This window comes from Glycine max, chromosome 18 (assembly GCF_000004515.6).
Source record: "Glycine max cultivar Williams 82 chromosome 18, Glycine_max_v4.0, whole genome shotgun sequence".
In the NCBI taxonomy this organism is placed as follows: Eukaryota; Viridiplantae; Streptophyta; class Magnoliopsida; order Fabales; family Fabaceae; genus Glycine; species Glycine max.
The window spans coordinates 22,808,415-22,880,503 of NC_038254.2; the positions used below are offsets into that span (position 1 = coordinate 22,808,415).

The 72,089-nt window shown below is 34.9% G+C and overlaps 1 protein-coding gene and 1 pseudogene across 3 annotated transcripts; both read right to left on the reverse strand.

Annotated features, from left to right (window-relative positions):
• Positions 1-10,188: 10,188 nt before the first annotated feature.
• Positions 10,189-34,151, reverse strand: LOC106796942 (lysM domain receptor-like kinase 3; annotated as a pseudogene).
• Positions 34,152-42,334: 8,183 nt separating this feature from the next.
• LOC102665869 (protein POOR HOMOLOGOUS SYNAPSIS 1) lies at positions 42,335-47,321 on the reverse strand. Of its 3 annotated transcripts, XR_001386011.3 has the most exons (9): positions 46,730-47,321; positions 46,495-46,611; positions 45,721-45,786; positions 45,492-45,598; positions 45,077-45,276; positions 44,899-44,993; positions 44,702-44,729; positions 44,237-44,397; positions 42,335-42,694 (listed from the first exon to the last, which is right to left on the reverse strand). XR_001386011.3 is itself a non-coding variant. In XM_006602336.4 (8 exons), exons 1-8 carry the CDS (start codon positions 46,979-46,981, stop codon positions 44,339-44,341), a joined length of 924 nt encoding a protein of 307 aa, XP_006602399.1. In that variant the 5' UTR covers positions 46,982-47,321; the 3' UTR covers positions 44,149-44,338. The 3 variants fall into 3 exon arrangements, 2 of the variants coding, with proteins under 2 accessions (XP_006602399.1, XP_006602400.1); XM_006602336.4 differs by lacking the exon at positions 42,335-42,694 and having other exon boundaries at positions 44,149-44,397; XM_006602337.4 differs by lacking the exon at positions 42,335-42,694 and having other exon boundaries at positions 44,149-44,397; positions 44,899-44,945; positions 46,730-47,318.
• Positions 47,322-72,089: the final 24,768 nt, after the last annotated feature.

Genomic DNA, 72,089 nt, shown 5'->3' on the forward strand with positions numbered 1-72,089 from the left:
TGCAAGTTCTGTTTTCCATTGCCTTTTCTTGCTGCTTGTAGTACCACTGTCACATTTGGTGCTTTCATTCTTCGAACATGGCAGATAATACACGTCTTAAGGAGCTTTCTGTGAACATGTCCAAGATGCTCGAGATGTTAGAAGCCGATAGGCAAGAGAACAAAGCACGATTCGAAACTCTAGAGACTGCGATGGACACATTGCTGAAATCGAACAACGTTGGTGTGAATCTGCACATGAACGTAGCGGGAAACAACTCCATTGGAGGTTCGTCGTCTCCTCCACCGTTTCAGGTACGCAATGTGAAACTTGACTTCCCTCGTTTCGACGGATCTGAAGTTGTTCAGTGGATTTTCAAGGCTGAGCAATTTTTTGACTACTACAACACTCCGGATACTCAACGTCTTACCATTGCTGCAATTCACATGGAAAAAGAGGTAGTTCCCTGGTTTCAAATGACTAATCAATCTACTCCATTTCAGTCATGGATTGATTTTACTCGTGCTTTAGAACTGGAATTTGGTCCATCTCCATATGAATGTACTAGATCTCAGTTATTCAAATTGTCACAAATAGGATCTGTTCATGATTATTACACTCAGTTCACTGCTCTTGCAAACCGCGTACAAGGTGTTACTAGTGAAGCTTTGATTGATTGCTTTGTGGGAGGACTTAAACCTAATATTCAACGTGATGTAATAGCCCAATCACCAACTACACTACTACGTTGTGTATCTCTGGCCAAGCTATTTGAGGAGAAATACTTACCCAAGCACAAGCCATTTCAAAGTCCCTACCAAAACCGTAACCAAAACACAAACATAAATACAAGCCTACCTTTTTCTCAGTCAATCAAATCCACAAGCCTACCACCCTTACTTCCAAGCCCCAAAATGAATTACAACTCCAATTTTCCAAAACCAGGAAATGTTAGAAGAATGTCACAAGCTGAAATGCAGATTCGAAGGGAGAAAGGGCTATGTTATACATGTGATGAGAAGTTCACTTCTTCTCATAGGTGTCCTAATCGATAATACCTACTATTGCAAATGGATGAGGATGAAAATGTTGAAGTGCAACCAGAACCACCTCCTAGAATTGAGGAAGCCATGGGAAATTTGAATTTAGACCATCATCTATCTTATAATGCCCTAAAGGTTCCTCTGGCCTAGGAACTATGAAGTTTAGTGGTACAATTAATGGCATGGTGGTTCAAATATTACTTGATAGTGGTAGTTCAGATAATTTTTTGCAACCAAGGATTGCTAATTGTCTGAAGCTTCCAATTGAACCTGCTTCCAATTTCCAAGTCCTTGTGGGAAATGGAAACTCATTAGTTGTTGAAGGTTTGGTGAAGCAACTAGAAGTCATGGTTCAAGGTCATTCTCTCAAATTACCTGTGTACCTCCTACCAATTGCTCGTGTTGATTTGGTACTTGGAGCCACTTGGCTTGCTACATTGGGTCCTCATGTTTTTTATTATAGCCAGCTTACCTTGAAGTTCTACAAGGACAATCAGTTTGTCACATTGCGTGGTGACCAACCTAAATTACCGGCCCTTCTGAATTTAACCAACTGAGGAGAATGAATCATACACATGCTATAGCTGAAGTTTTTACTTTGTAGTATAAGCACCAGGATGTGCCTGAGGATAAATGGCTTGAATTACCTAAAGATATGGAACCAGATTTGGTGATGTTGTTGCATAATTATAGAAGTATCTTTGTTGTGCCTGATGAACTACCTCCTTCAAGAACTCAGAACCATACCATTCCATTGGTAAAGGATGCCAAACCAGTGAAGGTGAGACCTTATAGATATCCCCATAGTCAAAAACAACAGATTGAAACTATGGTACAAGAAATGCTTGTTGCAGGCACCATCACACCCAACACTAGTCCATTTTCTTCACCCATCATTTTGGTAAAGAAAAAGGATGGAACGTGGTGGTTTTGTACCGATTATAGAGCGTTGAATGCAATAACAATTAAGGATAGCTTCCCAATCCCAACTGTTGATGAACTCATTAATGAGTTATATGGCTGTAATTATTTTTCCAAGCTTGACCTGAGATCAGGTTATCACCAAATTCTTCTGGCTGCTGAAGATAGACACAAAACTGCTTTTAGAACTCATCAAGGGCACTATGAATGGTTAGTCATGCCATTTGGACTTACCAACGCCCCTGCTACCTTCCAAAGCCTCATGAATGATGTTTTCAAAGACTTACTTAGAAAATTTGTCCTGGTTTTCTTTGATGATATATTAGTATACAGTTCTACTTGGAAAGAGCATCTTTTACATTTGGAACTGGTCCTTCAATTGTTGCAAAGCACCAGTTATATGCCAAACTATCCAAATGTTCATTTGGGTTGCCAAAAGTGGATTACCTTGGACATATTGTTTCAGGCCAAGGTGTGTCAATGGATAAAGACAAAGTACAGGCAGTTTTGGATTGGCCAGCACCTGTTAACATTAAACAATTAAGAGGCTTTCTCGGGCTCACTAGATATTACAGAAAATTTATCAAATCTTATGTAGTAATTTCAGCACCTTTGACTGATTTGCTTAAGAAAGATAAATTCATGTGGGGAGTAGATGCAGATGAAGCTTTCAACAAGCTCAAAAATGTTATTACACAAGCTCCAGTTTTAGCCCTACCAGACTTTTCGAAGCCTTTTACCTTGGAAACAAATGCATCGAGAATAGGTGTAGGTGTTGTACTGAGTCAAATGCAGCACCCCATTGCTTACTTTTCAAAAAAGTTGAATGTTAGAATGCAAAAACAATCATCTTATGCAAGGGAGTTCTTTGCTATTACTGAAGCAATAGCAAAATTCAGGCATTATCTTCTAGGTCACAAATTTGTCATTAAGACGGATCAGAAGAGCCTTAAGTCACTCACTGATCAAGTTGCTCACACACCAGAGCAGCAAAATTGGTTGTATAAGTTGATTGGTTATGATTTCACCATTGAGTATAAGTCAAGAAAAGAGAATGTAGCTGCTGATTCTCTTTCTAGAGCTTTTATGATGGCTATATCTCAACCTAAGTTACAGTTGATTCTAGAATTGAGGGAAGCCCTTGCACAGGACAAACAATTGAGTCTAATTATGCAGCTTTGTTTATAGAACAAGCCTCCAAATCCGAGTTATTTAGTTTCTGATAAGTTCCTGTATTGGAAAGGCCGTCTAGTGTTACCACGAGGCCATGAAGTGGTAAAGAAAATTTTGTATGAGTTTCGCAATACATTGTTGGGAGGGCACTCTGGATTTACCAGAACATTACAGAGAATTGCTTCTCAATTTTATTGGCATGGTATGCAGCAAGACATCAAGGAGTTTGTTCAGAGTTGTCTCATTTGTCAACAGGCAAAACATGATACAGCATTACCATCAGGCTTGCTTGAACCACTACTAATTCCAGAGCAAATTTGGGAAGATGTAGCTATGGATTTCATCACTGGCCTTCCTTCTTCTAATGGACATATAGTCATTATGGTAGTCATTGATAGACTTTCCAAGTATGCTCATTTGGCTAGTTTGAAGTCTGACTTTAATAGCAAACAATTTGTTGAGTTGTTCATGAAAACTATAGTAAAACTTCATGGATTTCCAAGGACAATTGTCTCCGATCGAGATAAACTGTTTACTAGTCATTTTTGGCAACACTTGTTTAAGTTGAGTGGAACTACTTTGAAATTAAGCACCGCATACCATCCACAAACAGATGGACAGTCTGAGGCTTTGAACAAATGCATTGAGATGTATTTAAGGTGCTTTACCTTTGAGAATCCTAAGGAGTGGTATAAATTGTTGTCGTGGGCAAAATTTTGGTACAATTCTTCCTTTCATCACAGCACTGGCATAACTCCTTTCAAAGCATTTTATGGTCGCGAGCCACCTCCTTTAATCAAGTACACATTCAACATTCAAGACCCTCCTAGTGTTTAAGAACAGCCGATGCAAAGAGATGCTGTAATCAGTAGATTGAAGGTGAATTTACAAAAAGCACAGCAACACATGAAGAATTATGCTGATGCAAGAAGTAAGCCCTTTCAATTGGCAATTGGTGACATGGTATTGGTGAAACTTCAACCCTATAGGCAGCATTCAGTGTCCTTGAGAAAAAATCAGAAACTCACATTGAGGTACTTTGGACCATTTCCTGTGATTGAGAAAATTGGTAGAGTATCCTACAAACTTCTCTTACTTCTATCTACTAGAATCCATCCGATTTTTCATTGCTCTCAGTTGAAATTATGTAAAGGAGATCATGCTCAAGCTTATGTGCCATTACCTATCACAAACTCCGAAATGCAACCTGTTTTGCAACCAGAGATGGTCTTACAATCAAGGGTTATCCTTAGGAACCACCAACAAGTGCAACAACAACTAATTAAGTGGGAAGGTTTGGAAGATGATGAAGCTACATGGGAAGATACTTCAGCAATTAAAATTGCTTTTCCTAACTTCAACCTTGAGGACAAGGTTTCTTTTAAAGGGGAAGGTAATGTAACAAGTGCAGCAGTAGTGGAAAATGAAGAAGGAAAAGGTGGGACCAAAGCAAGAAGACATATGGCAAATGAGGAAGGGAGAAAGACGAAGCATGAGGGCCAGAATAACTAACTCCAGGCTGACTGATTTTGTGTGGTCCCAAAAGTAGTTTAAGAAGTAAAACGTGAGAGAGAGGGGGCAGTTATGAAGTGATATCATTTCCTCCTTCCTTGTCAGTTATCTTTCTCTCTGTTCTTCCTTTCTAAAATTTTTGTAATTGTACTGCTGAAAGGGGATTTTAATCAATGCAAGTTCTGTTTTCCATTGCCTTTTCTTGCTGCCTGTAGTACCACTGTTACAGCTTCCCACTCTGTCGAGAAGATCATGATCTATGACAATGCGCCAATGATATCCCTCATTTTAGGCCTTTCCATTGGATCTTCTTGCAAGCACCACTCAACTATTTCTGCCATCTGCAAGATTGATATGAGAGCCAAGTATATACATTAGTACTATACATTATAATTATAATTATAATAATGACAAAAGAAAGGCCTCGTATTAAATTAATGCACAAGTTTTCATTGTTTTCCCATGTTTTGTCCTCCCTCGTGGTCTTCCCAATTACTATATACCAATTATTTCAATTTCTATATTAATCTTTCCCAATTACTTTGATGTATTGTTGTGCTTTGTTTTGTTATGTTCAGAGATTTACTCTATTGTGTTGATACATTTCTCAAAGTTATTGCTTCTTGCCTGACACAGGAAGTAATGACTATGAAAAATGAGCAGGAGCGACTTCTGATCGAGGCCCTAAACAACTTGGCACAAGTTATGGCCAATTAGGGAGGCAGTGGAAGAGCAGTTGCTTACCAGGGTTTGGACCGCTTTCAGAGGAATGATCCACCTACCTTTGAGGGGGGTTTATGATCCTGAGGGTGCTAAGGCTTGGCTAAGGGAGATTGAGAAGATCTTCCGGGTGACAGAGTGTCAGGACCAACAAAAGGTGTTGTTTGTTACTCACATGCTGGCAGATGAGGCGGAGTACTGGTGGGAGAATACTCGTCCACATTTGGAGGGAGTAGGTGGTGTTGTTATCCGATGGGGGACTTTCAGATAGACTTTGCTGGAGAAGTATTTTCCAGAAGATGTGAAGAACAAAAAGGAGATGGAGTTCCTCTAGCTGAAATAGGGGAGCATAATGGTGGCAGAGTATGCAACTAGGTTTGAGAACCTAATCAAGTATTTCCCTCATTATCAAGGAGAAGCTTGGAAAAGGTCCAAATGTGTGAAGTTTATCAATGCCCTCCGACCAGAAGTGAAGATGATGGTGAACTGCCACGACATCCACAACTTTGCACAGCTGACCAACATGTGTAGGGTCTTTGATGAGGATTAGCGAGAGAATACCATATTCTATGGGAATGCCAATGTCAATCATGGGAAAGAGAAGAAACTTGAGACTCACAACCATGATAAGCCATATTATGCCCCTCCTGGGCAATACGACAACCATTTTGGGAGACAGAGGATCGGTGAATTCCAGCCCACCAATAGAGGATTTTTGTAACAGCCCATTTTTCGTAAAATAAATTAAAAAGGATTTTTATTTAAAAACAAATAGAATTTTAGAAAAATTATGAGGTTTTTATAATTAAATAAATAAGGAGAAATAACTTTATTAATTAAAATAATGGTTTGAAGGAAAATAAAAATGATATTTTATTTATTCATTTGATAGAAAATAAAATAGAGTTCTTTTTTATAAAATAAATAAATAAATAAAATAGAGTAAATAAAAGGCCCATAGTACCCTAGCCATAAATAGAGACGTAATAAGTCACTCATTACATGTACGACATGTCTGTACCCTCTATTTTCTTCTCAAATTTGTTTTCCCTTCTTCCTTTCCCAAAACCCTATCTTTTTCCCGCATACACTCAAATCTGTCTCAGTAAAATGATGATTCTGGACTCGTTAACCGTTGGATTGTCATGAAATTTGAACTTGTATTTTGGAAATTAATTTCACACACACCCACCATTGGGATTCTTGAGATATATCTGTGGCGTAAGAAATCTTCCTCTCACTGAGCTTTCTCTTTTCCCGGAGATACCCAAAACCTGTTCCAGTAAAACTATGATCGCAGGTTGGTCCACCGTTGGATCATCGTGAACTTTGGACACTACGTTATGAACCCATTCTTTCACACTTTCACTGTTGGGATTTCTACAATAATATTTTTTCAGAGAGAAATTAGTCTCTCACCTTGACAGTAAAATGGAGGCTACAATCTCTTCTCCTTGTCTCTAACGCTTGGAAATCCTAACAGAGCAAACTGGGGAAAAGCTTGAAGAATCTTAGGGAACTACTAGAGCCATTACCACTGTTGGACTACACACGTAAGGCCGCTTAAAGGTAAGGGATGAGTTTATCGCAATTGGGGTTAGAATGAACATGTGTAGGGATCCTTAGAAGATTAAATCTGAATTTATTTTGTGATGTTTATTAAATTATAATTTTTCCTTTACAATTATAAATATGATATTGTTGTGTTTGACAGACCAATTGATGTCTTGATGCAAATTGGTTGATAAAATTGAATGCTCTTGGTGTTTTCGTGTTTTTGACCTATGATTTTGATTCATTGATTTTGATATAATTGTGTGAAATTGTTTGAGGGGTTTTAGTCCCCATGTTGTGCGAAACATTTTTGTATAATTTGTTTGTATTTTGGACAAGATTTTACTGGATTAGCATGATAAATTATTATATTGGGATCATGAAATTGTGATTGAAAATGTGAGTAAGTGATAAATTGTGAGATACCTGTGTATTGAGATATTGTATGTATTGAGTTGTGAACCATGAACTGTGCAACACACAATTGTAAGACCCTTTAAGGGTGACGAGTTTTTGCGCGACGAGTATTATGATGGGATCCACTGTGGGAACCCGACGAGTTGAATCACTTTGAGGCACGATGAGTTAAAATGATTTTTAAAACAATTGAGTAGTTATGTGTATTGCATAGTTCATAGGTAAAGTCTATGTGTGTGTCATGTATATATTAATATTGTGTGATGCATATATGATTCATGACATGTGATAACATGTTTCTTTGGAATTATACTATTGTGATTGAGATTGAGTGTATGTGATAAATTGAGTATGTGTTGAATTGTAATATACATGTGTATTGAGATGTTGTGTGCATTGAGTTATTAGCTATGAACTATATAATCACACGATTGTAAGACCCTTTAAGAGCGACGAGTTAATGCGACGAGTATTATGATGGGAACCAATGTGGCGACCCGACAAGTTTAATCACAAGCGCGACGAGATAAAATTATTTTGAGAACAATTGAGGAGTCGTATGTTTTGTGCAGTTTATAGATAGAGTCTGCGTACTAAAATGTTTTTTGGGTTGGACCTGAATCAAGAAGGAGAAGCCCTGACGTACTCTTCGGAGTGTAGGCCTTGGGAGTAAATACACTCGGTTTAAATGTTCCTTGAAGCCTATGTTGATCCCATATGATTGGAGCATTCTCGCAAAACAGAATGATCCTGACTGGTCTCCTTATGATTTTACCTAGTGAGAGTAACCTAACTTACAAGTGTGTGGTCTGTCTTATCATATACTCCTAGGCACCCGATAAGGTTTTTCACTAACATGGTACCACATTGCATATAGGATTGAGTCTTAGTATATTTGTTGCATAATGATTGTCTATTGATTGGTTGAGTGATATTGTGTTTCATCTTTGAGTACGTGAATGATGTGAAAATGAATGAGACGTGTTGTGTCGAGATGTGATGTTACGCGACAAATGGTGGAATGACATGAGTTGTGTTTAAGTAAGTTGTATTTCATTTATATGATATGTATATCTATGTGTCTGGTTTCTCTCTATTAGTTAGGAATGTGATAACTCACTCTTCGTGTGCTATTTGTGTTTGGATCCTGTGATGATCTCGAACCTTGTGTTCATGGGAGTAGATGGTTAGGTGGATGTCTATGGAGATCCTCATGCTAGAGGACGCTGGAACACAATGCTCTGATAGGATGTGACATTGGGGCATAGGTTTCTATATTAATTGCATGAAATCTTGGACAATCTTGTTTTGAGCCGAGATGATTTTATTATTTATTGGACAAGTTCTATTATGATGTTAGAAAAGTGAATGTGAGTCTTTTACCTTTTGAAATGCTTTTATTTAAATGTGTTTTAAAATTATTAATTAATTCTGCATTCTTATTCCTTTTATTATTAGTACATATATGTGTAGGGTAGAGGGTGCCACAATTTCAGCCATCTAGAGGGAGTTCTCATCCAACTAACAGGGTGTCTCAACCTGCTAGTAGAGGTGGTGGTGATGGTGCTCCTGCTACTATTTCTACACCACTCCAGTGTGGGAAGTGTGTTCAACTTGGCCATATTGCTCGTGAGTGCATAGATAGAGAGGTGACTTGTTTTAACTGTTGAGGTAAGGGCCACATCGGTGTAGGGTTCCAAGTTAGGAACCTGAGATGTTAAATTGTAGCGCAATGTGTTAAACGTGTTTAACAAGTGTGAGGTCATGGGTATTATAAAATTCATGAGTAGTATCTATGTGCAAAAGTTGTTTTAGGGGTTGGACCTGAATCAGGAAGGTGAGACTAACGGATTCTTCAGAGTCTAGGCCTTGGGGGTAAATATACTTGATTTTAGTGCTCCTTTAAGCCTATGTTAATCCCATATAGTTGGAGCATTCTCGCAAAACAGAGTGACCCTGACTGGTCACCTTATGATTTCACTTAGTGAAAGTGACTTGACATACTCATTGTGTGGCGTGTCTTGTTATGCACTCTTAGGCTCCCTGGTGTTGTTTTTTACTGACATGGTACAACATTGCATATAAGATTGAGTCTTAGTGTATCTATTGCATAATGCCTATGTAATGATCATTGTGACTTGTTATGTGATGGTGTGTAATAAATTGTGTAAGTGTGAGATGTGGTATTGAATTTGAGATGTGTTGTCTGGAATATGTGATTAATCTATGACAAGTGACATTACGTGTTGAGTGTTGAAATGATGTGAATTGTGCCAAAGTTGAGCCTTGTTATACCTATATTGTTGTTATAATTATATTATTACTATATTTATATCATACCTGTATGATTTTGTTTATCTCTATTTGTTGAGGAATGTGATGACTCACTCCCCGTGTGTTATTTGTGTTTGGATCATGTAATGATCTCAAATCTTGTGTTCGTGGGAACAAATGGTTAGGTGAATTGCTTTAAGGAACCTCGTGCTAGAGGATCCCAGGACACAATACTCTGATAAGATGTAACATTGGGACATGTGTTTCTGTTTTAATTGCATGACGTTTCGAACATGTTATTTTACTTTATTTTATTTTGTTGCTTAACTTGAATTCTTTTGTAAACTTGAACGACTTTGTTTTGAACCAGAAATGTTTTTGAGAAGTTTCATTTGGTAACAGTGAAACAAATGTGGACCTTTTATCCACGTGGATTTACTTACGATTTTATTGAATAAAATTGATTTAATTAGACTCCGCATTTTATATGTTTTTCCCATTTATATGCATGTTGGGGTAGAGAGTGTCACATCTAGCATTTCTAATATCCATTGAATGAACTAAAATTCTAGCCATGATTGAAATGCATAAAACCTTACTCTGGTGGAAGGTAGCCTGGTGTTCCTACTAACCTAGTTGCTATAAAATTTTCATCATCAGTTCGATCTACCAGCTTTGCAAGTCCAAAATCTCCCACCTTTGAATCAAATGGCAAGTTAATGATAAGGACTATGTAGTGCAAATAATTAATTGATGCAATGTAATCTGACAAATAAATGAACTTTAGCAAGTTATTTCTGAAATCTATGATTAGCTTTATTTCTTATGATAAGAGATAATAGGAGTAGTATATTTAGAATTTAGAAATATGAGCATGATGATTCGAGAGCATTTTCTGTTAAACGTTTATTTTATAGTTTTTCCTTAAAAGAAGAATTAGGATATCTTTGGTTATCCTTCAAAAAGTACTTCTGAGTGTACTTTTGAAGAATAAACTCAGTTTCGTGACATGTTTGATTACCTTTAAAAGTATGATTACCTATTCCTGAAATTGAGTTTTGTAGAAATAAGACTTTTGCAAATTTATGTTTAACTCAAACTTAAGTTTATAAGCTTTGGTTCATTACATGTACTTAATGAGAGGCATTTTCAGCCAGAACTGAGTAAAAGAAGTAAAAGATTCACAAGTGATAAGTACCTTTGCTCTGAACTTGAAATTACCATATATAATAGAAGATCACAAAATAATCCCTATTATCTACGTTTTAGGGCCGGTGCTGTGTGCTTTGTGGAAGAGTCGGCATTTATCCCCCATAAAAAGCAATCCTATTTGAATTAGTAGAATCATTAAAATTCTCAATTCAAAAATTTAATATAATTGTATATCCTAAACTCAAATACAAAACTAATAATTGATTTTAAACTGTCTCACGTGAATTGATTCATGACTCGACGTGCTTTTTGGTCTGGCTTGTAGCCTTTTGTAGTTTTGTGGTGATACTTATAATTATACAAATTCTTTTGTTTCTATATGGCTTTTTTAAACAATTCTTGCATTTAGTTTTTGCAGGAAAAATAAAAAAGCCTCAATTATCCAAAATACCTTTATGTAATGGATCATGAAGATGATCACTAAGAGATTCACTTGGAACATACTCATACACCAAACAGAGGTCATCTTCTCCGTTGGCATATCCCAACAGCTCCACCTGCAATAGTGATTATGAAGAAAAAAAAAATTATTTTCTCAAAACATATAAACTAACATAAATTGTTATAAAAGATGGTTACTGCTCCAATCTCCTATTTACTTTCGTTCAGCTATAAGAAGTAAATAATGCCACCTACTACTTGAAAATTATTATTGAGGCTTTTGAGGCATGCTCACGACTAAAAATTTGAGAAAAAATAGCTATCTTTAGATATATTTTTATTTTTAAGAAAGTTGCATTTTAGAGCTCTAAAGCTATTGAGTAATTGTTAGTTTATTACTGTTCAAATTCGATAGCTACTACCTCCCTTGTAACTCCAAAGTAGTTTTGAAAGCAATTGATTCAATTTAGTTATTCATTACTTATATGGACCCGCTTCATACTTTCAATTTAGTTTTGAAAGCAATTGATTCAATTTAGTTAGTCAGTACTTTTCTCTCATGTGTGACTCCTACAATATTGAAGTCTTTACATCCTGATAAAAAAACATTTTTAATGTTGGAAAGCTATAGTTGCATTTTTGTCTATATTATTCTATTTTAAAAATTATAGACTTAAATAAAAGAGTAGAGAACAATGATATTCATTCATTTCATTTTAGGGGCTGATTGGAGTGAAAATAAGACAGATGAGGAGAAAAGGAAAAAATATAAAAAAAATAAATAGAAGTGATAAGTGATACGATTAAAAAAGGAAAAAAGAGATAAGAAAAAAATAAGATAGAAGTGACATAAGAAAAAAGAAGATGCATATGAGTATTCTTATTAAACAAAATCATTACTTATTGGCACTTGACTTTAAATTTATATTTTTATTCTCTGAAATTTTTATTAGATAAATTAATTCCATTTATAATATTATTTGTTATAATTGAACTCTATAGTTATGAATTTCTTGAGCATTATTTTGTTTCTCATTCCTAGTCATTATGTTATTTTATTCTCACTAAGTCTATGAGCCTTAGTTATTTACTTTTTTTATTAGGAGGTACTCCCTCTGGTCTCAAATAAAAAAAAATAATTATTTCACATTAATTAAGAAAATTAGTTAACCACATTTAATTGTATCAATTTCAATTGAAAATTATTTTTTTTCAACTTATCCTTTATTAGAACTTGGTATTAGAACAAAAAAGAGTCAATGAAACTAAAACTTCAACTAAATAAATAACAACATTAAATAAGATAAAGTTAATTAAAAAAATTATATTTGAGACTATAAAAAGAATGTTTTTTTCTTCTTATAGTTAAGGCAGGAGGGAGTATAAAATTATCATTATTTTTATTAATCCTATATGTCACATGATTAAGTGTTATTAACTATTTTTTATAAATTAAAAATTTTGAACAAGTGTCGCATAGAGATGGGTCTAGAGACTCTAGACCATAAGCCTGTGGTTGTCTCCCATTACGTAAAAATTTCTCATTAGAAGAAATAGGCTACTGAGAGTTGCGGTCCTTCCCAACAAGTAGAGCATTCCATTAATAGACCTCTATTGTTTGATGGCCCTTTTTTTAGTTGTTTTATATTGTACTTTGGACACTGTAACTTTTGGAAGTTAGTATTGTTATCTTGGCTATGTACTAAATATTTGTCGTTAAAATGATGTGGATATTATGTTCATAGATTCTAACTAGTTAATTTTATTCTAAGGATGTTGAATTTACAAAGTAGATTTTGCCCAAATTTCTATAGATTTGAAGTATAATTTGTTTTTTTTTAAAAAAAAAATATTTTACTAACAATGTTTTTTGTGTTGATTAGGCATATTAGGGTAAGCGGTATTTCAAATTTCATTAAGCTTAACCTGAATCACGGGTCCAATTTTGGCTCTGACAGATCATATGTCAGTGTTAAATACTTGTATTCAAACATCAGAACTCTTAACACTATGTCAAAGAAAACATCATCAGAGGTATCACTTACAATGTTGATGTGTTGGATTTTACACAAGACCTTGAGTTCAGCATAGAACTCTTTATATTTATTAGACCTCATCTTCTTCACAGCAAACTCCTGTAGTTAAACAATCTTCCAAGTTTTTTAGTCAACACAATTAAAGGATGTGCTTGCAATGTTGGGGATCATTAAACTATGTAACTAGTATTTGCATACCTTGTTCCCTAAGACTCCAAAATAAACACTTCCATATCCATCACTTCCAATTTTACGACTTTCATCAAAGTTATTTGTAGCTCCTCAAGGTTATATATCACTGGTCTTTCTGATTCAAATGAAATTACATCTGCACCAATATTTACCATGTAATAAGTTCTAGTCTTTCTCTTGTTGGCCACCGATTAAAAAATTTATATTTGAATCATAAGTTGCATTTTTTGTGAAAAGTGCATTTTAAACTACCGTCCACAAATTCCTTATGAAGGCTATACTTTGAGGAAATAGTTCTATTGGCAATTGATCTTCTAGAGATAAGGCGTGAATCTTCTATGCTGATTTTGTTGACTTTATTTCTCCTTAGAATAAGAATGATCGTAGTAACAATTGAAAGAAATGTCATGCCCGCTAGGATGCCTATGATTATTGTTGTCCACTTATGTTTCTTTTCTGCCAACAATTTAAAAATCAAAGGAAGAGAAACTGACATCAGGAGTGTCTATTGACACAAAAATGCATCTGTTTAATTAATTAGGATCAAAACTGTCTTGCCAAACTTCCCTTGGTCAATGAACATCATTAATTTGGTGAAAGTTATAAGCGCATTTTGCCCCACTTAAATCACTTCCTAGGCTTAAATTTAAATTAAGAGAAACATTATTAGATGAACTAGAAATACACTACTAGAAATGTATTGTTTTACGACATTGTTTCTAAGGCGGTTCTCTGTGGAACTGCCTTAGAAAATGTCGCGGTAGAAATTTTGTAATTTGTGGAATGAAAAATGCTTTTTACAACACACATTCTAAGGCGGTTATTAAAAACCATTTTATAACGTGTCTTGGTGGCAATCTTGTAATCATGTGGAATGAAAACTACGACGGGTTTTACTTAAAAACCGTCTTATTCCCAAAATTAAAGCCCTACCTCTCTGCAGCTGTGACTCCGTCGAAGAGCACTACTGAATGCAATTTCTCCCTCGACCTCTCTCCAAGTTCCCCAGCCTCCATCAACCACTCTGCCCTCCCTCGCGCACTCACTCACTCTGCTCCGACGCACGTCACTAATATCGTAAGTCTCTCCCTCGAGGTCTGTCGAAGTTCTCCTCCGTCAAGTTCTCCTTCGCGCCGTCACTCACTGAGGTCGTTTTGCAATTGTTCCTTTGAATGTATATTATTGTTTGTGTATTATAGTTTATGAGTATGAAGCTTGTTTGGCATCGGCATTGTCTTCAAAACATTTTCAGTTCTTTAAATTTTGGGTTTTTATAACTCTTGGGTCCATATGGAATGCTTTGAAGATTAAGTTAGCTACAAATGGGGATTTGATATATTTTGACAAGTTTGGGTAGCTGATCATGTATTGGAAATTGAAGCTCAAAAACTTAAAAAAGCAGTTGTGTTCATATAAGATCACTTCAAATTCTAATAGGACATTTTGAGTATGTCTGTATTCATGCTTCTTAGGTTGGAAATATGTTTGCAAAACTGAGGAATTAATTAGAGTCTCAAGTCTTAATTATTTTCCTTTAGCATAACACATTTGAATCTTTTAATGACAATATCTTGTAGTTTCACTGGTGTTATTTATCACTTGAATGGCAGGATGATCTATTGTTTGAAGTGCTTTTGCTATTGTTTAGCATATCATCTTCTCTCCAGGAAAAGTAAGGAATTGTATTCCATTGTTTGTTATTTTTATTAGCCTCTCAATGGAAGCATCCCCTGAGGTTTGGATGATGTAGGTCTGAAAGTAAGGATGTTGCGTATGATGATGTAATGAAAGATTTTCCTTTTGAGCTGTCAGACATTTTTAATTTTGTGCACCTTTTTCATTTGTTTCTTTCAGAGGCTAGTATTATACACTACCTTAGCTCATGAAGATAGACACCCCATTGCTATCCACTTTATCAATTAGTTTAATTTGTAAAACAATAAAAAAAAAGCTTACTATCTTGTTCTTTACTTACTGATCTACAGATGCATTATTATCACCAAGTGCTTCTTCATTACCTCATTTCAAAATATACTAGAATAAGTTGTGCTAAATATCTTGTAAGGTATTCATTGTAACCACAAAATTTTCCCTTTCTGTGATTACAAATAAACTAGCAAAGCTATAATATCTGGTTGTATAGACTAGTTTTCTGCCAGACCTTTTGAGTATATCTTACATCTATTTGTGATTATTATTCCAAGGTTATGGTTTGGTACCTTGCTTTCCACGATTCATGTAAAAGAAAACTCTGGCCAGCCTCACATTTTATAAATTTTTGTTTCAGCCCCCAATTTCTTTTTCCTTTACTCAATCATGGAGGATAAGTTCAGGGCTTAGAATCAATTGTTTGCATTGTTAGTTTAGTGAAAGGGTGAAACCAATCAAGAATGAGAATTACTAATAAATCACAAATTTTGGTTGCCACTTATCCTGACTTATTGCTACTTGAAAGTTGGCTCTTACTTTTTATCTTTTGCACATTTGTGGGTAAATGCTTGCATTTGATGTAACATCCCATTTTTCGTAAATAAATTAAAAAGGATTTTTAGTAAAAATAAATAAATAAATGAAGTTTTAGAGAATGGTGAGGTTTTTATAATTAAATAAATAAAGAAAAAATAGTTGTAATAAAATAATGCTTTGAAAGAAAAAAAAGAAAAAAAAAAAATATATATATATATATATATATTTGATTTATTCATTTGATAGAAAATAAAATAGAGTTCCTTTATATAAAATAATAAAAATAAATAAATAGAGTAAATAATAAGTTGTGAGTACCCTAGGTATATATAGCGATATGTTAGGTTATTTTTCACCAAGATGCATCATCTTCCTCTCATTTTCGTTTTTTCCTCTTCTTCTTCTAAAACCCTCTCTTTTTCTCGCAGACCACCAAACCTGTCTTAGAAAAACAATGATCTCGGACTCATTCATCGTTGGATCGTTGTGAAATTTAAGAACCAGGTTCGCAACCCAATTCTGAGCCTTTTCACCGTTGGGAATTTCGAATCATGTCAAAGCTGAGAGAAATACACTTCGCATCATAGCCTTTTCTTTTCCCGCAGAAACCCAAAACTGTCTTGGTAAAACTACGATCCCGGATATGTTAACCGTTGCATTGTTGTGATTAAGTTTTGCACACCTTCACCGTTGGGATTTGTGAAGTAATATCCATGGAGAGAGAAAACAGAATCGCATGAAGACAGTATAAAATGGAGGCTTCAATCCTTTTTTCTCTCTGACGTTTGGGAATCCTATCAGAGCAATCAGAAAAAAAAATTGAGGAATCTCAGGAACTTGCTAGAGATGCCGCTATCGCTGTCGGAAGACACATGAGCCCGCTTAGAGATAAGGGATGAGTTTATCCCAATTGGGGTTAGAATGGACATGTATAGGGATTCTTAGAAAATTAAATTGGGTTTATTTTGGGATGTTTATTAAATTATAATTTTTCCTTTATTATTATAATTACATTATTGATGTCCTGATGTAAATTGGTTGATAAAATAGAGTGATCTTAGTCTTTTTATTTTTTTTATATCTATGATTTTGATTAATTGATTTTGGTATAATTGTGTGAAATTATTTGAGGGGTTCTACTTCCCATGTTGTGATAAACTTTTTGTATAAATTGTTATATTGAGATTATGAAATGGTGATTCAAATTGTGAGTATGTGATAATTCGAACCTGTGATTAATGGTGAAATAAATGTGTATTGAGATGTGTGTATTGAGCTATGAGCTATAAACTGTGCAATCACACAATTGTAAGACCCTTTAAAGGTGACGAGTATTGTGATGGGATCACTATGGGAACCCAACCAATTAAAATGATTTTGAAAACAATTGAGTAGTTGTGTGTATTGCATAGTTCATAGGTAAAGTGTATATGATTCATGAGGTGTGATAACGTGTTAATTGAGATCATACCATTGTGATTAAGATCGAGTTTATGTCATAAATTGTGTATGTATGTGATTGAGATGTTGTGTGCATTGAGTTGTGAACTATGAACTATACAATCACACGACTATAAGTCCCTTTAAGAGCGACGAGTTAATGCTAAGTCCCTTTAAGGGCGACGAGTTAATGCTAAGACCCTTTAAGGACAACGAGTTAATGCTAAGACCCTTTAAGGACGACGAGTTAATGCTAAGTCCCTTTAAAGGCGACGAATTAATGGTAAGACCCTTTAAGGGTGACGAGATAAACTATTTGAGAACAATTCAGGAGTCGTATGTTTTGTACAGTTCATAGATAGAGTCTGTATGCTAAAATATTTTATGGGTTGGACCTGAATCAGGAGGGAGAGGCCCTAACAGACTCTTTGGAGTGTAGGCCTTGGGGGTCACTCGGTTTGAGTGCTCCTTTAAGTCTATGTTGATCTCATATGGTTGGAGCATTCTCGCAAAATACTGTGACCCTGACTAGTCTCCCTGAGAGTGACTTGACTTGCTAGTGTGTGGTTTGTCTTGTCATGTACTCCTAGGCTCCCGACGAGGTTTTTCATTGACATGGTACCACATTGCATATAGGATTGAGTCTTAGTGTATATGTTTGTGTATTGATCGATATTGATTGACTTGGTGATATTGTGTGTTGATCCTTGAGTACGTGAATGTTGTGAAGATGAATGAGACGTGTGGTGTTATGATATGATGTTGGGTGACAAAGTGGTGAAATGATGTGAGCTATATTTAAGTAAGTTTTATTTTTTTTATGATATTTACACCTACATGTTGTCTCGTTACTCTTTATTAGTTAGGAATGTGATAACTCACTCTCAGTGTGCTATTTGTGTTTGGATCCTGTGATGATCTCGAACCTTGTGTTCGTGGGAGCAGATGAATAGGTGGATGACTATGAAGAACCTAATACTTGAGGACACGGGAACAATATGCTCTGATAGGATGCGACATTATGGTATAGGTTCTATATTAATTGTATGAAGTTTTAGACGGTCTTGTTTTGAGGCGAAGTGAATTTATTATTTATTTGGACAAGTTTTATTATGATGTTAGAAAGGTGAATGTGAGCCTTTTACCCTTTTAAAAGGCTTGTATTTAAATGTATTTTAAAAACTTTTAATTAAGTTTGATTTCTTATTTTTTTTATTATTAGTACATATATGTATGGGGTAGAGGGTGTCACATTTGATATGCAACTCATGGAAGTTATTTGTGGAATTTCCATTATTTGGAGAATTTGGAACTGAATCACATGTCTCGAGCATCATTTGGTTATACAGTTCCAGTGATTTCATAGGAATTTCATTTTTTAGTATAACATGCAATGAATATGCTCCAAGAGATAGAGTTCTTGGTATGCATTGCACAATAAATTGATAGATATTTTATAATAATAAACTAATATTTCCAACTGAATTAAATAATTAAACTTAAGTATCCTGTGTTTGTTTTGGGATCCAATTAATAGGCACGTTAAGTATCAAAATCATGCCAATAAATTGAAATAACACAGAAGATAAGAATTGTAGCTTCTCCAAGTAGTATAAAGGGCAACCAGTGGGGTGTCACTTTCAAGTTTCTTGAAGTAGCTTCTAGGTCTTGTTGGAATACATTTGACATGAAATTATAGCTAAACTTCGGTAGTTAAAGCCGAACCAAAGATATTAATTAATGAAGTGTCAGTACAGTCTTAATTAGAAAACTAAAGCTAGTTTTTGTTAACCACTAAACTACTTAGTAACTTCTGTGTCTTAACTCTTTAACTTAGCTTAAACAAAAACATATAGTTTTGGCCCCTCTATGTATGTACTTTTCCCCTAGGACAGTAGTATAATACAAATTCTGGTTTAATTTTGCAGGTTTATATTATTTGTTTGAACGCTATGATTGTGACTCCAACAACTCAACTTTTAAAATTGTATAAGACCAAAGTTTTTCTCGATCAATGAATAAGCTTACCAGGTCCAGGCTTATCTCGATCTTCTTGATATTGTTTTTTCTCATGGCCTTCAATTCATTCAGTCTTTATATATATTTCCATGCTCTTAATTAGCAGTTTTTCTCTTTAAATTTGTTTAAAACAATGATATTTATAATTAATTAATTACTAAATGATATTATTTTAAAACACTACAATTATTTTTAAGTAGTTCACATTATTCAAAAGATCCTCATTATGATACATGCATGCAGATTGATTTTGCTTTGTGGTTTGTTTTTTTTTTTCTCAAATTCACTTGTAAGTGATGTTGTGCATGCCAGTCAATGTCTTGGTCGCTTTCGCTCTCCTTTCTATTCTACTTTGCTCTCCTTTCTATTCTCTTTTCTATTTTTAAAGTTATAGTTACTGTCAATTATACCATAACGTTGATTAATGGAAGGTTAAGTCTCCAGCGTTGTTTTCTCTTGAGAATCAAACACAGCTCTCTTTGAGGTTTTGTTATTACTATTGAATTTTGATCAGTTTTTCCTCTTCACCAATTACTCTGTATTTGTTGCTATTAATCCATGCATGCTTAGTGCTTGTTAATTGTCTCTGAGCTTAATTTACGTTCATGCTTAATGATCAGTTTCGTTCATGATTAATTGGTGTATGTGTTGCTTAATCACATAATGACAGTCTTATGTTAATTTTTGCTTAGTAATTTAATTTAGGGTTGGATTAAGTGGTTGAACTGATTAAGGATAAATTCTCGTAACCTAGGATGAGAGACTTACTTGTGAATTAGAGCCATCATCATCTATTTTATTCGGTGTGTTTTTCCCCATTGATTGCTTGCACAATAGCCTTGGCTTGACTCTTGTTGATACTTCTTGTTTCACATGCATGTTGGGAGATGATTTAGGCATTTTGTTCTTATAAGCCTCTAGCCAAATGAGCCTACCTTGAATTAATTCCTTTGATAGCCCCTTTCAGCCTATGTTCCCATTTCTTTGTTTTGAAGTTCATTACAAGCCTTAAGTGAAAAACCATGATCTCACCATACCCTTAAGGAATTTTGGAGCTTTGAAATTGTTTTGGGAATAAGTGTGGAGGGGTATGTTTCATTGGATGATATGTTTTTGTTGGCCATGCTTGATGATGTATTTTGGCCATGCTTGATGTATATACATATATTGCCTAATTGTTACTTTATTTTTCAATTGCTTTCAATTGCTACTGTTCACGTTCAAAAAAAAAAATAGAAAAAGAATGAAGTTGAATACATGAGGTCTTGGTTTGAAGAATTGGATTGGTTTGAGGACTTGGTTGACTTTGTTTTGGGTTTACTTTTTATGCTTAATTTTTAATTTTGGTTTTGGGGTTTACTACTCTTTCTTAGTTCCCACTTATTCCCCATTGCTTCTCTATTCCTTTGGGTTTTAGCTACTTATCCCATACTTTCCTCTACCTTATCCTTGGCCCCATTACAACCTTAAAAGACCTTTCGATCCTCATGTGCATGTGTTTGTGGTGTGGTTGTCAATTTTAGAGTCTTGCCAAGTCTATGTGGTGTTTGTTTTCATGGGTGTTCTGAGAGTAAACAGTAGCCTAGACACTTGAGAGATAGAGTGCATATCTTATGAGGCTTTATCACTTTTCATTCTTGAGCTAATTGACTATCTTGCCATGTTTGAGATGCTTGGATGATTTTCATGACTGTCTTGATTCTTTAACTCTCTACGTGTTGGATGTTGCCTATTCCTTTCATTCCTTGAGATTCATTGAGAAATATGTAATTGTTTTTGTGTTTGTTTGTTTCTCTTTAATGTCTCTGGATTTGTTCCATGCTTTGCTTTTTTATTTTGCCCAGAAGTGCAAAAGGCTAAGTGTGGGGGGATTTGATGTGTCATTATTTTCTCCTATTTCTTAACCCTTTTTTTCACCATTTTAATTACTGATTAGCCTTAATTGTCAAATTAATTATGCAGTTTTATCATTTGGGACTACTTGACTAATTTTGTGTTTTTAATTTAATTTCAGGAGAATTATAAGCAATTGGGCTTGAATCTGGAATCGGGCTTGGACTTGAAGAGAGCAGACAATTTTATTTTATCAAATCTTATCTTATCCAAATTTTATTTCATCTAGATTTTATTTCGTCCAGATTTTATTTCAGCCAATCTTATCTTATCTTGTCCAGATTTTATTTTATTTCGTTTATGGGTTTGGACTTAAAATAGATTTGTAAGCTTTGGGGCTGAGGACCTATATAATAGCACTAGGGTTTTAGTTTTAGGAGTTTTTTTAGGAGAGGAGAATAATTCTAGGATTTTAGAATTCTAATTTTTACTATTCATGTGCACTATTCACGTAGAATAAAATTCGTTTTCTGTAATTTCGTTTCTGCTTCAATCTACAATTTCATTTTCTACTGATTAATGGAAGGCTAAGTCTCCAGCGTTGTTTTCTTTGAGGATCAAGCACAACTCTCTTTGAGGTTTTGTTATTACTATTGAATTCTGATCAGTTTTTCCTCTTCACCAATTACTTTGTATTTGTTGCTATTAATCCATACATGCTTAGTGCTTGATTAATTGTCTCTGCGCTTAATTTACATTCATGCTTAATGATCAGTTTTTCCTCTTTAGATACTACATTTTTAATGTTTATTTGATTCGGATACGGCCTCGATCAGCGCCAAAAGTGCAAAACAAATAGTTGGAAACATTCAAATAAGAATTTATCTATAATCCTATTTCACTAATGTAATGACTAAAAAAATAAAACTTTTTACGTCTAAAAAATGGTTTGGTTGTTAACATAGAGTTCTTCTCCTCACCTTAATTTTCAAATTGAAGTATATCATTGCGGGTATCCAAAGGAAAAAGGGGATCAATGGAAAATTAGGGTCTATATTGTATTTAAATTATATTTAATCAAACAAACAATACACTAAATGTGTATTTAAATGTGTCTGCTGATGAGCTCTTGAAGCAACAAAATTTCTCTTCAACAATGTGAAGACTCCACGTGTATCCCCCGCCGAGACCAATTTCTATTGTGTTATTAACTCTTTGATGAGTAGAAATCGAATTGAAAGAGCAAACTCTTTCTACTTTTCAGGTCTAAAACTAAGCTTCAACTTTTCTAGTTTGTTTTTCGGTACACTTTGCCTCAGGTTGATGCTTCTATTTATAATGTTAAAGAGATGTGGATTTAGAAATTTCATATCTCTTTACCTTTATAAAAATAAAAAATATCTCATATCTTTTATTTTATTTTAAGAAGCTTCCTAATGTAAGACAAAGATAATTCAAAATTAATCACATGACTAATTATGATAATTAATCACATGATGTGATCCTAATATGTAACAATAGACTATTATTCTTATTTTATGGACAACTTTCACATTTGTAAAATAATACTTCTTTTTTATATTACTTATATTATTGGTGCTAGCAAAGAATATAATAATATTCCACTAAAATATTTATTTGATTAAATTAAATTCTCTAATTTAATTATCAAATAAATTATTTTCTTTTACAAAGATTTGAACACTCGTTTGTACGTAATCCGTAAGGTTCCATAACATTACGGAAGGAAAACAAGTATCGTTACGGAATTCGTAAAGTTCCGTAACGTTACGAAAAAAGAATCAACAAAAAAGGCAAGGTGGTGTATTTAGTAAATAGGGGGTGCAAATAGCAACCAGACCCACTTGGGCCTTCCAAGAAGTTCCTCCAGAAGGCGGTACCTTCTGGAGGAAGCAACCTAGCTCGCCTGGGCGAGCTGGGTGGCAAGCTTCTCCCTCTTTTCCCTATAAATAGGGGGAGGAGGGAAGAACAAAAACGTTCAACCCTCCTAGTAGCTGAGGATCACTTGAATTTAGTGAAAAAAATCATTTCCGTGATGAAAATCCAAGCCGAGGCGCTTCCTTAACGTGTCCGAAACGTTTCCGTGGGTGATTTCGTGAAGATTTTCCGTCGTCTTTCGGTCGTTCTTCGTCGTTCTTCGGTCTTCAACCGGTAAGTTCCCAAAATCGAACTTGTCAATTCATTCTATGTACCCTTGGTGGTCTCGACTTGTTTCGCGTACATTTATTTTCATTTCATTTACTTTTCGTACCCCCTTTTGACGTGCTTTAGTCATTTATTTAAGTCATTTTCTCGCCTAATCAAAAAATAAAATAAATTTCCACCGATCATTTGAATTGTAACATCTGTTAATTTCTGTTAAAATGAAATCCGACAGTTCGGTCATGCCGTAACCACGTTGGAAACCAAAAAGAAGTAAAATAATAATATAATAATAAAAAAATATCTTTTAGCAAAATAAAACAAAAAAATCAATCAGACGTTTCTCTTTGGGATTTTTCTTTCTTAATTAAATTGACTAATAACTAAAGTGAAACTAAGGCTAAAATCAAGCTTTGTCCGCAAAAATCACTAAAAAAAATGTTTTAAGGTCCAACGCCTTAAACGGTCCTCTTTGCTTTTTTATCGGTTAACATGGACCGTTCGAAAGTGGAAAATCAACATATAACTGCCTTTTGAAAGAACTACGTAGGTCTGATTTCCTCTTCGATGGAGGGTGCGTAGGAGCAAGAGTCTCGTTTTTGTCGACATAAAAAAGAAGAAAGAAATAAAAGTTTAGATACATAATTTCACACAATCCTAATCTAAGGCTGTTGTCCTTTGGGACAAACGTGAGAGGTGCTAATACCTTCCTCAAACATAAAGATAACTCCCGAATCTGGAATATTCTTCATGACCGGTTTCCTTTGGTTTTTCTAACGCTTTCCTTTCAATAAACGTTGGTGGCGACTCCGCGCATTTTCCTCCTATGGAAGACGCACCCGTGAGCCTCGCCTCGCTCACCCGCAAAAGGGTAGGTTGTGACAGGTATATAGAGCTCTGCATTTGAACGAACAGACGTGAACCTAAGAGATCTTAGAACAACGCCGCAAGGAACTAAGTGTAGAAGCAAAGCTTCCAAGATTATTTTGATGATGCCAAAGATTATAAAAAGATACATTCAAACAAGATTAAAGAAATCCAGAAGATTCAAGTGAAGATTCAAGAGAAGACTCAAGATATGCAAGAACCTCAAGAAAAGCATCAAGATAAGTATGAAAAGAATTTTTCAAAGAAAAAATTGAATAGCATAATTTGTCCAAAAGAATTTTTCAAATAAAAATCTTTTACCAGAGTTTTTACTCTCTGGTAATCGATTACCATAAGGTAGTAATCGATTATCAGAAGCCCAAAACAGTTTTATAACTATTTTACAAAGTAGTAATCGATTACCATGGGCATGTAATCAATTACCAATGTTTTTGAACGTTGAATTTCAAATCTCAAGAGTCACAACTTGTGACAAAATATTTTCAAAATAGTGTAATTGATTACACAATATTTGTAATCGATTACCAGTGGTTTTTGAACATTGGATTTCAAACCTCAACATAAAGAGTCACAACTTTTGATAAAATAAATTGTGTAATCAATTACACCATTATGGTAATCAATTACCAGTGACTGGTTTTGAAAAATTGCCAAGAGTCACAACTTTTAAAGTGACTGGTTTTGAAAAATTGTCAAGGGTCACAACTTTTAAAGTGACTGGTTTTTGAAGAAATTGTCAAAAGTCACAACTTTTAACATGGTTTCTTTAAGAGTCATCAAATGACTATAAATATGTGACCATGACATGAATTTCAGAATAGTGATAAACACTAATTCTCAACATCTTTCTAAGAGTTTTTGTCCAACACTTGCTTTGTCAAGAAAAGTTCATTGGACAAAAACTTGTGCTATTCTATTTTCTTCCTCTCCTCCATTCTTACAAAAAACTTTTCAAGAGACCTACTCTTGGTGACTATTTTCAAGAGAAGGTCTTCTTGGTTGCAAACACTAAACACAAGCGACCAACATTCCTTGGGTTCATTGCAAGAAGCAGGATTTGCTTCTTGGTTGATCACTGGACACAAAAGAACAACATCTTTTGGGTTCATTGCAAGAAGTGGATATAACTTCTTGGTTGTTATCATTGGACACAAGGGACCAACGTTCCTTGGGCTTCATTGCAAGAAGTTGGTATAACTTCTTGGTTGTTATCACTAGACACAAGGGACAAACGTTCCTTGGGGTTCATTGCAAGAAGTGAGAATAACTTCTTGGTTGTAATCACTGAATACAAAGGAGTAAATTCCTTTATGGTTCATTGCTTATAAAGGATTTTACAAGGATGGTGGAAATCTCAAGCGTATTGCTTGGGGACTGGACGTAGGCACGGGTTGTGGCCAAACCAGTATAAATCCAGTTTTGCATTCTCTCTTCCCTTAATCTCTTTTACTTTCTGTTGTGTTCATATTTCTTTAAAGTTACTTCTCCTTATTTATTATTCGAGTAACTTATAATTAAAGAAATAATTGAATCTAGGGAATATCCAAGAAAGGGAAATTTTCAATTAGGAATAGTCAACGAAATCTTAATTCAACCCCCCCCCCCCTCCCCATCTTAAAATTTCTGAGGCCACTTGTCCAACACTAAGAGAGAGATATAGATAGGTAAGGGGAGTTTATTGTTTGTTTACAGCTTTTGATATCATAGTTGGGGTCAAGGAACCTAACTAGGGGGATGTATGCCTATCCCTGTTGCATGTTGGTTTTCAAGAAAACAATGTTTTTGACTAATGGGATGTGATATATCTATTATTGATGAATAACATTATTGTTTCTATTAGACTTGTGTAGTCTAAAGACCTAGGGAGTGTGAATCTCAAACATGAACTGTATATGTATATGCGGAGTGTGACTTACTGATGATATTTCTATTGTTGACATTAATTGATATGAGGTGATGTTGATGTTTATGATGATATTGATATGAGATGATGTTGTTATTGATGATTATGTCAATATGCATTGATGTTGTTATTGATGATTATGTTAATATGAGATGATGTTGTTGTTGTTGATAATATCATTGAGATGAGATGATGTTGATGTTGAGAGTGATATTGAGATGAAATGTTGATGGTGTTGAAAATGCACTGTGATGATGTTATGTTGTGTATGTACATGGGGGGTGCAGTGACCTTGTTGGATATCCCTCATGGGGGAAATAGAGTGGTTAAAGAGTTTTAAGCATCTCTAGAGGGGGATGACTTAGAATCTTTAATTATCCACAGTCAGTGCATTGGTGGTGCACATGTTTCATACGTTGTATGTTGTGTATGTACATGGGGGGTGCAATGACCTTGTTGGATATCCCTGGTGGGGGAAATAGAGTGGTTAAAGAGTTTTAAGCATCTCTGAAGGGGGATGGCTTAGAATCTTTAATTATTCACGGTCAGTGCATTGATGGTGCCCATGTTTCATGATTCATATGACATAGAAATAGTATAAACTTTGTCAGTAAGTACTTGTAGTTTCTCATGAGGAGGAATGTAGAAGCAAGCTTCATGATGAATCAAGATTGATTCAAAGAAGTTTTGATGATAACAAAGGTGATGACAAAAAGCTCAAAGATCAAGAACAATTCATGATAACAAAGATGATGATCTCAAGAATCATAGAATGAGTTCAAGATTGAATCAAGAACACTTCAAGGTTCAAAGAGAAAATTTGATTTCAAGAATCAAGAATCAAGTTTCAAGATTCAAGTTCCAAGAATCAAGATCAAGATTCAAGACTCAAGATTCAAGAATCAAGAAAAGACTTAATCAAGATAAGTATGAAAAAGTTTTTTTTCAAAAACTGAGTAGCACATGGATTTTTCTCAAAACTTGTTTACCAAAGAGTTTTTACTCTCTGGTAATCAATTACCAGATTGTTGTAATCGATCACCAGTAGCAAAATGTTTTTGAAAAAGTTTTCAACTGAATTTACAACGTTCCAATTGATTTCAAAAAGTTGTAATCAATTACAATGTTTTGGTAATCGATTACCAGTGTGCTTGAACGTTGAAATTCAAATTCAAATGTGAAGAGTCACATCCTTTCACAAAAAAGCTTTGTGTAATCGATTACACTGATTTGGTAATCGATTACCAGTGATAGTATCTAAACAAATCAAAAGATGTAACTCTTCAAATAGTTTTTGACTTTTTCAAATTGGTTTTAAGTTTTTCTAAAAGTCATAACTCTTCTAATGGTTCTCTTGACCAGACATGAAGAGTCTATAAAAGCAAGGCTTTGTTTTACATTTCAAAAAAATCTATCAATCAATCTTTGCAATCTATCTTTTCCAATTCAATCTTTACCCAAGCAATTTTTCCACATTGATTTCTAAGTCTCTTTGAACTTCTTCTTCTTCTTCCTTGTGCCAAAAGCTTTCAAAAGTTTTTTGGTTTTCCAAACCTTGAAAACTTGTGTTATTCATCTTTTTCATTCTCTTCTCCCTTTGCCAAAAAGAATTCGCCAAGGACTAACCGCTTGAATTCTTTTTGTGTCTCTCTTCTCCCTTTTCCAAAAGAACAAAGGACTAACCGCCTGAATTCTTTTGTGTCTCCCTTCTCCCTTGTCAAAGAATTCAAAACGACACAGTCTGAGAATTCTTTTGATTCTTCCCTTTCCCATATACAAAAGATTTCAAAGGACTAATCGCCAAAGAATTCTTTTGTATCCCCATTCATAAAGTTTCAAAGGTTTAACCGCCTCAGATCTTTGTCTTAACACATTAGAGGTTACATCCTTTGTGGTACAAGTAGAGGGTACATCTACTTGGGTTTGACTGAGAACAAGAGAGGGTACATCTCTTGTGGATCAGTTCTAGTGGAGGGTACATCCACTAGGTTTTTCAAAGAGAACAAGGGAGGGTACATCCCTTGTGGATCTTTGCTTGTAAAAGGATTTTTACAAGGTTGAAAGAAATCTCAAGGACCGCAAGTCGCTTGGGGACTGGATGTAGGCACGGGTTGTTGCCGAACCAGTATAAAAACTCTTGTGTGTTTGTCTCCTTCTTTCCTACTCTTTTAATTTCCGTTGTGCACTTTAATTTCCGCTTTTACTTTTGGTTAAGTTTCTTTTCTGTTCTTCATTTACTTAACAACATAGTAAAAGCCTTAGAAGAGTAAATTTTTAATTAGTAAAGGTTTAGGAATAATTAATTCAACCCCCCCCCCCCTTCTTAATTATTCTGAGGCCACTCGATCCAACAAGGAATACTTGTATTTGGGGGCATGTCACTAGGTTTGGAACTCCCTTGAGACTCAGGTTGATCATCGTAGGGGGGGGAGTTGCATGTGCTCGATAAGGTGACCTCGACACTTACTGCGTAGTTTTCCTAAGTGAGAGTGTCGTGTGGACACGCTTAGGATATTTCCTTGGGGATGGTACCACATTGCATTTGAGAGTTAAGGTCAGGTGCATGCATCATACTGAGCATGATTAATTGGAACTATGGACTAATGATGACTATTTGTTGAGTGTGTGTTGGACTAGTGAATGTTTGTGTAAGCTTATGATATTTGTTAATGTTTTCTTACTATTTTTGGTTATTTGATCTTTGTATTAATTTTTTTTATAATAGACTCACCCCTCGTAATTTTTGTATCGTGTGGTTGGTATCTGTGATGATCGCGAACCTTTGTTCGTGAGAGCAAAATGACAGCAGTAGAGTACGAGAAGTGAGATTCTTTTGTGGAGTCGCCAAGCCGACGTGATGACGTTGGGATTATTTTGGGAGAGAGTTGTGTTTTGTTAATCAACTTCTCCGTAGCTGGTTACATAATTCTTTTTTTGAATTAAGGATGTAAATCACATATTTAAGTATATGTATGAACAAATTTACTTTTCATTATGTGAATGATGTGTACTAAGTTACTATGCCTATATATATATATATATATATATTCATTTAAGTAATGGTGCGTTGTTTGGGAATGTATATCATGAAAAAATTTACTTTAATTTTTCATAAGCAAATTAACGGAGTTTTCATTTAAAAATTGAAATTATCATGGTTTAGAGTGGTGATATCATAGTGACGAGGCGGGTCGTTACAGTAGATACTAATTTTGTAAAAACTTTATTTGGCAAATAAGTTACTGCTTCTAAAGCATATATGTACATAAACTTACTAGAAGATCATAGGTAACTTGATTCTCATAGGCAATTAGCATATTAAGCATCTTACGCATGAGAACAATTCTTAGGTAACAATATTAATCGTCATAATTGGATCCAACCAATTTTGTTTCAATATTTCTTTATGTGGGAAATTCCTTAAAACTATGAATGAGTCACTTGGTTGTCAAGTCGTTTCTCAAACATATTCTAAGGCAGAATATATCACATATATTTTTCTAAGACATGATGTATCACATACACTTTGAATAATAATCATACCAAATAAGTATCTGGTTGTCAGGTCAATCCTATGAGTATCTACAAATTAAATTTAATACTCCCCAGGTAGTCCATATGTTTAGTATAAAAAAATTTTGATTATATTGATTAATTATAAGTCACTTGGTTGTCAGGTCGTTTCTTATTATTAATTAAATAAATAACTTGCATCACATGCTTTTATTTTAAGCTACAAGTCTCCTGGTTGTCAGATTGTTCCTTGTAATAAAAATAATTTTCGTCACATGCTCCAATTAATTTACAAATTACAAGTCTCTTGTTAGTCAAATCGTTCCTTGTAATAAAACAAATCAAAATATTTTGCATCATATGTTCCAATTTATTTTCAAAACCACAAGTTTCATGATATTCTAGTCGTTCCTTGTAATTAAACAATTTAATATATAAAACATACTTGATAATATATCACCATATATAAAACACATATCATCATATGTATTGTCATAAAGACTATAAACAACATGTGGAGAAACAAAATTTTGCTCCTAAAATAAGATTTTTATAGTCATTGACCAGATACAACTTGAATTAAATCATTTCAATTCGAAATCTTATTTCTATGTTAGTTGTTTGGAATGAATTAACTTTTGTTGTCAACTTCTTTGACAAGTAGAACAAAGAAAAAAAAACTTAAAATGAATTCGGTGCTTCTATTCTAAGAGAATAATAATAAGAGAAGAAGTAATTGTATTTTTTTTATGTGCAATCTAAGGCTCTTATAGCACACGAAAGGAAATTTCTTTTTCTAACAATCTGGAAAAACTCACCGTACATTTTCTCTCTTGTTTCTATCTAATGTTTAAATTTAAAAACAAAATCCAATTGTTTGTTTCTATTGCTGGCTATTAACATATTTAAATTTAAAATAAAATCCTTTTTTCTATCTTCCAACTATTAGCATATTTAAATTTAAAAACAAAATCCATTTATGTTTCTATTTGTCAACTACTAACATATTTAAACCTAAAAGAAAATCCTTTTTTATTTCTATATGCCAACTATTAGCATATTAAAAACAATCTTTTTTGTCTCTAATCAATAAATCAAATATTCTCATGCAGAAAAATATAATCAAAAGGATATATGATATCACATATTATTAACTTTTATCGCAATAATCAAAATCTTGGTACAATACTATAAATTATATAGTACGATATATCTCTATATATTGCAATCACATAATATATCTTATATATATTGTATGTATATAATAATATAATAAAATTTTGCATATATTATCAATATAATATAACAATCTAATTAATAAGTCAAATATCTCTATGCAGAAGGATATATCATATGGTCAACATAATATCATATAGTATTGAATTTATCATAATAATAAAAAAATTTGGTACAATCCTATAAATTATATACTGCAATATATATCTATATATTGCAATCATATAATATATCTGATATATTATGTGTGTGTGAATATATATATATATATATATATATATATATATATATATATATATATATATATATATATATAATAACAATCATGAAAAGAAATCATCAATCAAAATTGACACATATCAATATTAATAATGAATTATAGATCAAATTAAATATCTCTCCAAATACATGATATATATTGATGTACAAAAACGTGAGATATTTATTTTAGAAATTTTAAACATCTAAACAAATATATCACAATATATAAATGTATACTTTGTGAACAACTTCAATGCACACTTGAATACTTCAACTTTCTAACGGCAACCAAAATAAATATAAGCAGCACTGTTCATGCCAATTATCAACTGTGTATACTATAAGATTAATATAACAAAGTCATAGAACGAATATGCACACTGGTTCAATAGATATGCACGTAACAACGAACTACAAAATTATACAAGTAAGAAAAAACAATTTTTAATCCGACCAGACTATAAAACCATAAAGTCTCACATACAATCATAATAAGCATTATGTGCAAGCAAATAAAATTTGAAATTTTGTCACAAATTCGTAAATATAATTTAAACACAAAAGAACCTTGCTTTGATACCAATTGAAGGAAGAATGGGTGTTCAAAACACGCACAATGGAAAATTAAGTTCTATGTTGCATTTAAATTATATTGAATAAGACAACATATTAAATTTGTACATGTTGATGAGCTCTTGAAGCAACAAAATTTTTCTTCTATAATGTAAAAAATCTGTGTGTATCCACATCTAGACCAATTTCTGATATCTTTGATGAGTGGAACTCTAAAAAACAAACTCTCTTTCTACTTTTTAGGTCTAAAACTAGGCGAAATTTTCTAGTTTGTTTTTGGTACACTTTGTCTCAAGTAGATGCTTTTATCTATAATGCTAGAGAGACATGGATTTATGTCTTTTTTCAAAGAAAAAAAAAAGAAAAGATTTTATTCAAAATAATTTCATATATTTTTACCTTTATAAAAATAAAAATTATCTCATATCTTTTAATTTAAGAAATTTTATGGTACAAGACAAAGATAATTCATAATTAATCACATGACTAATTACAATAATTAATCACATGATCTAATCTTCATATGTAACAATAGACTATTATTCTTATTTTATGGACAACTTCCATATTTATAAAATAATACTTATTTTCTATATTAATTATAGTCTTGGTGCTACAAAAGAATATAAGAATATTTCACTAAAATATTTGTTTGATTAAATTAAATTCTTTAATTTAATTATCAAATAAATTATTTTCTTTTGCAAAGATTAGAACACTCAGTTTGTGTGAGACCCCATACATTCAATACTAAACCGATAGTAAATTAATCATAATTAATTTACTAATTAAGGTAGGCGTCTAACAACACTACTTAACATCTGAATAGCAAGACCTAACATTTTTTACCTTCGAGAAACAGTAGGAGAATAATGTAATATTTTCTTTCATCATTTACTGCTCAAGGTTAACTCTAGAGTATAATATTATTGTCAAACTCTAATAAGTTAACATATTTAATCAATGAATGACTTAAGAATTTTTTTTTCTTTTTTCATCCAATTGCCTTGGGCAAGGTCTTAATTGTATCATAGAGATCAAACTCATTACCTATGATTGATGGATTCCTTCTTGATTAATCATTAATTCTACAAGTATCTAATCATATCCAATATTCATTCAACTGGTGTCCCAAGGCAATAGGTGTCCGAAATTAAAATATAACAAATAATTTGTTAATTACTATGATAATCTCAAGTCGAACGAAACTATTATATTTCTTCTTGAGAACTTCCTATTGACTTATCAAGGTAATATTAACTATTAGGAATTTTCAATTAAGTCAGTTCAATGATGACATCCACATATACATCATCTATATATGCAATTTAATAAAGAAGATCTATTTATCTTTATCCAATAAAGACCATTACATGTATATTGATCTATTTGGATTATTGATGTCTTATTCACAATAATCCTACGATCAAGAACAATTTAGATTAAAATTATAAAAGACTTATTTCTCATTATCATAATCTCTATCATTATAATAAGCCTCTAATTTCAATCAAGGACTTGTCATATTAACAATTTAATAAAACAATAAATATGATAATAAAATAAAGAACAATTCTTTACTAAAAATTATAACATGATAGATTGGATCTTGAGCATACATATTTGTCCCCAACATTATCAAAGTGTCAATGTAAGTTTAAGCTTTGAAGTTATGAATCATGATGTGGTAATTCCTAATATTGTTACAGATAGCAGCATATAGCTGAATGATAATTTTTGACACAAAATTTACATAAGTAAATAAGTAGATACCATACATAAGGGAATCATTTTTCGTTGAGGGCTTAGGGCAGAGAAACCACCTTCTTTGTTAGTAGCACTAGGTAGTAGTAGTAGCCCATTGGATTCCTTAGGAACAAATAGCACCTAATCAAAATCTATGAATTTAATGTTTGGAGCCAGAACCTTGTTCATGTTCTGCATGTCAGCAATGTAGAATTTAGGAGATTAGCAATCATCATTGGTGTATCGTTCAGTTGGACCGTATAGGTGACAACTACTTGAGACTCACTTTCTGAGCACCCACATGGAATCTGTATTGCTAAAGTCTCATTTGGATGCAATGTACGCTTAATTGGCCAAGCTTGGCCACTGAAAATTAGGTTTGAAACATTCGCAAAAGTGTCATGTGGCCTGTGGTGTTTTTGCACGAACAAGGTACCTTGATGGGGTAGTCTTGTTTGGGCCATGCATTATAGGTGTGATTTAGGAAGGAATGACCGAGTAAAAAGAGGCTATTTGTTTAATTGTGAGATTTTGGGATATGTGGTAAAGTGAGGCATTACATGTTCTGATCTTGGAAAAGCAATTCAAAGGAGCCAAGTTAGTTGTTTTGATTGGGACCTCAAAGGCAAAAACTATTGCAAAAGAAGTTGCCAACAAAGGGAAAAGAAGATAAAGAAGATGAGTGAATAAAATCATAGTTGTGAAGTAGAAACTCCCCTGGTGAAGGAGGAATACATAGAACTAGTTTTAAAGTGCATCCCTTGACTTTCTCATCACCACTTGGTTGTTGATTATTTCAAGAAACAAAAACTTTTAGTCCTCTAGATTTATATAATCTGAGACCCTTTTTTTGTAGGTATAGAAATAGGTGTCAAACATTATCATATGGTAGAGTCAACCATTGGTTCTCCCTATCCTGAACTGTATTAAGATGTTACCGTTGGAGCTAAAAATTATGTTTACAAGTTTTTGTTGGCTATAATATTGGTCTGTGAATTACGAGGATCATTAGAGGAGATTCTTTTGTGGAACCACCGATTGCAATACAAACCAAATAAAATACAGTTGAAACTAACAGCTATAGGTTCTATTATTCCTTCATATATGTCAATATGATGCCATCACTTGTCATACCAACTATTCTCTTACCATTCAACTTGTTTTTGACTATTATGTTATTGGTACGAAGTATTCACCAGCTTTGTAGATGATTAATTTCTATCGAAAAACCTAGCTGACCACCTTTAGTAGGGTTCTCCCCTCTCAACCACATTTTTTCCATCCACAAGACTCGAATCCAAAATCTTACTTAAGGGGATCGAGAGTCCCGTACCACTTAGATCAACTACTTATTGGTACCATTCAACTTGTTTAGTGCCACTTAAACCTTGATATTTTGTTAACACGCGTAGGGTAATGATAACATTGATCCTATTGTGGGAGGTCAAATTGAACTTTAACCAAATATTAAAAATATTAAGTTGAGGTGTTTCAAATTCATACTACATTGTTCTCAAGAATTTTGCTTTTTCTACTAAAAAAATCATGAACTGTCATTTCTTCAGGAATATTTCAATTGCATAAGCTGGGACCAGGTTGCCAGGTGCCCAAGTCTTTGTTTTCCTCGTCTGCTTCTAGTTCAAGTCACAACGCGTATTGTAACTAGTTATGTAACAATGAATTTTAGTAAAATCATAAGAAACTTTTGTTCACTCTTTTCCTTTAAGCAAGTTCAAGCTAATTCAAACAAGGCTTCACATTTTTGTGTTATCTCAAAGTTTGCAATGCCAATTTGTTACTAGGTTGTTGGCTGGTTCACATAATTTTTAGATTTAAATATATTTTTCATATAAAAATGAAGTTTTGATATTAAAATTGAAATAGACTATATTACTAGTATTAAAAACATATTAAACATGTTTTTTTAATGCTAAACGGGGTAAAAATAGAAGAAAAAAATACAAAATGAGAGGACTAAGGATGGAACTGAGTATAATGACTTTTATATAGCATGTAGCAACATGTCATTTCTAAAAAGACCAACAAAGACCACAATCATCCATCCTTTAGCTCTTCTCGTTTGTTTTGGGTCATTTATCCTATTGTTGATGAAAGTTTAAGATTACCCTTCTAAGAGTTAGTTGTTACATTGAACAAATCGCCTTATGAAAGAGCTAAAGTAAATTTGATTGAAACATTGAAAATGAGAAAATGTTAGCAACAACAACCAACCATACACTAGCAGACCACAAAGGTGCACCAAAAGACCCACATACCTCAATGACTATATTTAGCCACGTGCCAAACAATCAACAACAAGGCATCCCACTACTCTTCCACTACTCCACTATCATTCCTACAACTAAATTAGTTATAATAGAATTGGCATCCCACTACTCTTCCACTACTCCATTATCATTCTTGCAATTAAATCAGTTATACAAAATTGTTAGAATTTTGTTATCCTGCATAAGAACCACAACACTAGGTGCTTAGTTTTAATATAAATAAGTGTAAACAGTGGGAATGAGTATGAATGAAATTACTTGTCTTCTTCCTTTCCTCTTTAATTTATGCATTTTCTCTAATTTTCTTGCAATCCATTTTTGTATTTTAACAGTCGGTCTGACCCACCCACCATGTTGGAACATAATACTAGACAAATGACCACAAATCAATTGAGGACGTCGCCAATCGCCTAACTCAAAGCCAAGCCACCCTGACCCAAAACCATGCCACCTTATCCCAAGCTCATACCACCTTGTCCCAAACACAAATAGCCATGAATCTTAAATTTGATTCCATCCTCAAATGCTTGGCAGCCCTTACCACTTCCGTGTCTCCCAAATCGCCTTCAACACCTCTGCCCCCGCCTCCTTATCGACCTCCCGTTAAATTGGAGGTCCTACGATTTGACGACACAGACCCCATGGGTTGGATCTTTAAGGTTACCCAATTCTTCGATTACCAAGATCTCCCAGATCACGCAAGGCTCACGATGGCGTCGTTCTATATGGAAGGACACCCATTGTGCTAGTACCAGTGAATGTCCAGAAACAGTTTCCTCACCACCTGGCTAACCATGTCCAGCAACATGGTAGCGTCAACAAGTATCTAACAAAGTTCGAGCGACTAGCCAATAAGATTGTGGGTCTCTCTTCTTTTGCCCTCATGAGTTGATTCGTTTCCAAACTCACCCCAGAGCTACATCGGGAGGTCTAGGCCCTCTAACCCTCATCCCTTCCTCAGGCGGTCGCATTGGCCAAGCTTCAGGAGGACAAAATTAATGATCGACGTCACGGTCCTCGATTTTCCCCAATCCCTTCCCCGACACAACCTCATTCACCGTCAATTTCTCCCATGGGGCCCTTAAACCCTCGCATCCCCTTCAAGCGATTGACACCAGAGGAAATGGCAACTCGCCGAGACAAAGGCCTCTGCTACCAATGTGATGACAAATGGACCCCAGGTCATCATTGTCGACTGCGCCTCTACTCGCTTATCACGGACGATGACTTCGATGTCCTTGATCAGGGTGCTCTACCTGAGCCACTCAGATGCAATCCTCCCAAGGAGGGACCCCATCACCAGAGCCATGGCTAGGAGACTCCAGGAAGATTGGACCAAAGATGCAGGAAAAGACCCAAGGGTTCTCATGAGCCTTAGGGTAGATTTTGGGCCCATGGGCTAAGTATGAGTCCACATCTTTGTATATATTAGATTAGGATTTCATTATTTTTTTGGCCTTGTATTTAGGGTTTTATATTGCAGGGAGGATACCCCACAAGTTTAAGATACCCTAGTAATGTAGGATTTTTCAGCCCATGTATTTTAGGACACCTAGACTAGTTTTTGTATTAAAGGTAGTTTTGTGATTTCACATGCATTAAGTGTATTATTTGATGTGTGTGTTGGGAGAGAAATTTAATTGAATTGGGAGAAGCCCAATCCAATTAAATTTCGAACTAGCCTAAAGGGAGGTAAGTATTTGCTTGCTACACTTCATTGTCACATCATATAGTCATATTTTGTGCATGTCCTTCATGCTTTACATGTCTCATGACACCTAAGCACACTTTATGGAGAATCTTAGACTTGATTTTGGATTAGTGGGCTAAACCATAGTTGAAATTCACTAATCATAATTAGTAAAATTTTGGCTCCAAATTTGGCTCCACAAATTCAAATTCAAATTCAAGTGAAATTTGAATATAAATTCAAATTTTCCTCCAATTTTCTGTGACACTTAGGTTATAAATAGAGGTCTTGTGTGTGTATTTTTTTCAACTTTGATCATTTGAGAAATTAGACTTCAAATTTTAGACCTCATTTGAGGCATAAATTTTGTTCCCCCTTTTATTCATCTCCCTCCACTCATCTCCTGCCTTCAAGCTCTTATCCATGGCTTCCTATGGTGGTGAGTTTGTTCTTGACTCATCTTCTCCTTGAAGTGGCATCTCCAATCACCTTTCATCCTTCTCCATTCTACTGCCATTGATCTTCAAGAAGCAAAGGACTTCATTGATGAAGAAGATTCAAGGCCTACAAGCTCTACATAGAGCTACATTAACCTCACACTATCCCACCAACCCGAGTCATCACCCACCACATCCACCTCCTGCCAAACTCCAACCCCGGGAATGTTAAACCATATCAGTACCCATATTTTTGGAAGGAAGAATTGGAAAAGCAAGTTGCCACCATGCTCGATTCCAGCATGATTCAACCAACTCACGACTCGTTTTCATCTCTTGTTCTCCTTGTCAAAAAGAAGGACGACAGCTGGAGATGTTGTGTGGATTACAGAGCTTTAAATGCCATCACACTCAAGGACCGCTTCCCAATGCCAACAATTGACGAGCTCCTTGATGAATTGGGTCATGTCTCCTGGTTCTCAAAGTTGGACATGCGACAAGGATTTCATCAAATCAAAATGGCGAAAGAAGACATTCACAAGACGGCATTATGAACCCACCACGGCCACTACAAGTTCAAAGTCATGTTGTTCGGGCTCTGCAGCACACCATCAACGTTTCAGACCACCATGAATGACCTTCTACATCCTTTTTTCTAGAAATTTATTGCAATGTTTTTCGATGATATTCTGATCTATATAGAGGAGCAATTTTTGCTTCATTGTTCCAAATGTGTTTTTGTGAAAAATCAACTACACTACCTCGGCCACATCGTGTCTGCAAACGGCGTTGCTACGAACCTGTCTGAAATCCAAGCTATGCTTGACTAGCCTGTTCCCTCTTCTCCCTCTAAGTTATGTGGATTTCTGGGTTTGACTGGGTTCTACTGGAAATTCATCCACGCGTACACCATCATTGCAGCTTCACTAACTACCCTCCTTAGGAAGGATTGATTTAATTGGCAGGACGTATCGCAACAAGCTTTTGATCAGTTGAAGCACCTCATGACACAGGCGCTTGTGTTAGCCACCCTTGATTTCTCCCTTTCCTTCACCATCGAGATAGACACTTCTGGCACAGCCATGGGTGTTGTTCTTCTCCAGAATTCGCATCCCATTGCTTATTACAATAAAGCCTTTTGCCCTAGTCTCCAACGGGCTTCCACTTACGTTCGCAAACTCCACACCATCACTGCCACCATACACAAATGGCGCCACTACCTACTGGGCCACCCATTTGTGATCCTCACTGACCATCACAGTTTGAAAGATTTAATGTCACAAGTCATCCAGACCTCGGAGCAGCAGACATATTTGTACAAATTATTGGGGTATAATTACACAATCAAATAAGTCCAGTTCTAGCAATATTGTTGCTGACACCCTCTCCAAAATTCCGACATCTCCCCAACCCCAGTTGTTATTGTTATCCCTTCCCAATTTCACTTTTCTCGAGGATCTTCGCAACCCCCTTCGTGGTAACACCCAATATATGGAACCGATGCAACATATTCAATCTAACCCAACTTCACATCCTGATTTTTCAATTTAGTGCGGCCTTATTTTTCTTAAGGGTAAAATCTAGATTCCCACGAACTCTAAATTGACCTCATTGTTGCTGACAGAGTTCCATACTACTCCCTTAAGAGGCCACATGGGAGTGGCAAAGACACTTAACCGCCTCCAACAGAACTTCGTGTGGCCAAACATGCGTGCTGACATTCGTCAATATGTTTCTTAATGCCTGGTATGCCAACAAATGAAATATGAAACCCAGAAACCCACCAGATTGCTTCAGTCCTTACCAACACCATCGGTTGTATGGGAGAATCTATCCCTCAATTTCATCATGGGTTTGCCATTATCCAGTGGAGTCTCGACTATTCTAGTCGTTGTTGATAGATTTTCTAAAGGCATTCATTTTGGCACCCTTCTACCACATTACACCGCTTACAGGACAACATTTCTTTTCCGGGATATGGTGTGTAAGCTTCATGGGTTTCCTAGGAGTTTGGTTTCTGATAGGGACCCCATATTCATTAGCACGTTCTAGCAGGAATTGTTCCGATTAAGTGGTACTAAGCTTCGCGTGAGCACAGCGTACCACCCTCAAACGAACGGGCAAACAGAGGTCTTGAATCGGGTCCTTGAGCAATACCTGCGTTCTTACATCCATGACAAGCCTTCTCAGTGGGTCAAATTCCTTTCGCTAGCTAAATGTTGCTACAACACATCTGTTAACTCCAGTACTCGTTTTTCCTCCTTTGAGGTCATCTATGGCAGGCCGTCGCCATCAATTCCACACTACTTGGTAGGTTCTTCTACTATGGAGGCTACAAATGCTCTACTCTCGACCAAAGCTGATATGCATGCGACCCTGCAACGTCTCCTCCTTAAGACACAAACGACCATGAAAGTTGCAGCAGATGTTCATTGTCGTGACATTTAGTTCAACATCAATGACTGGGTATATCTTCAACTCTGCCCTTACCGCCGAACATCACTGGCCCCAACTTAATCCAAGCTCTCCAAACGCTATTATGGTTCATTTCGCATAGACGAACGAATTGGCCTGATTTCTTACCGACTTGCATTATTGGAATCCTCATGAATTTACCTTGTGTTCCACATTTCCTTGTTGAAACTTCATCAGGGCCAACTTCCTCATAATCCGGCCCATTTACCACCTATAAGTGAGGATCATTGTTCACCCCCCATTGCAGTTACTTTTTGTGCATTTATGTCTCGAGGAAATTTCAATGGGGGTTTATCGGAAAGCACACCGGATCGTCAAGTATTTAAAATTAAAATAGATGAATCCAAGTATCGAACACATGGAACTAATGCTAGCCTAAGTTAAGTTCAGAATAGAAGTATTGTTGAAAGAACATGTATAAGGGATAATTTCAAACAGAATTTAAACTAAACTTGTATGCTAAAAACTATAAAATGCAAGGTAAATAAAATGACAGCAGTAGGTAGATATGTTGGGTCTTTCTAACAAACAAGCTGATGCATAGAAATATATTTCTCTAATTGATCATGCTCTTGTGTTCTATGTTGTAACCTAAATTACTAAACCCTTGATCCTTCGTTAGGCTGAATATCCAAGCTTCGTTCGCAGATCCCTCATTTAAGACTACACCCGATATAGACAGCCCTCTTAGGTTTAGACTAACTTAAACCAGTGGCGGATCCAAGACCCTAAGTCAGTGGGTGCAAATTATAAAAAAAATAAAATCAGTGGGTTCAATTATATAAATTAAATAAAATAAAATATAAAAATATAAAATTTTATTTACAAATTTAGTCAATTTTAAAAAATAAGGGGGTGCAAGTGCACACCCTCAGACCAATGTAGGTCCGCCACTGACTTAAACTGAGTTTTGTCCGCAGATCTCTCATGTAAGACTAGACTCAACTCAAGTAGCTTACTAAAGTTTAGCCTAATTTAGCCTAAGCTTCGTCTGCAGATCCCTCATGTAAGACTAGGCTTAAACTAAACAGCATTATTGTAACAACATAATTAAAACCAAAACTTAATCCGCAGATCCCTCATGTAAGGTTAAGTGTCAATCCTACTTCAATCAAGTTCTAAGGCAACAATATATTTCCCAATGCTAAAGTCATCTAACTATGCACACAAGTGGGTGATCAGACCAAAAGCATACAAACATTAAACATTGAAGAAAGCATTGAACACAAAAAACATAACCTATTAAATATTAGGTATTTACATCAGTTGTTCATTAGAAATCCCCAACTAAGGTGTTTAGCCAATCATTACAAAGAAACCCTAATAATAAATGAGATTAAAAATAGAGAATGATAGTTCCTTACACAAGAAGGGGGATTCTTCCTCCTCTTTTCAGCATCTCACACCCACTCTCTACTCAATAATCTTTCTCAAATGACAAAACCTAGGCTTCAATACATAAGTTGCTCCTCTTTGCTGCTTCCATGGGCTCTTTTCCCGAAATAGGCATTGTGGCTATTGTCGAATTTTGTGCCCTAGACCTTATTCAAGTTGTTGTGCCCTAATTATGCACAAAATAGGCTTTAAATAGGCTCTGAAATCGTGACATTGCGCTTAGTACCACCCTCGCGCTTAGCGTGAGTAAGTGGGTTCGGGCTTAGCGCCAGTCTTGAGCTTAGCCTGGTTGAAGGCACCTGCTGCACTTAGCGCACTTATCTCGCGCTTAACGCGCGACTTTGATGCTGATGCTCTACCAGATTCTCCTTTGCGCTAAGCGCACTGAAGCTGCGCTTAGCAGTGGTTATGCGCTTAGCCCAACTGTTGAGCTTAGCCCAACTGCTACTTTTTGCAATTCAAACTTAGTCTCTTTTTCACCTAAAAATGCATAGATTTCATCATTAAATCCAATGGAAATGTTCTAGAGACAACATTAGCCATAAAACAAGATTTATTTACAAAATTTATTCCAAAATAATCATAAATTGGGGAACTATACAAGCTTTGAAAAATGATTTCTATACAAAAGTTAGTTGTATAAAGCGACTAACAATCATCATCCAGTTGTGCAACCACTTTATGTGTTGGATTGGAAGTGGGATAATTCTGTTTCCCCTCCAACCAAATTGGTTTTAGTCCAATGGTCTGGCTTGGCTCCAAAGGATACTACATGGGAAAGCTATGATCCTTGTGCAAATCTTATATGTTAGCAATTACAGCCAACCATACACTAGCAAACCACAAAGGTGCACCAAAAGACCCACATACCTCAATGACTATTTAGCCACGTACCAAACAATCAGCACCAAGGCATCCCACTACTCTTCCACTACTCCACTATCATTCCTGCAACTAAATCAGTTATACAAAATTGTTAGAATTTTGTTATCATGCACAAGAACCGTGACACTAGGTGCTTAGTTTCAATATAAATAAGTGTAAACAATGGGAATGAGTATGAATGAAATTACTTATCTTCTTCATTTGCTCTTTAATTTCTATGTTTTCTCTAATTTTCCTACAATCCATTTCTACATTGCATTGTAACAGAATAAGTTATGAATATCGAGATGTGTACCTCGTTTATTGTTTAATCTTTTTTAGTTCTTAAAATTTTCATGCCTCATTGTTTTCTTTCGTTGTCCAGTTTATTTTTCATCATTTCAATTTTCTACTAAAGCAAACAAAATATATTTATTTGTGAAATTGTGATCATTGAGATTTAAAACCACTTATTTAAAAAATGTTTATAATGATGAAGGATATTTGAGAGCTAAACTTTGAAAAGCATTTCAAGAAAAGAATATTCCCCCTCCTTTTCATGGCGAGTGGTGGTGATACATGAATGTCATTATTTTTCTAAAACTCCTTGACCACCTATACTTTTTTTTGTCTTCCTATCACATTATACCACTATCTTTATCTTCCTATCACATAATATCATACTTACATTTTTGCTCTTCTATCTACTCTCTCCCCTAAGTGTCAATTAGCACCTTCATGTTCATGAACTTTTTCCTTTCATGGCCCTTTATATTTGAGCAAATAATGATATATGAATATTCTTATATATTGAACACTTTATTAATAATTATTATTTCTCTATATAATAATTATTAAACATTCTTATATATTAAACCATTTATATTACTTCTCTCTCTTTCTCTTTCTAAGTGTCAATTAGTACCTAAGTGCCCATAGATGATATGCAACTAGTTACTTCTAAGAATCATATCTAGGTGAACATGTTAACAAGAAAAGAAAATGATTTGAAAAGCTGCTTGACTCCCAAACGTTTTTGGACCACAATAGCATACAAAAATCGTGGGGATATGAATAGGCAGTTGAACAATCAGAGGTTAACAAAATCATTACCAATCTCAAGGAATGTGATAAAGCTAGAGTTGATCTATTGCAGAACAAATTGTGGCCAAAGGCCTGGTGGAGATTGTTAAGACAAGTCCAGATGCAAAGTGCACATGGAAAATGCAACCAAACACCAAAGATGATAATAATTTGAAAGTTTTGTACTGATGAGTTTCTAAAGGAATCTAGCCCTAATTGAAACCAGGGGTGTAATGCCTTGATTTTGCAAGACACTATGCCATCAGGTACCAAAGTGGAGAAAAGTTCAATGTTAATATTTTTGTACTATATTAGAATTAGATTACAATTAATCTGAGATCACTGTTTTAACTAGGATTTCTTAGAACAGAAACCACTTGATATGTTTTCACTAGCTAAACACAGATCACCATACATTGCCTTTCTTCGGACATAGCAATTTACTGAACAATAAAAGATGCTAAGACAAAATTTAGCCTTGAATCAGTAACTCAGTTACATAGTGCATAGTAAAGAAAGAATGGAAGGAGAGAAAGAAATCCGCTGTACATTTTTTGGGCCATATGTGGTAAAGGTCATCATGGTTCAGTATTCAGTAAGCAGGAAGAGATGCTAAGCTGCTCGTTATGCAATTTTCAATGCCCTGGACATCTAGAGCGACATATCACCCCCCAATTCGCTGATAACTTTCTCCACCTTAACCAACATGTCTAATAACAAGAAAATGGATCATGAGTTTCTTGGACACAATATGGCAGACCATATAATATTAACAAAAGAATGGATGTAGCACAAGACCTATAGTAAAAACTACCAGTGATATGAGGTACATAGAGCTACAGACGGGGTACATAAAATGATTCATATTCAAACCAAAGAAAAATGAGGAACTTTCAGAATTTTCCATTCATGTTCTACCCTAGGACGGGAGAAGGGGGAAAAAGGAACTAAATAAATAAAATGGCACATCAACCAATGTAAGAGACTGAATCAATAAGAAAGAGGGATTGCTACCTTGGAAGGATGAATCTTCCATGTACCTCTGCATCAAAGGGAAAGAAATATCAGGAACAACAAACGATTAGTAGAGAAGTTGCACTCTCCAAATATTTACAACTTAGAAAACTTATATTATGATGAGCATCATGACAATGCAAATATGTTGACCAAAGCATCAACCAGTATCTAAGCAAAAATTTAAAAATATGTACCACAATTTGGGATTTGAGCTCAATTTCCTCCGAAACAATTGATTGAGCTGCAACAAATGATTTGAGCTCAATTTTATCAGAAAAGGTTGGTTGAGCTGCAACATATGATTTTATTCAAATGAAATAGGTTGTAATAGAAATCAGAAAATATTAGCTTAAAGCAAAAAAGCTCACGAACCATGGTTGTTCTGAGAGCAATCCATAAGTAGTGTGGAAAAACTGGGTGGCAAGGCTGGGAGCATGCCTTCAAAGTTGTGACCAGATGTTGTTCCCTTTTCTTGAGATCCTAAAGGTCGCCCCACCTCATTATTTGCATATAATGGCAATTGTGGAATGTAATTGTCAACTGGAGTCATAAAGCTCAGATCCTCACAAGCTCTACAAATACAGCAAGTCTCCGTAAATATTATCCAGTCTCCAACACAATTAAGTCAAGTAATACTTCAGTATAGGTAATGAGAATCATGTATCTACTCTAGACAAATATGGGAAAACAGAAAACAGATCAGTAAAAGGCTATTTAACAATCTATCAAGGCCTAAGAACTCAGTTACATCCTCTCATTCCTCCAATCACACAAAACTCTTTTGTACCTGCTGTGGGAGAGCTTGTTTGTTGACATGAACTCTGACTGCGACGAAATTTCAGAACCAAAGTCGGTATTCAAAGGTTCTGGGTCTTTGTCACCTTTCAGAATCTCCTGCAAAGCAACACAATCAACAAGAATTGACAAGGGAAGAATATGGTTATAGAATTGCAGACCCCAGGTTTCACGCTTTTTTTTTCAATGGTGATTGCTATATTATGATAAGCAATCATTACCTTCAAAACATTGATAAATGACTCTGCTTCATAGATTGTTGGAAATCGCATAGCAAACTTTTGAATCTGCCAGAGAAAATTAGCTGTGTAAAACTTAAATCAACTATCTATTGATCAATTTAACCAGGAAAAACACCATTGAATAGTGTCACACACTCTACCAACCCAACCACTACCACCACCACCACCACCACAAGATTTTACAATTAGAAAAGCAAGAATCAACACTGTATTTCCAGTTTGTTACTGATGTTATACAAATCACAAGTGAACAAAATTAAAGGAGTAATCATAGAGTTATGTTATCTCTAAAGTTTACACAATTTATAGAGCGAAACTAACAAATCCTGCTGCGCAATCCAATGAAAATGAATTCTATTTCTACCACACAAGCATAATTTAACTAAATGCATGGTTTCCAATTTTAGGTATCCAAAATCATATTGAAATACCAACTAACGTGATTATAGGCAAATGTTTTCACATGTTTGGTCTCAAATTGAAGGTTGATTTTGAGTCCAAAATTGATTGCCAATTCTTTAGGTAACTTTAACTTTTGCATTGAATCAAAAATGAAAAATCTGTACTACGTTTCATAACTTAATTTTAGAATAAAAACATAAACCGCTTCAATTCAAAGCCAATTTCAACTCGACTCTAATGTTTACATTAAATGTCATTTAAAATCAACGCAAATTTCAGATCCAAACACACACGCACAATCTAAAGATCACTTTGAATATCAAGTCCGTGATTGAAGAACAAGAATCTTGCCTCGCCTAGGGAATCTCTGTAGCTAACGATCACAGTCCTGATGCCCCTGGCAGGGTATCCAGAGACGCACGACACCTGAGGCCACGTGAAATGCAGCTTCGTCACATAGTGCTCCTCCTGCCACAATTTGCAAACACAGCGAGTTCACAATTCAAAATCAAATTCGACGCGTAATCGTCGGAACGAAACAAGCAAGGTTACGGTTATTAGTATTGAAAGGAATCGAGGAACTGACGAGGAGAGCGGCGTTGAAGGAGACGGTGAGGAGGAGGTGGGAGAGGGAGAGGCGGAGGAAGGCGACGGAGGAGGAGGAGATCCAGTTGCCGCGGGGAGAGAGGTTGCGGAGGCGAGGAGGGAGGGGAAGGAGATCAGAAGAGGGAGGGAGAGTGGGATAGGGGATGAAGCGAGCGAAGCAGATCTCCCACTGCTCTCTCAGCCTCGCCGAGTTCTTGTTGGAGTGTTCTATTACTGCCAGATTGCCCGCCATTTTTTCCCTTCTTTCAATTCAAATGCTCTCTTTTTTTAACTTGAGGTTACTTTTATTTATATATGCGGTACCAAAATGCCTACGCGCGGGGACGGGGCGCGCTACGGTTTCTTTCTTTTGGGGATGCCGCACGCACAGTCTCTGCCGTGGTGACTCTCTAGTTTCTACTCTCCTGTTCTTTAATCGTGTTATTGACACTCATATTTTACCCATGATTAATTTCCTAACAGAATCTGATCAACATCACTGAAATTTCTTCCCAGTCATATTTTTTCTATTCATAAAATTTAAATTCAAAATCTCACTTAGAAAAGATCAAACTTATATTCACACATTGTCTTCCTTTTTTTAAGTTAAAAACTTGTTATATCATTAAACACGAAATTTTACTGCACTGCAATATTTTATTAGGATATATGGAGATTCTTCTAGAATACCCCAATGCTCTCAATGAAAAGGGAGAACATTCACGGCAAACCGATCAAATGGGAGTATTTTTTTTTTTTTTTTGTTAATTATCGTTTGGGATTAATTTAAAATTATTATTAAAAATGGGATAAATCATAATATATTTTTATTTTTAAAATATTTTACTACTTCAATTTTTTTTTAAATTACGACTTTTAAGTCGTAGGCCATTTTATTTTTGTTTTTATGACTTTAAAATGGTTTGTGCTTTTTAAAAAAATTTATAGAAGTCATAAATTCATGTATGATTTCTATTTTTTTGTTTTTCATATATTTTTTTAAAAAAATTATAAATAATTTTTTAATTTAATTATTTAATAAATAAATGTTTTTTACTTGTTTAGTTTTATTTAATATTTTGTATCTATAATTTTATATGATTTTATTTAATATTTTCTATATTTTTTACTAATGTTTAAGGATTACTATTTGTTTGTAAATTAAAAAAATGCAAAAGACTTAAATTTAAATGAAAATATTAAAATGTATTACATGTTTGTTTAACAAAAATATTAATAATGGGATGATGTCCCACAACGAGTTTTTCTAGATGTGTTGAGGTCTCTCATCTTGTTACACTAGATTTGTTGGTGGTTGTTGACCTCTTATTCTACAATCTCTTCTTCATCTTGTTCTAGGAAACACAAAGAAATACTTAACATGAAAATTAAGAAATGAACCTCATTCATATGTAATCTATCCAATATGATGTGTATCAGTCTGACTGAATTGATGGGAATGTTTGTTTGGGTCATCGGTTGAGACCACCTTCGTGCAAGGGGAAATCCAAGTCCTTCTTGTACTTTTTCGTCAGATAGGTCATGTATCTGTGGGGCAATGCATTTAATGAGGTCCGACACCCATGATTGTAGCAGCAATAAACATTCACCGATTTCAATTTGTAAAGGCTTTACAGTCTGATCTAGAGCTCGAAAAAGGGATGCTAATACTGTTGCACCCCAACTATAATGACTTGCCTCAGTCATGTTTGATGACAAAAGGAGATACATAAAATGAACTATTGCTCCTGATGTAAGATTCTTCAAGTTATCATTCATCAGCTTTAAAACAATAGTATACACTATCATTGATGACCTAAGATTCTTCATCATTCACGAGCACCATAATTGAAATTTTGTATGGTCATTTCTATACTCCATTTCATGCAAGCTAGGATTTTGCAATATTCACTTTCTTCTGTAATAATCACCAGCCTAACATGTTCCTTTCATGAGCCATAGTTGAAATGATGTATCCACCTTAGTTGAGAGCTAGCCTCTAATATGAGTTGCATCTCCCTTTTCCTGTTGTTCTACACCATCCTAACCTACATTCCCTTATTTTCCATGTGCACTAGTCTGTTACATTTCCTTATTTCCATTATTCATTCACGAGCTTGTTTGCATATTTTCTTCATGCAGGGAGGCATAGGATGACTTAGAAGTCGTAGCACATGGCTCGACTTCAAAGTCCTAACAATGGTCACAACTTCAACGTTTTATGGAGGGGGGTGGTTTTGTGGTTCAAAAGTCGGTGGGTAGGGCATGACTTTAAAGTGATTTTTAGTTTTTTTTAAAAAAATAAAATAGGTCATATGTAATTATTATTTTAGGGTTTTAGTTAATTAAAATTTTTATGTTATAAGTAAATATTTTGTTAGGTTTTACTTAATTAAAAAATATATATGTTGTAAGTAAATATTTTGTTAGGGTTTTAGTTAATTAAAAATGTTAAATGTTATAAATTAATATTATTTTAGGGTTTTACTTAATTAAAAAATTTATATGTTATAAGTAAATATTTTGTTAGGGTTTTAGTTAATTAAAAATGTTAAATGTTATAAATTAATATTATTTTAGGGTTTTAGTTATTTAAAAATGTTATATGTTATAAGTTAATATTTTGTTAGGTTTTTACTTAATTAAAACTTTTATATGTTATAAGTAAATATCTTGTTAGGGTTATAGTTAATTAAAAATGTTAAGTGTAATAAATTAATATTATTTTAGGGTTTTAGTTATTTAAAAATGTTATATGTTATAAGTTAATATTTTGTTAGGGTTTTACTTAATTAAAAAATTTATATGTTATAAGCAAATATTTTGTTAAGGTTTTACTTATTATTATTATTTATACAAAAATGTTATAAATTATAATTAATTAAATGCAAAAATACTATACATCAAATGAAAGTTGTGGAGGCTAAAATACTATTCACTATTCATGGAAAACGTACGACTTTCATCTTCATTCATCTTCATTATAAAAGGGATGATGGTTGGCACTCAAGGTCACTCGTATATCTTGTCATTTAACATTATAATCTTTCATATTTCACAAAATACTATTCATCTTTCTTCTTCACATTTTCTTTATGATCTTCCTGGTATGTTTTTTATTTAACGTTAGATACTATAAATTATTTACATTTTGACTAATAAGTTACATTTTTATTTGTTCAGAGATGGCTAGTGAAAAACCCATAATAAGAGATAATATTAACGACTTTAGTGACGAGGATAAAGAGAACGATGTTCACGAAAGTGTAGAACCAAGCAATCAAAGTCAGTGTGAGTCATCTTCATATTTTAAAACTATTAATAACCAACTTTCAAAAGATCTACAATACTCAAACCCTTATCAAAACAGAGGGAGTGACAGTACGAATAATCTTTATGAATGCATGATATTTGAATCAAAAAAAGCAACTGTGAATGCCATTTAGCAATTTCATTTTCTACATTCATTTAATTTTGATGTTGAAGAAAACAAGCGTTACAAATATGTTGTTAAGTGTAATCAATATGATAATGGATGTTGTTGGAGGGCGAGAGCATCCTTCAACAAAATACGCAGGAGGTGGGAGATGAAGAAAATAAATGGTATTAAAACTTGTACAACTTCACTCATATCACAAGATCATGTTAGGTTAGACTCATCTGTAATTGCTCATAATATTGTTCACTTAGTGAAAAAAATCTTGGTATCCAAATCAAAACCTTGATTGCAGACTTGCTACAACTCTTTAGTGATATTGTGACATACAAAAAAGCCTAGACAGCTGTCATACCCTAATTTCGTCCTAGGACCATTGTTTGATGGCATGCAACCTTCGCTTGATCGCCTCAAGGTACTTAACATCCATCGTTAGATAATCCACAACGTTCCGCGACATTCTGAAAGTAAAAAAGAAGCATTGTTGCACAATCTGTAGAATTCCGCAACATTTCGGAAGTCAAGAAGAGCCTTGTTGCGTAATTCGTAAAGTTTCGCAAAATTTCGGAAAGGAAATGTGTGTCGTTACGTAATCCGTAAAGTTCCGTAACATTTCTGGAAGAAATCGGTAAAAAAAACATGAAAACGGGAGTGTATTTAGCAAACTGGGAATGTGTAAATAAATAGGAGTGCATTTAGCAAAGGGGGGGTGAACTTATCAAGATCCTCCATGTTTTGTTAGAAAATGGTTTCTGGAGCTTCCAAGGCTTTCGCAATGTTTCCGTAAAATTCCTAAAACTTTGAGTAAGCCTATTTCACTTAATATTGGTGAAAGAGAAGAGGAAAAAGAGGGAAATCAAATCCTATATGCTTGCTTAAGGCTTCCGTAATGCTTCCGTAAAATTCCTAAAACCCTAAATAAACATATTTCACTTAATATGGGTGAGAAGGAAGAGAAAAAAAAAGAAGAAAGTCAATTCCTATATGCTTTTGTAACCTTTCCGTAAATTACGAAAGAAAGGGGGTGAACTTATCAAAAGGGGGATGCAAATAGCAATTTTCAAAATTTCGAATTTCGAAGCAGGGTTGCTTCTGGAGGAAGCAACCCAGCTCGCCTGGGCGAGCTGGGCGGCAACCTCCTCCCCCATTTTCCTATAAATAGGCGAAGAAAGGTTGTTCCAAATATCCCTAACCCCCTTGGCTATGCATTTCAGCTATTTTGGGTAAAAAAATTGTTTCCGTGAAGAAAATCCAAGCCGAAGTGCTTCCATAACGCTTCCGAGACGTTTCCGTGAGCAAATCCGTGAAGATTTTCCGTCATTCTTCACCGTTCTTCGTTCTTCGTTCTTCAACGGGTAAGTTTTCGAATCCGAGACTTTCAATTCATTTCTTGTTTTTTTAGCTTTCATCTTCATTTCGTTCATTTTCGGTTTTCTTTTCTTCCATTTTTAACAAGCTTTAACTGATCGTTTAAGCCGTTATCTCGCCTAATAAATGATAAAATGAATTTCAACCGATCATTTGTGTTGTAATCTCGTTTAATCATTGTTAAAATAAAATCTAACCGATCGTTCACGTTGTAACCTCAGTTAAACCAAAAAAGGCAAAATAATAATAAAATAATCAAAATATCTTGAAAAATAATAATAAAATAATCAAAATATCTTTGAATAAAATAATAAAAAAAATCAATCGGAGGTTTTTCTTTAGAAGTTTCCTTGGATCAATTGACTAATAACCAAAGTGAAACTAAGGCTAAAATCAACTCACAAATCTAGTTTTGTCCGCAAAAGTCACTAAAAACCGTTTTAAGGTCCAACGCCTTAAATGATCCTCTTTACTTTTATCGGTTAACATGGACCGTTCAAAAACATAAAATCAACATGTAACTTTACCGCTTTTGCAAGAACTACGTAGGTCTGATTTCCTCATCGCAATTGAGGATACGTAGGAGCAAAAGCCCCGCTTTTATCGACCACCCCAAGAGATCGTTAAGGGTCCAACACCTTAATGTTTCTCTCCTTTCAAAAATAAAGAGATCGTTAATGGTCCAACACCTTAATGTTTCTCTCCTTTCAAAAGAATCAAAAGATCGTTTAAATGGTCCAACGCCTTAAACGACTTTTGTTCGGTCAAAATATATCTTGCAAAAAAGATAAAAACAACTTAACCAACATTTAGTTCTCGAAGAACTACGTAGATCTGATTTCCTTACCACAATTGAGGAATACGTAGGAGCAAGGGAAACACCCTTGTCGACCACAAAAAGATAAAAAATACAAAAGGCATAAAAAGACATAAAAACGTAAAAGGGAAAATAAAACAAATTGAAGTCATATTTGCACATTTGATTAAAAGGCTGTCGTCCCTTGTGACGGACGCGTGAGGTGCTAATACCTTCCCCGTGCGTAAATACAACTCCTGAACCTTTCACACTTAAAGTTCATAGACCACACCTTTTTCGGTTTTTCCGACGTTTTCCTTGAATAAACGTTGGTGGCGACTCCGCGCGCCTTCCTCCCTTGGAAGACGCACCCGCGAGCCCCGCGTCGCCTTCCCGCCGAAGGGTAGGTTGCGACAACAACTAAATAGAAAGCACTTGAAATTGCATTTGGAAGTTGGGAAGAATCACACAGTTATCTGTCTGTATGGATGACAGTTGCTCAACACTTTGTACCAAGTACAATTGTTAGATACAAAACAACCACTTCAATGGAGGATGAGTCTTCTAAGGTGATTCTTAATTGTGTATTTTAGGTTTTTAAGCCATGCATTGAAGGCTTTCAATATTGCAAGTCAATTGTGCAAGTAGATGGGACATTTTAAACTAGAAAGTATCATGGTACTTTGTTGAATTCCATTGGACAAGATGGTAGTAGAAACATTTTTCCATTTGCTTTTGCAATTTTTGAGAGCAAGAGCAAAGAAGCTTGAATGTGGTTCTTGCATTATTTGAGGAGATATGTTATACCTCAACCAAATTTTTGTATTATATCAGACAAGGGAACCAGTTTGCTAGCAGCTTTGCGATTAGAACGAGTTGGGTGGACTGGACCGGATGTATCTTCTGTGTATTGCATTCTCCTCATTGCATTAAATTTTAACAAACAATTTAAAAATGTTGACTCAAAAGAACAAGTCATCAATATGGGTAAGTTTATAACCATTTCATGCATCAAATTCTTGTATTATTACGTGTTCACCATATTTATTACTCATTGTTTTGTCTTTTACCATAGGATATGAGATGAGTAAACCGCGATTTGAGGCAAAGTTGCTCGCAATGCGATCAGAGTTTCCATGAGCAGCAGATTGGTTGGACCAAATTCCCAATAGTAAATGCACTTAGGCCTATGATGAAGGAAAACAGTATGAACATATGACTACCAACCTTGCCAAATGTATGAATTTTATTTTGAAAGGAGATCGAGCATTTCCTATTACTATCTTAGTCAATGAAACATTTAATAAAATAAATGACTAATTTGTTACTAATGGCATGAAAATCATGAATATGATAAAGGCATGACATAGGTACTCTGAAGAGATATATGTCATCATGCAAGAAAATCGACACATTGCTACCTCTTTGCATGTATGTTCAGGTTCAAGAAATTACAAATATGCGACTTGGACGATGAGCAATGACATGCACTATCAAATTGAACGAATGGTCTTGTGATTGTGGAGAATTTCAGGCACTTCGAATTCCTTGCTCACATGCAATTGCAGCGTGTGCTTCTTGCAATTTAAACTACAATGACTTTATTGACCCTATATACAAGTTGGAAAACATTTATAAAATTTTATCAGCATCACTTTCATTCCCTTGGAACCAAAGATAAATGTTGTCAATATTTGGGTCCATATTTTATGCATGATCCATCGAAACGATGAGAGACATCAAAAAGTCCAGCCACTACTCATATACATAATGAGATGGACGAACCAATTCCAAATAGGCCTAAGAAATGTTCATTGTGTAGAAGTAAATGACATAATCGTAATAACTGTCCATACAAGCAAATTGATGACTAATTACTCTTCTGTTTAATTTGTATTGTTCATTTTATATCAATGCATTATGTTGTTTTTATTTTAACAACTACTTTTATCACTAAACTATTTTCTGTTGTTAATATTAAAATAATTTATACGATAAAATTAATCAATACTATTGTATAAAATTATTAATTTACTTAATGATAATTGTAATAAAAAATTATTTTTTTTTAATATTATTTGATAAATTATAAGTTAATATTAGTAACAAAATATTTTAATATTTCATTTAAATTTAAGTCTTTTTAAATTTGTGGTGTCTTTTCCATTATTTTTTTAATTTACAAAATAACTTAAAAAATATAGAAAATATATTAAATAAAAAAATAGATAATATTAAAAAAATTAAATATAAAAAATATATTAAATAAAATAACATACCAAAAATTAAGAAAATTAAAAAAAAAACCATTTATAAAAATTTAGAAAATATATTAAATAAAAATATTGAAAAATATAAAAAATATTAAATAAAATCATATAAAAAATATTAAATAAAACTAAAAAATGTAAAGAAAACATTTTTTTTATTAAATGATTAAATTAAAAAACTATTTACAATTTTTTTTAAAGATGTACGAAAAAATAGAAGTCCTAAATGAATTTATCACTTCTATAAAAAAAATTTAAAAAAGTATAAACAACTTTAAAGTTATAAAGACATAAAAAAAAAGTGACCTACGACTTAGAAGTCCTAAATTTTTGTTTAAAAAAATATTAAAATTATAAAATATTTTATAACTTCAATTAAAAAAAATAAAAATCATAATATTAGTTATAACTTTCAACTCAAAAGTCGTAACAAATATTATCACTTATCTCATTTTTCAATAATATAATTCAAACTAACCCCAATAGTAATTAAAAAAAAAACTGTCCCCATCTAATCATTTCGCCCAACATTGAAATTAACAATTTTTTCTACAAACATAAAAATAAGTCTCAAGTAATTTCAAAAGAATTATTTGAACTTAGAATTATGTTCAAAGATACGGGTAGAATAATTTTATCGGAAAAATATGAACATTAAACTGTTAAATGCTTGGACTGCCTGAGAAATAAATAGTTAGTATCAAATCTTCATAAAGTAATGATGAAACTGACAATCTCAGTTCAAATTTAGTTTTTATATATAAAAAAATGATTTCGCTTAAAATTTAGAAATTTATAAGATATAGATAAAATTACTAAGAATTAAACATAGAAAAATACTTAAATAATTCAAATAATTAAAAAAATTTCATTTTTTTTATTTTAAGATGTAATCATAAATATAAATTAAGTCGTGACTAAAATTAAAATTGTTTGACCAAAAAGTTATAAATTCTATGTATAAACTTCCATTGATAGTAAGTTAAAGGACTTGGATATTTACTTTACGATGCGATAAAAATCTCCACGTGGAGATCTGGTTCTTAAGAATCATCAAGATTCTTATTGTTTCTTACAAAATAATTTTTTTTGTCTATCATACACAATAGTTGTTTCTTTATTTCTATCATGCCTGATCGTTTGTATTTCTATTTTTATCATGCACAATGATTTTTGCACTATTTATATGTTTTATCCGATCAAATTTTATGTATTATTGTAAGTATAAATTATATTGATAAATAAATATTTTAATTATTAATAAATTTTATATTTTCGTTATAAATTTTTTTAAACTAAAAAATATATAATTAATTATTTTTTTATTATTTTAAAATAATTTATAAATAAATATTAGAAAATAATTTCTGGTGGAATCTATAAAAAAAATTGTTTAAGTTCTTAAAATAAAATATATTATTAGAATAATATTTTTAAAAAATCTTAGAACTAAATCAAGAAAATGATTAATAACCCAAAATGAGAATGTTAACCGCTCCCTGATGACGTAAGCCAGGAACCATCAGCACATATAGTCGGCCAGTGGAAATCTCAGGGACTCTCGATCTATGAAACGGTGGTTTGTTTTTAAAATAGGAATTATGTTTTCTTCTAAGGGATTTGGTGAAAAGCTTTACTGGTCATGATTTCTAAGATGTTTTCTTAAATTCAAACAATATAAAATAAAAATTTTATTTTTCAGATGATCTGTAATTCGGCTATTAGAACCAAGCGATATTTAGACACTGATCAGTTATGTAAAATTATTTTATACTAACATTTAATCATAAATTACTGTCTGACTTTAAAAAATATTAAACTTATCATGATAAATTGTGATTAATGATTTTATAAAAAAAATTATATTATCAATGCATAACTTTTTTTCTTTATTACTATTCTTATAAATCAAAGATATATAATAAACATAAAAATTTTATTTATCTAAAAATAAATCGGAAAGGATCGAGTGAAATACAGAACGTGCAGGTACAATAAAAGTCTTGATCTCAAAGTTGTTTTTCTTCAAATGCATTTAGATTATTTAGTTTTTTTAGTCACCTTAAAGTTGTTATAAAATGGGTATTTTAACTCTTGGTCACGAGTTGGAGAAAAATGAGTTTAAAATTTTATACTGATAAACTAGATACTATTATTTAGAAACAAGTATATAAATAGAAATTTAATTTTGTTATATCTTCTTCCAGTTACAAATGGATCAAACACTATCTTCTCTGCCGAAGGGTTTTTTGTTATGTCAAATAGTCTTTTTGATGGTAACTTGTTGGTATTTGCAGTGTATATGAATCCAAAAGGGGTACCTAGAAAAGGCACTTTAACGCTTAAATAAATGTTCGATTCAGAGCTATCGATTATATCAAGTGAATATTCAAGTGAGAAATGGTTTTTACCTAGCGTTTTTCCTTTTATATACTCACCTTATTGGGCCTTGGACCTCTAGGTCTGTGTGTTCTAATGACTAGTTAGGTAATACACCTCGTAGCCTTGTTAGGTGTTTCTGACTAGATAATTATCTTTAAGCAAACTTATTAACTATAATTGTCACTAAACGGTACTTGACACTTGTATATGTTGAAGATTGAGACATATTATACGGAATGTGCAAGCACATGGCCGAAAGGGTATTCGGCTTCAAAGGATATGTCGCGTGCTAGGTGTCCTGTCCGAATACTTATCCAGTATACTGCCCCCAAGCCCTTTTTTGGCCTCGGCCAAAAAGAAGGGTTTTATGCTAGGTTATTGTGTTGGGGCGATTATCATTTTCTCTTCTGATGGTTACGTTTTTCGATGCCACGATGTAACAGTTACGTTGTGGATGTGACATTTACATTGCATGTCTCTTCAACTACTTGCGCTGGTACCAAAACGCCTCGTGCTTCTAGTTGTAGATTTATTCTAATCAAACGGTGGGGAATGATTGTCAGTTGGGCTTCTTCAAAGGCCCAACTCCTATAAAAGGGTGAACCCTATTCACTTATCAATTCTTGTATTACTCTTTTCTCTCGTCCGAGTGGTATGTTGTAAATTCTTTTTCTTTTAGGTATATGTTGTAAACTAGAAATAACGATTTCGGTTGAAGGTTCATCGGGGGAGTCGGTTGGTAATGGGTCAGAGGTTCGTGGGTATGATGATGAGGTCCTAGTGGTGTCTTTTATTCTTATTCATTGGGGTCGGATTCTTCCACCTCAATAGGATGCTCGTCCACCAAAGGGGAATCTAGTGACTTTTTGACATTCCTAAGTCAATTGCTAGAAAAAGTGGGTGACAATATTGTGGCTCCAACTGTAGTGCAACCAGAGACTTCTACGAAAGTTGTACCTCAACCTAAGAAGCACCCTGTGTTGAAGGAGAAATGTTTGCCTCCCCCTATCATGCTTCCTAGATACACATGAGTTGATGGTGAGGTAGGTACCTACTACCCTAGATATACCCACGAGTCGAAACTACTCATCCTTTTGAGTTGGTTGCCGATTAGTACAATAACGAAACTGGAATATTGTCCGATCACTCTTCGTATAGTTCGGTCAGATGCTACTTTGCCCTTGGAGTTTGTATTTATGAATTAAAAGGGGATGAACATGGATTTCTTTTACATGTATGATTGCTTGTTTCACAATTTACATGTAAGGGTCTTGTTTGATGACTTTACAATGGACGTTCTTTATATCCTGAATGTGGCTCTAATACAACTTCATCCGAATGGGTGGGCGGCCATGCAAGCCTTCCATGCTTTTTGCTTGTATAGTTTTGTGCTGACAACGCCTAAACCCTTTCTGCACTACTTTTGCAGTCGTCCACAAGACAAAGCTCGATGGATATCCTTGATTTGGATACCAAAACGTCCTCTTTTTTGTACCTTTTTGTATTCCTACAAAAATTTCAAAATCGGTTACTTTAAAGTAACAATTAGTTCGATAACTGGGAATTAATTTTTCTACGATTCAGTGGGAAATCCTTTGTGTCCATTCTACTAGCAACAATGCCCCCGTTGGTATGATAAGTATCTAAAGGAGCTTCTGAGCGCCGACAAATGTCAAGGCCTTGAGTTCCTTGAAACGCTCCCTTGGTGACTTCTAGCTCGACCTCTAGTGTTGCTTCTCTAATCTCTGGATCCTGTTTGGGATCTTGAAGGTTAGTTATGTTTCTTTTGGGTGTGTGCCTATCTTCTTGCTTTAACTTGTTCATTTATCACTTGTATTATTTTGTAGGAATTATGACTTAAGCCTGTGTCGACATGAACGCCTTACGCTTGACCTGTAGGACTAGGATTGTTACCATTGAGGGTCTTTCCCCAAATCCTACTCTCAATCAAACACTAGGGCCATGCGATGCACCAGCTAATATGGTGCCTCCTCCCGAAAAAGATCCTAAGGGCAAGGACAGACACAAGAAGAGGAGTCACCACGAACACCAAAGAGGCTCGAGGGAACCTTCTGGTCACAAGGATGGTAACTCCCGAGAGAAAAGACTCAAACAACAAATGGTTGAATTTCTGCCAGTCACAACCTTGGCCAACCTATCGGCGCTAGCCAACCAAGGTTTTTTTATCAAGGATTTTCAACCTGACCGTCTTATCAATCCGCAGATGATTTTCGATCATGGGCGGAAAGTGTTGAATAAAAGCGATGATGCCGCCAACTGGAAAACTTTTGGGTCTTTCTTACTAGGGCTTTGGAACTGGCTCAACATCTATAGGGGTCTCCGAATGTCGATGCCCTGAAGGATCAGCTGTCGAAGGTTGATGACTCTTTGAACTTGGTGCTTCAACCTAACACCATGTTGGTGGGGGATAACAAGAACTTGGAGAATCAAGTGCTTTCCGTGACAACTGAGGTGAAGGGGTTAGAGATGCATCTTGTGAATGATGATGCCTTAGTTATGTCTCAAAATGATGAGATTTCTAGGCTTCGGGTGACCTTAGTTGTTACCGAAAAAGGAGAAGGAGGAGGTTGCTGCTGAGAAAGAGAGGATTCAGCAAAAGACTTTTGACTATGTGTACAACGCACATGGATCGGGCTTCAACCATTTCCTTCGGCAGATGCTGCTTTTATGCAAAGTCTACAACCCTGAGTGTCTTTGATATTAAGAAAGATGTATACCACGGGGAGCTGGTGCCTATTGAAGAAATTCTGAAAGATGGAGCTCCTACACTAGAGAGGCCGATGACCCAGGCAGAGGACTTTCATGCTGAAGGTATCGAGGCTGATGATAAGGAGAATGGAGACCATAAGGATTGAAAGGATATAGGTTTTTATTTAGGTTTACATTAGAATTTTCATGTATTTGCTTTTGTCGGTTTTGACATATTATTATTAATGAAAAGGTTATTATGTTTAACAAGTCGATGTGCCTATTATGATGCTAACTTAGTTGAAAATAACCCATTTGTCTTTGCACATGACTAAAGTGGCATGCGGTGGTAAAATTATAAAAAGTAAATTGTGAAAGTGCAGAAAGTAAAAAATTGTCCCTTAACCAAGACATAGGAAAATTTAACATAAATCATGTAAGTTAACCTTGGTCGAGAAGGATACTCGGGAGGGAAACTCGTTAATAAATATTGTATAAGTTCAACCTTAGCTAAGAAGGGTACTCGGGAAGGAGCTGCTAATAAATTGCACAAGTTCAATCTTAGCCGAGGAGGATACTCGGGAGGGAAACTTGTTAATAAATCTCATATAAGTTCAAATTTAGCCAAGGAGGGTACTCGGGAGGAAACTGTTAATAAATTGCACAAGTTCAACCTTAGTCGAGGAGGGTACTCGAGAGGGAACTATAAGTTCAACCTTAGCCGAGGAGGGTACTCGAGAGGGAATTGTTTACTAAATTGTGCAAGTTCAACCTTAGCCGATGAGAGTACTCGGGAGGGAACTGTTACATACACGGATACATTAACTTGCAATGGAAGATAAAGATAAGAGGATTTTGATTAATAGTTGGTTGCTGAAGTGCGCCTCACTAAAACCTCCTCGATAAAAAACCTTTCACATTTTTATAGGGATAAAAAATTGAGGTTGGAAAAAGAGTTCAACACTCATTACAAGAATGCACCTAATTGTAGTAGAATTTTAAATGTGTGGAGTTTCAAGTCTTTGGGATGACCTTCCCGGATAGTTCTTCTAACTTGTAAACTCCATTCTTCAAATTGTGGTGAACTCTGAAGGGTCCTTCCTAGTTGGCCACCAATTTTCCTTTTGAAGAGGCCTTTTGGGATTCTCCGCATGCCCTTCATACCAGGTCTCCTTTCAAAAACTTCTGAGGAGCTAGTTTTGAATTGAAGTGTCCGGCCATGTGCTACTTGTAGGCATGACAACAAAACCCGTACTTGTGGGTACTGTTAGCTGAAAACTTGTTCCACTGGTCAGTGATGCTAATCGGCAAGTGCACTGAGTCGCATAAGTAATATAAAATGGTAAGAACCGAGTATCGAATCACAGGGAACTTGTTTCATTTAGAAAATATGCGTTCAGATGACCAAACATTTTTTTAAAGCTAGTAAATATTAAATGAGGCTTTTGTCTACAATTCTAATTAACTACAAATTTAAAATGTCTAAAAGCGAGAGGTACAAACAGTCAAGTAAAAATGTTGGGTCATTCTACTGAACCTACTTTGATGTTGCTAAACATTTTTCTCCATTTAATGTTGTTTTAGTGTTCTTATGCTGAAAACAACTACCTAAACCAAGATCCCTCGAGTGAATGGGCCTAACTCTATTTAAACTTCGTTCTTGATCCCTCAACAAACTTAGTTTAAACGAGTTGCATTAAGATTACAACATAATATAAAGTAAATCATTGCACTCCGTCCCCAGACATACAGTTCTTTAGCCTGCTCTATCAAGTTCTAAGGTTTTAAAGCACTTCCCAGTACTAAAAATCCTAACTTTACATACAAATGGGTGATCAAGCCACAAGCATGCAAGAAATAAGTGCAGATAGAAGCAATGAACACATAAAAATAACTTTAAATAGATAGAGAGAGAATATTAAATCAAATGTTTAGTAGAAATCCCCAACAAGAGGTTTAGCCTTCCATTGCAAGTTAGTAACTTTCAGCACAAATGATAGATTTTTGAAGGAAAACTAAGGTTACAAATGGATGAGGATGTCTCCTCCACCCCTAGAACCCTAAAATCACTCCTAAAACCTAAACTCTCTTGAAGGCTGGAGCTTTGCTTTGTTTTTCGTCTCTCTGGGTGTGTTTCTTTGTTTCCTTTGGTGTCCTCTCTGATGTCTTCTTCTTATTTTAAGCCAACTTCAGTGTTTTAAAGGCTCTTGGACGTTTCAGATTCTGAAGGCTCCTTTAGCGCGATTTGCTCGCTAAGCGCGAGTTAGTGAATTTTGGCTTAGCGAGCTAGGCGCGCTAAGCTCGAGAAGGGACAAACGACTCACTAAGAGAGCTGACGATGCCCTGAGTGTGAGCATCTGAGATAGATCCTCTTCTAGGGTTTCCCCATGCGCTAAGCGGGCTGAGTGCCTCACTTAGCGGATGTCACTCGCTAAGCGCATATGCCTCGCTTAGCGAGACACCGGCTGCTAGACCTTCTCTTCATTTGGCCTGAAACTGAAGTTGATTCACATTAATTCACAAAAATGGGAGTATCTGCTAAGCAAAATCAAACTAACCATGAAAATATGTACAAATCCTACAAAAGGAACCATAAACTGAGGGAAAGATGCTAATTTCATATAACTATTCAATACAAAAGTTAGTCGTGAATGACGACTAACAGGTACCCGCCAAAACCACCTCGACTTTGACGGAGAATACCTGAGTTGACCGGGTACGGGTTTGAGGATTACTCAACTTTTTTAATCGGGGTCGAGGATAAGGATGTCACTAACCGCCCCTTCTAATACCCATACCCTTCCTTGCACTCGTCCCGATGATGAAATTATTAAAATTCCCTTTTGTTACTTTAGTTTAGGGTTTTCAATTTTTTGTTCACTCGTTTAGGTTCTAAGTTACAACACCCACGTCGTTCCACAATTTCACGTTCATTACACAACAACACAGTGAATGCACACTCCCTCCTTACATAGCAATGCACACTCTCCTAGTATCCCTTGTCACTCACCATTTCACTATTCATCTCCTTTCACCTGGGTTATGGTGTCTTTCTTTTCCCTTCCCTTGAGTAGTGACACCATTTTTTACGAAGAAGCTGTGCTCTGCCACCATAGATCCTAACCTTGTTCAGGAATTCCATGCAGATACAATTATTATGATTTTTTTAATGATTTTTTACCACTATTCGTCTAGTTTTTTTTTCTTCCATTTATTTAGTAATGTATGTATAGATTCTGTGTAATTTAAAAAAAAGGGTTTTCTATGTATTTCTTAACTTTTACTTATCGTGATATCTTTTGCACCATTTTCGTTGATTAAGATGTGGTTAAATATTTTCTTCTTTCTCTCATCTCAATTTGTGGTTACATGTTTTCTTATGTGTCATGTACATAAATACGACAGATTAATTGTTTTATGCTATATTGAAAAAAAAGCAAAAAAATTAATATTTTTCCTAATTTTCTTTAACCTAATAACCTGATGTGTTTCTCTTGAAGTTTACTTTTTCAAACTTCAAAGTCGAAGCTGAATGTGATAATAACATGTTGTGCCTTGAATTGTGTCTTGAGCATATCTTATAATGTGTTACTATTATACAAGGATTTTTTCTTCATTGTGCAACTCTATTCTTATTTATGCTTACATGTTGATAGCCTTGCTTTTGAAACTTGCCACACAAAAATCTCTGCATCACTATCTATTTTTGTTGAGTCATGAATAAATGAAAAAAGGTTAAATTCTATCAGATTGTACCTACACTACACCAAACTAATTGTCCTCCAATTTATTTCTAAATGTTTAGATATATCAAATTGTATTTCATTTCCCTTTATTAATGTTATTTTTTTATTCTTTTAATATGGCATAGAGCTCAAGTTCATGTCATTCACCTGGGAATCATAACAATCAATTTATTTTTTCTAAAATCAACTTTTTAATATAATTTTTTACAAAAAAAAACTTATTTTATAAATCTAAACCAAAGATGGGGATACCCAATACCCAATGGGTACGGGGATGGGGTAACAAATTTCAACCCATCGGGTTGAAAAAGATGATGGAACTAATAAACCAAGAGGGGGGTGAATTGGTTTCTTAAACAAAACAAACTTTTAAAAACCAGAGTTAAAAAAGCTTCTTTTGCGTAGATTGTATCACAAACTTTGATAAACCAATACTTAATGAATCACCCTTTATACAAAAACCTTTGTTAAAGTTCTTTCATTCAAAAAGATATTTTCTTTAACCTAAATTGATTAAGACCAAAATGAGAAAGAAAGATAAGATCAAGAGAAGAAGTACACCAATTTTTATACTGGTTCACTCTCTATCTCTAGATAAGCTAATCCAGTTATCTAATCCAAACCTGAATTAGATTTTCACTATGCATATAGAATTGTTGCATGCAATCAAAAACAATCTTTGTTCCTATCCCAGAAAAAGAGACTAAGGTACCCAATCCTAGGGTCCACTATGAATAAGAGTTTGGTTGGTAACTAGGAAGGTGACTGCTTTAGGCATCCCTCAGGTTTCAAACAAGCTTTTGTTGCTTTTTTTTTTAACATGATCAATCCTTTTGCAAGAACCTTGCTTGAATGAATGAGTATCTTCTTGAATATCCAAGACACATTCTTGGTGGTGAAGCTCCTTCTTCCATGGCTTATTCCCTAGTGGATGATGCCTCCTCTCTCCTCTTCTCCTTTGCCTTTTGCTGCATCTCCATGGTGGAAAATCACCATTGAAGGACCTCATTGAAGCTCAAAGATCCAGCCTCCATAGAAGCTCCACAAGCAAGCTTCCATCAAGTGGTACACTTAAAGGTGGAGGGATCTGGCAGCTCAAGTAGCACCCCCAATGATGGAAAGGGAAATGATAACAATGATAGTAGACATGTTACTGATGTTCTACTATAAGAAGATGGTGGGTTACATGCCTTCAAGCTTTGCTGATTTAGTTTTCGCCGGTGAAAGGATCGAAGTGGGTAGGAGAAGAGGCAAATTTGATTATCTTGCTTTGATGAATAGGAAGCCTAGGGAAAATGGAGAGAATAAGAAAGAGGGAGAAACACATATTATGACTATCGTTCCTACATTGCCAAATTTCCCACCAGCTCAACAATATTAATACTCAATCAATATCAGCCTTTCCATTACCTACAACCCTATCAGCCAAGAACACCCATGATGCAATCCTACCCCGCAAGGGCATTGGATAGAAGACTCTAAGTAGATTGGGCCAGAGATCTAAGGGAAGGCCCTAGGGTTCTCATGAGCCTTAGGGTAGATTTCGAGCTCATTGGCTAAGTATGAGCCCACTTATCTCTGTAAATATTAGAATAGGTTTTTCCTTCATTTGGGCCTTGTATTTTGGCCATTCTAGTAGTATAGGGTTTTAGCCTTGTATTTCGAGGCATTTTGAGTAGTCTTTGTAGTAGGGAATTTTTTGTATTTTCATGTATTTTGTCATGGGGGTGAGCTTAGCTATTATAGGGGGGTGTAGCTAAACTCTAGCTTCTCATCTCAAGGAGGTGAGCTTAGCTATTAGAGAGGTGCGTGTAGTCAAGCTCTAGCTTCTTTAGAAAACTTCTTAAGGAAGCTTCTCAAGGAAGTTTTCTCAAGAAAGCTTCTCAAGGAAGCTACCTAGTCTATAAATAGAAGCATGTGTAACACTTGTTGTAACTTTGATGAATGAAAGTCTAGTGAGACACAACTCAAAGTTCCACTTCTCTCCCTCTTTTCTTCCTTCAATTTCGTGCTCCCCCCTTTCTATTTCTCTCCCTCTTTCTTTTCCTTCATTGAAGCATCATCTCCAAGCTTCTTATCCAAGGCTCATCTTGGTGGCGAAGCTCTTTCTTCCTTGACTTATTCCCTTGTGGATGGTGCCTCCTCTCTCCTCTTCTCCTTTTCCTTCCGCTGCATCTCCATGGTGGAAAATCACCATTGAAGGACCTCAACTAAGCTCAAAGATCCAGCCTCCATAGAAGCTCCACAAGCAAGCTTCCATCATGTGGCATCAGAGCACAAGAGCTTCAAGTAGGTGCTCCTTAAACCTTCATTAATTTTTTGCTTTACCTTCTCTTCCATTGTTGTTTCTTCATTTTTTCTCCATGTATCTCCTCACATGTCTTGTGCTAAATGTTGTTAACATGATTCTCTAGAGTTTCCACCGATTAAACTTGCTATAGAAGCTAGATTTGATTTTCTATGGTTCAAATTTCTTGTTCTTGTTCTTGAACCATGAATTGTGTTGAGTTTAGGTTCCTTTGAGTTTTGTCTTGTTATTTTTTGTGGCTGAAACCTAAACCATAAAATTCTTACAAAAATATTAAAGTAGAAGAAAACCTCAAAAATCTAGAGTGACTTGTTCACCTATTGTAGTTTTGTCATAGAAGTCATGTCTAGTCATGAAACTTGTCACATAAGATTTCTTATGTTGTGCTGAATTTTATTTTTCTTGTTTCTTTGTCTAACTCATTTGTTCATGAGTGTATGAAATTCTCTTAGCCTATTATTTGATTTGAGTCAAATCTTTCATGTTAATTAGTCCTTAACATGTTCATGCAAAATTCTTAGAGTCTTTGATTGTGAACCTTTTCTTGAAATTTTAGGTTTCCTTATGATTGTGTCTATTGTGAATTTGAGTTTTGGTGATTGAATTGCTGGCTGAAATGTTGATCCTAAGTGAATATTGAACTTCTAAAACTGTGGTAAACAATCCTAGTGAGTTCAACATACATAGGAAGGTTGAAACTAAGTCCAATGCAATCAATATATCATGCTTAAAAAAAATAGCTGGTGATGGCAGCTTGGATATACAAAGTTGTAAAAATTACTGAGAATTGGTTACTTTGAATTTTGAGCTGAAATTTTTACTAAATTTGCTAGACATCTGGAAAAAAGTAATAAAAAAGAACCAAGTGATTTGGATAAAAGGAAAAAATACTAAAAATTACACAAGTTGGCAGAAAAATCAGTATCCAGGAAAAAAAAGTGAAAGGGAAGTGTGCTTGTTGTTTTGGCTCAAAATTTATTCTATAATTGGTGCCAATGTTATAGCAATCTTAGTTCTGAAATTTCAATTGAAAATTACTGTGAAAACAAGTGACAAAGCTAGAGGTTTGTTGAGTTTTTTTTTTATAGTTTTTTTACTCTACTCTAGAGTCATTCTAAGTTTCTCTTTGAGTCCTAGCTTGCTTCTATGTCCTTTTCATTGCTTTAATTGTTGAGTAATCCTTGAAAAATTGTCTTGTTAAAACTCCATTGGTTTAGCTTTCATTTAATTTTTTTTTGTCTTTGGTTATTGCTTGTCTCTTTGTTTCCTTGTTTGTGGGTTGCCATATAGGGAATTGGAAGGAGGATTGGTGCCATCCCTTGAAGAATTTGAGTCAAGAAGAAAGGAGCCAATCACCTTAAGAGATATTGGACTAAGAAGCACTTCAAATTGAGTGAATCACCAAAGAGAGAACAACCACTAAAATTGAGGACCGTGCTGTAATTTTTGTAATTTGCAATTTACTTACCTTCATTGCTTTCAAGTTTTGTAACATAAAGACCTTTCATTGAAAGTGTTTTGGGAGCCTCCAATAGGTTACCAAACTTCCATTTGTGTGTAATAATTTTAGGCAAATTTTCCTTAGGATAGTGAGTGTTTTGTTGGGAACCTTGAATGTGGTCATCCAAACACTTAGGATTCGCCTAGCTTACATTTCTTGCTTACTTTCATAGCTTATTTCCTTTACCTTCCATTGTCAAACCGCCTAGATAGCTTTCCTTTTACCAATTAGTTTTTTTACCTTATCTTTCACACCTCTTTTAGTGTTTATTTTGGCTAGTTTCAACCATAGTTTCTTTTACCTTTTGTTTTCAAACCTCCAACAAGAAAGAACCACAACTTAGGAACCAACATGAGTCATCATTCATCTAGTGTTAATGGCGAAGGTACTAGTCATAAAGACCCTTTATCTAGAATCTTAGATGAGTTGAGTTCCCTCAAGTTATGGAAAGAAAAACAAGAGAGAAAAGAAAAAGGAAAAAAAATAGTGGAAGAAAAAAGTCAAGATGAAAGAAAGAAAATAAGAGAGGAAGAAAGAAGAAAAATAACAAAAGAAATGAAAAGAGAAAAACATGCCTCCTATAGTAGTCATAACTCTTGCAAGAGCCTAAGCGAAGAACTTCGTGACTATTACGAAGGAAGGCATAGGTCACATCTTAGACCTCACTCCCATAGAAGAGAAAAGGAAGGAAAGCCTTAAGAGGCTAACATTAACCTCCCATACTTCCATGGGAAGGACAATGTAGAGGCTAACTTAGTTTGGGAAATAAGGGTAGAGCAACAACTTAAAAAGAAGTCTACATCAAAATCTTATGGCTCTTACTCTTATCCAAAGAAAGACCAAGGTCAAGGCATCTTAGGGGTGACACCTTCTAATCCCAAAGATGATAAGGGAAAGACAATAGAAAAGCAAGCCCCTAAGGCTAGTACGCAAGAGAAAACTAGCTCTATAAAGTGCTTTAAATGTCTTGGAAGAGGACACATTACTTCTCAATGCCCCACCACAAAAACCATGATTATGAGGGGCCAAGACATTTATATTAGCCAAGATAAGGCTACTACTTCACCTTCCTCTAGTGAAAGTGAAAAAGCAAAAGGGGAAGAATCTAGTGAAGAAATCTACCCCCAAGAAGAAGGACAACCATTAGTGGTTAAGGAGAAGTGTAAGGAGGTAAGTGTCTCCTCCAAGAGGTTAGCTAAGAAGGAAACTCATTTTACAATAAAGACAAACATTAAAGAAACTTTCCCTCTTAGACAACCTCCACATTTTCTCTTTTGTAAAAAGACACTTGCTAGCATTGCTACACCTCTTGGGCTTGAGTTTATTCCTCAAGTAAAGAAGTTGTTGGATGAGGGTTTCGTTTGCAAGAGCTTAAATCCTTGTGCTTTGTTGGTGTCCAAAATAGGTATTATTAGGCACCAAGTTCCTAAAATAGGTGGTATCATGAATGTTTTGAGTGGTGCAACCCTCTTTTGTAAAATCACTTGTGCACCTAACATCTTCATAGTGTGTGTACATAGGGAGCCATTAGGTAGGTTTGTTCTTATTTTTAGTTTCAATACAAACTTAGGTACTCATATGGGACACCTTAGGTTTGTCATACTTTTTGGTAGGAATAATCAATATGAAAATACAGAAAAATGTATGTTTTATTGCGTTACTTTTCTTAATTTTTCAAATAGTGATCAAGGGGTTCCCATGAACCCTAAGAAAATAAAGGTCATTCCTGAGTGGCCCACTCCACCAAGTATAAGAAAAATTTGGGGCTTCCATGACTTAACAAACTTTTACAAAAGGTTTGTCCCATATTTTTCTATACTTGTAGCACAACTCATTGAGTTGGTGAGGAACCATGTTCCTTCATGGTAAGATGCCCAGGAAATGGGTTTTCAAACTTTACCTTACTTCAACATACCAAACACCACTAATACATATGTTTTTGTTCTTTTTACAGGTGTTGACGGAAGGAGGCCAAAGTATGAAGAACCTCAGGATTTGAGGTCAAGTCCTTTCCAAGGTGGAGGGAATGATGCAATCCTACCCCGCAAGGGCATTGGATAGAAGACTCCAAGTAGATTGGGCCAGAGATCCAAGGGAAGGCCCTAGGGTTCTCATGAGCCTTAGGGTAGATTTCGAGCCTATGGGCTAAGTATGAGCCCGCTTATCTTTGTAAATATTAGAATAGGTTTTTCCTTCATTTGGGCCTTGTATTTTGGCCATTCTAGTAGTATAGGGTTTTAGCCTTGTAATTCGAGGCATTTTGAGTAGTCTTTGTAGTAGGGATATTTTTGTATTTTCATGTATTTTGTCATGGGGGTGAGCTTAGCTATTATAGGGGGTGTGTAGCTAAGCTCTGGCTTCTCATCTCAAGGAGGTGAGCTTAGCTATTAGAGAGGTGTGTGTAGCTAAGCTCTAGCTTCTTTAGGAATCTTCTTAAGGAAGCTTCTCAAGGAGGTGAGCTTAGTTATGAGAGGGGTGTGTGTAGCTAAGGTCTAGATTCTCAAGGAAGTTTTCTCAAAGAAGCTTCTCAAGGAAGTTTTCTCAAGAAAGCTTCTCAAGGAAGCTACCTAGTCTATAAATAGAAGCATGTGTAACACTTGTTGTAACTTTGATGAATGAAAGTCTTGTGAGACACAACTCAAAGTTCCACTTCTCTCCTTCTTTTCTTCCTTCAATTTCGTGCTCCCCCCTTTCTATTTCTCTCCCTCTTTCTTTTCCTCCATTGAAGCATCATCTCCAAGCTTCTTATGCAAGGCTCATCTTGGTGGCGAAGCTCCTTCTTCCTTGGCTTATTCCCTTGTGGATGGTGCCTCCTCTTTCCTCTTCTCCTTTGCCTTCCGCTGCATCTTCATGGTGGAAAATCACGATTGAAGGACCTCATTGAAGCTCAAAGATCTAGTCTCCATAGAAGCTCCACAAGCAAGCTTCCATCAACCCAATCATCCACAAAGGCCACCCCTAAATCAACCACAAAGCCTCCTACCGCACATCCGATACGAAACACCACCCTTAACACGAACCAAAATGCCAACCAGGGAAAGAATTTTCTAGAAAAGAAGCCTATAGAATTCACCCCAATTCCGATGTCGTATGCTAACTTGCTCCCATATCTATTCAATAATGCAATGGTAGCCATAATCCCAGCAAAGATTCCTCAACCTCCATTTTCTCGAGGATACAACTCAAATGCAATATGTGCTTATCATGAAGGAGTTCTGAGGCATTCCATTGAGCATTGTATGACCCTGAAACATAAGGTGCAAAGTCTGATTGATGCAGGCTGGCTGAGATTCGAGGAGGAAAACTGCTCATGAATTCTGATGTCGTCAAGAGATACTATGTATGATGCTTAGGGCAATTTGAAGGTTGTTAGATGTCTCCAATGACTCATTAGAATTTTCAGGTTTATGCCAATACTGTAAACAACAACCACAATGCTAATAATATGGATAAATTCAATGTCCTTGTCTCTCATTCTCTCACAATTATATCTTTGCTTATTTAACTTTCACTGGAATGTGAATATAAGCCATTGGTTTGCTTACTCAAGTGACATGCGCTCCTGAGTTGATCTCCAAGTCTGTTCAATCAGAAATTGCTCGTTCTCCATGTTTGGTGAGGGTGCCGTAAATGACAAGTAAAGTAAAAAAATGTTTGATTGACTGTGTTTCAAATAAAAAATAAGAAGTATGGACATTCATGTGACCTCATTCCATCATTCTTAAAAGTTATCTTTTTGAGAGAAAGATGAGTCATTTGACTTAATCTGTCAATTAAAAATCTTTTAAATATTTCTCATCCTTGAAAATTCATTTTCGAGAACCTGCACAGTTTCTTTCTTTTTTTCCTTGCTACAAGTTCATGACAAAAGACAGCAATAGATACCTCAGAGCCCTACACTGGGCAATGAGAGGCACCATGCATGAGCCTCAAGCAAACCTAGGAGTAGATCAAAAGTTCTCACCTGGTAGGTTGAAAACCCCAAAGGGCGGCCTAAGCAAAAGTTAGGGTTACTAAAAAATAAAAAGAGAAAAAAAAAACAATTAGAAGCGTGTTTATCAAGGGTTTGGTCCCAAAATCCAAACTATAAAAGTATCTAGTCATGGTTTGAAATGACACATGGTCGTGTTTCAACATCCCAAACACTAATTTATCCCTTGCTACCCCCTCCGAGTCAAAGCATATTTGTTTTTTAAAAGCAACACAAAAAACAAAATAGAAACCCTGAGTAGGAACCGCCGCTAAACCGACGGGAAGAACAATGCAAACAACACATGCATGAAGTTGGGCAAAAATGAAAAGAAAAAGAAAATAAAATCCACCAAAGGTGAGTGAAGAAAAGAAAGACAAAAGATCTCCAGATTTTACAAGGAAGACACAAAAAGTGCAATAAGGATTAATGCATAAGACAAACGGAGTAGAGCCCAACCCAAAAGGTACAAGAAACGCTCTCGAGGTTCTTACTCAATGTAACCCTTAAACACTCTTTAAGCCTCTCTAATCCTTTCTTTCATAGCCCTCTTACCCCTGATCATGTTACAAGCACAATAAAGCCCATGTGGATCAAGGAATGACTAATTTTGCTTTTAAAGTTTGGATTCCTCGAGGTTTCGCACTTGCACATTTGAGAAGAAAACACATTCAACTAGGAGCTCATAGGAAATGCCCAAAGACAATTGTGATAGTAGGGTAACATCTGATGTTAGTCGCTCATGCAAACTCCTTAGGATTCCTTTTGAATCCAATGGTGGCCTTTGTAGTATAAATTGTTTCGGGATCAACCCATGTCATCAAGTTTCAGCAGGATCGATAGACCCTTGGCATCACTCTACGATCTTAAATCAG

Bases quoted from the DNA above. Each gene is read 5' to 3' on its own strand.
- LOC102665869 (XM_006602336.4), bottom strand. From the start codon at position 46,981: ATGGCGGGCAATCTGGCAGTAATAGAACACTCCAACAAGAACTCGGCG. The intron at 45,787-46,494 runs GCAAGATTCTTG...TTTCTCTGGCAG, and splicing joins ACAGAGATTCCCTAGGCGAG to ATTCAAAAGTTTGCTATGCG. The intron at 44,994-45,076 runs GTTCGTGAGCTT...CATATGTTGCAG, and splicing joins TTGCTCTCAGAACAACCATG to CTCAACCAACCTTTTCTGAT.